The sequence below is a fragment of the Homo sapiens genome, chromosome X, assembly GCF_000001405.40.
Source record: "Homo sapiens chromosome X, GRCh38.p14 Primary Assembly".
NCBI classification, from domain to species: Eukaryota; Metazoa; Chordata; class Mammalia; order Primates; family Hominidae; genus Homo; species Homo sapiens.
Window position 1 is genome coordinate 62,579,396 of NC_000023.11, and position 72,089 is coordinate 62,651,484.

At 36.8% G+C, this 72,089-nt stretch overlaps 7 annotated features.

Annotated features, from left to right (window-relative positions):
- Nucleotides 10,883-11,662: an enhancer, noted in NCBI's record as "OCT4-NANOG hESC enhancer chrX:61809748-61810527 (GRCh37/hg19 assembly coordinates)". NCBI's record gives its function as "activates a minimal SCP1, AML or CMV promoter by ChIP-STARR-seq in naive H9 embryonic stem cells {active_cell/tissue: H9 hESC(naive)}" and the evidence as "EXISTENCE:reporter gene assay evidence [ECO:0000049][PMID:30033119]".
- Nucleotides 11,677-12,352: an enhancer, noted in NCBI's record as "OCT4-NANOG hESC enhancer chrX:61810542-61811217 (GRCh37/hg19 assembly coordinates)". NCBI's record gives its function as "activates a minimal SCP1, AML or CMV promoter by ChIP-STARR-seq in naive H9 embryonic stem cells {active_cell/tissue: H9 hESC(naive)}" and the evidence as "EXISTENCE:reporter gene assay evidence [ECO:0000049][PMID:30033119]".
- Nucleotides 12,368-12,958: an enhancer, noted in NCBI's record as "OCT4-NANOG hESC enhancer chrX:61811233-61811823 (GRCh37/hg19 assembly coordinates)". NCBI's record gives its function as "activates a minimal SCP1, AML or CMV promoter by ChIP-STARR-seq in naive H9 embryonic stem cells {active_cell/tissue: H9 hESC(naive)}" and the evidence as "EXISTENCE:reporter gene assay evidence [ECO:0000049][PMID:30033119]".
- Nucleotides 16,527-17,111: an enhancer, noted in NCBI's record as "OCT4-NANOG hESC enhancer chrX:61815392-61815976 (GRCh37/hg19 assembly coordinates)". NCBI's record gives its function as "activates a minimal SCP1, AML or CMV promoter by ChIP-STARR-seq in primed H9 embryonic stem cells {active_cell/tissue: H9 hESC(primed)}" and the evidence as "EXISTENCE:reporter gene assay evidence [ECO:0000049][PMID:30033119]".
- Nucleotides 22,516-23,084: an enhancer, noted in NCBI's record as "OCT4-NANOG hESC enhancer chrX:61821381-61821949 (GRCh37/hg19 assembly coordinates)". NCBI's record gives its function as "activates a minimal SCP1, AML or CMV promoter by ChIP-STARR-seq in primed H9 embryonic stem cells {active_cell/tissue: H9 hESC(primed)}" and the evidence as "EXISTENCE:reporter gene assay evidence [ECO:0000049][PMID:30033119]".
- Nucleotides 23,221-23,730: an enhancer, noted in NCBI's record as "OCT4-NANOG hESC enhancer chrX:61822086-61822595 (GRCh37/hg19 assembly coordinates)". NCBI's record gives its function as "activates a minimal SCP1, AML or CMV promoter by ChIP-STARR-seq in primed H9 embryonic stem cells {active_cell/tissue: H9 hESC(primed)}" and the evidence as "EXISTENCE:reporter gene assay evidence [ECO:0000049][PMID:30033119]".
- Nucleotides 67,490-68,028: an enhancer, noted in NCBI's record as "OCT4 hESC enhancer chrX:61866355-61866893 (GRCh37/hg19 assembly coordinates)". NCBI's record gives its function as "activates a minimal SCP1, AML or CMV promoter by ChIP-STARR-seq in primed H9 embryonic stem cells {active_cell/tissue: H9 hESC(primed)}" and the evidence as "EXISTENCE:reporter gene assay evidence [ECO:0000049][PMID:30033119]".

The window sequence follows — 72,089 nt, forward strand, 5'->3', positions numbered from 1 at the left end:
CCAGAAGCATTCTGAGAAACTTCTTTGTGATTTGTGCATTCACCTCAGAGTTGAGCCTTTCTGTTGTTTGAGCAGTTTTGAAACAATCTTTTTGTAGAATCTGCAAGTGGATATTTGGAGCGCTTTGGGGCCTGCAGTGGAAAAGGAAATACCATCACATAAAAACTACACTGAAGCCTTCTGAGAAACTTCTTTGGGATGTGTGCATTCATCTCACAGAGTTGAATATTTCTTTTGATGGAGCAGTTTTGAAACACTCTTTTTGTAGGATCTGCTAGGGGATATTTCGGGTGCTTTGAAGCCTATTGTGGAAAAAGAAATATCTTCACATGACAACTACACAGAAGCATTCTGAGAAACTTCTTTGTGGTGAGTGGATTCAACTCACATAGTTGAACCTATCTTTTGATTGAGCAGTTTTGAAACTCTCTTTTTTGCAGAATCTGCAAGTGAATATTTAGAGCCCTTTGCGGCCTGTGGTGGAAAGGAATTATCTTCACATAAAAACTACACAGAAACATTCTGAGAAACTTCTTTGTGATGTGTGTATTCAACTCATGGAATTGAACCTATCTTTTGATTGAGCAGGTTTGGTAGAACCGGCAAGTGGCTATTTGGAGCCCTTTGTGGCCTTTTTGGAAAAGGAAATATCTTCACATAAAAACTGCACAGAAGCATTCTGAGAAACTACTTTGTGATGTGTGCATTCATCTCACAGAGTTGAAGCTGTCTTTTGATTGAGCAGTTTTGAACACTCTTCTTGTAGAATCTGCAAGTGAATATTTGGGGTGCTTTTAGGCCTCTTGTGGAAAAGGTAATATCTTCACGTAAAAACTACAGAGAAGAATTCTGAGAAACTTCTTTGCGATGTTTACATTCAACTCACAAAGTTGAACCTATCTTTTGTTTGAGCAGTTTTGAAACACTCTTTTTGTAGAATCTGCAAGTCGATATATAGATCCCTTTGTGGCCTACGGTGGAAAAGGAAAGAGCGTCACATAAAAATACACAGAACAATTCTGAGAAACTTCTTTGTGATGTGTGTATTCAACAAATAAAATTGAACCTATCTTTTGATTGAGCAGTTTTGAATCTCTCTTTCTGTAGAATCTGCAAGTGGATATTTGGAGCCCTTTGTGGCTTATTTTGGACAAGGAAATATCTTCACATAAAAAACATACAGAAGCATTCTGAGAAACTTCTTTGTGATGTGTGCATTCGTCTCACAGAGTTGAATATTTCTTTTCATGGAGTAGTTTTGAAACACTCTTTTTGTAGCATTTGCAATTGGATATTGGAGCGCTTTGAGGCCTATTGTAGAAAAGTAAATATTTCACATAAAAACTACAGAGAAGAATTCTGAGAAACATCTCTGTGAGGTATGCATTCATCTCACGGACTTGAAACTTTGTTTTGATTGAGGAGTTTGGAAACACTATTTTTGAAGAATCAGCATTGAATATTTGGAGCGCTTTGAGGACTAAGCTGAAAAAGGAAATATCTTCACATAAAAACTTCACAGAAGCATTCTGAGAAACTTCTTCATGATGTGTGCATTCAACTCACAGAGTTGAACCTATTTTTTGATTGAGCAGTTTTGAAAATGTCTTTTTGTAGAATCTGCAAGTGGATATTTGGAGCCATTTGCTGCCTGTGGTGGAAAAGGAAATATCTTCACCTAAAAACTACACAGAATCATTCTGAGAAACCTCTTTGTGATGTGTGCATTCAACTCACAGAGTTGAACCTATCTTTTGGTGGAGCACTTTGGAAACACTCTTTTTGAAGAATCTGCCAGTGGATATTTAGAGCCCGTTACTGCCTTTGGTGGAAAAGGAAATATCTTCACATAAAAACTACACAGAAGTATTCTGACAAACTTCTTTGTGATGTGTGCATTCAGCTCTCAGAGTTGAAGCTTTCTTTTGATTGAGCAGTTTTGAAACACTTTTTTGCGTAATCTGCAAGTGGATATTTCGAGTGCTTTGAGGCCTATCGCAGAAAAGGAAATATCTTCACATAAAATCTTCACAGAAGCATTCGGAGAAACTTCTTTGTGATGTGTGCACTCAACTGACAGAGTCGAACCTGTCTTTCGATTGAGTAGTATTGAAACTTTCTTTTTGGAGAATCTGAATGTGGATATTTAGAGCCCTTTGCGGCCTATTTTGGAAAAGGAAATATTTTCACATAAAAACTATCCAGAAGCATTCTGAGAAACTTCTTTTTGATGTGTGCATTCCTCTCACAGAGTTAAATCTCTCCTTTGTTTGAGCAGTTTTTAAAAACTTTTTTTTGTAGAATCTGTAAGGGGATATTTGGAGAGCTTTGAGGCCTACTCTGGAAAAGGAAATATCTTCACATAAAAACCAGACAGAAGCATTCTGAGAAACTTCTTTGCAATGTGTGCATTCGTCTCACAGAGTTGAAGATTTCTTTTGATGGAGCAGTTCTGAAACACTCTTTTTGTAGAATCCGCAAGTGGATATTTGGAGCGCTTTGAGGCCTATTGTGGAAAAGGAAATATCTTCACATAGAAACTACAGAGAAGCATTCCGAGAATCTTCTCTGGGATGTGTGCATTCATCTCACAGAGTTGAAACTTTGTTTTGATTGAGCAGTTTGAAAACACTCTTTTTGTACTATCTGCAAGTGGATATTTGGAGCGCTTTGTGACCTGTAGTGGAAAAGAAAATATCTTCACATAAAAACTACACAGAAGCATTCTGAGAAACTTCATTGTGATGTAAGCATTCAACTCACAGAGTTGAACATATCTTTTGATTGAGCAGTTTTGAAACACTGTTTTTGTAGAATCTGCAAGTGGATATTTGGAGCCCTTTGCTGCCTACGGTGGAAAAGGTAATATCTTCACATAAAAACTACACTACCCTGAAGCATTCTGAGAAACTTCCTTCTGATGTGTGCATTCATCTCACAGAATTGAACTTTTCTTTTGTTTGAGCAGTTTTGTAATACTCTTTTTGTAGAATCTGCAAATGGATATTTGTAGTACATAGGGGCCTACTGTGGAATAGGAAGTGTCTTCACATAAAAACTACACTGAAGCATTCTGAGAAACTTCTTTTCGATGTGTGCAAGCATCTCACAGAGTCAAAGATTTCTTTTGATGGAGCCGTTTTGAAACACTCTTTTTATAGAATCTGGAAGTGGATATTTGGAGTGCTTTGTAGTCTATGTTGGAAAAGGAAATATCTTCAAATAAAAACTACACAGAAGCATTCAGAGAAACTTCTTTGTGATGTGTGCATTCAACTCACAGAGTTGAACCCACCTTTTGATTGAGCAGTTTTGAAACTCTCTTTTTGTAGAATCTGCTAGTGGATATTTGGAGCCTTTTGCTGCCTATTGTGGAAAAGGAAATATCTTCACATAAAAACTACAGAGAAGTATTCTGAGAAAATTCTTTGTGATGTGTGCATTCAGCTCTCAGATTTGAAACGTTCTTTTGATTGAGCAGTTTTGAAACACTGTTTTTGTAGCATCTGCAAGTGGATATTTGGAGCGCTTTGAAGCCTCTTGTGGAAAAGGAAATATCTTCAGATTAAAACTGCACAGAAGCATTCTGAGAAACTTTTTTGCAATTTGTGCTTTCATCTCACAGAGTTGAACCTTCCTTTTGTTTGAGCAGCTTTGAAACACTCCTCTTTTTGTAGGATCTGCAATTGGATATTTGGAGCTCTTCCAGGCCTATTGTGGAAAAGGAAATGTCTTCACATAAAAACTATACAGAAGCATTCTGAGAAACTTCTTTGTGATGTGTGCATTCAACTCAAAGAGTTGAAGATATCTTGTGATGGAGCAGTTTGGAAACACTGTTTTTGAAGAATCTACAAGTGGATATTTGGAGCCCTTTACTGCCTGTGGTGGAAAAGGAAATATCTTCACCTAAAATCTACACAGAAGTATTCTGACAAACTTCTTTGTGATGTGTGCATTCAGCTCACAGAGTTGAACTTTTATTTTGATTGAGCGGTTTTGAAACACTGTTTTTGCAGCATCTGCAAGTGGATGTTTAGAGCTCTTTGAGGCCTATTATGGAAAAGGAAATATCTTCACATAAAAATTACACAGAAGCATTCTGAGAAAATTGTTTGTGATGTGTGCATTCAAGTCACAGAGTTGAACCTATCTTTTGTTTGAGCAGCTTTGAAACTCTCTTTTTGTAGAATCTGCAAATGTATATTTGTAGACCTTTGCTGCCTATGGTGGAAAAGGAAATATCTTCACATAAAAGCTACAGAGAAGTATTCTGAGAAACTTCCTTGTGATGTGTGCATTCAACTCACAGAGTTGAACCTTTCTTTTGATTGAGCAGTTTTGAAACACGGTTTTTGTAGGATCTGCAAGTGGATATTTGGAGTGTTTTGAGGCCTATTGTGGAAAAGGAAATATCTTCACATAAAAACTACCCAGAAGCATTCTGAGAAACTTCTTTACGGTGTGTGGATTCAACTCACATCGTTGAACCTTTCTTTTGATTGAGCAGTTTTGAAACTCTCTTTTTGTAGAATCTGCAAGTGGATGTTTATTTCCCTTTGAGGCCTATGTTAAAAAATGAAATATCTTCACATAAATACTAGACAGAGGCCTTCTCAGAAACTTCTTTGTGATGTGTGCATTCAAGTCACAGAGTTTAACCTTTCTATTCATAGAGCAGTTTTGACACACCCTTTCTGTAGAATCTGCAAGTGTATATTTTGAGGGCTTTCAGGACAATGGTCAAAAACGAAATATCTTCACATACAAACTAGACAGAAGCATTCTCAGAAACTTCTTTGTGATGTGGACATTCAACTCACACACTTGAACCTTTCTTTTGTTTGAGCATTTTTGAAACCCACTTTTTGTAGGATCTGCAAGTGGATATTTGGAGCGCTTTGGTACCTACTGTGGAAAAGGGTATATCTTGACATAAAAACACACAGAAACATTCTGAGAAACTTCTTTCTCAGATGAGTGCATTCATGTCACACAGTTGAAGATTTCTTTTTATGGAGCAGTTTTGAAACACTCTTTTTGAAAAATCTGCAAGTGGATATTTCGAGTGCTTTGAGGCCTATTGCAGAAAAGGAAATATCTTCACAAAAAAACTACACAGAAGCATTCTGAGAAACTACTTTGGGATCTGTGCCTTCATCTCACAGATTTGAAACTCTGTTTTGATTGAGCAGTTTGGAAACACCCTTTTTGTAGAATCTACTAGTGGATATTTGGTGCGCTTTCAGGACAATTGTGGAAAAGGAAATATCGTCACATAAAAAATACACAGAAGCATTCTGAGAAACTTATTTGTGATGTGTGGATTCAACTCACAGAGTTGAAACTATCTTTTGTTTGAGCTGTTTTGAAACTCTCTTTTTGTAGAATCTGCAAGAACATATTTGGAGCCTTTGCTGCCTTTCATGGAAAAGGAAATATCTTCCCATAAAAACTACACAGAAGTGTTCTGAGAAACTTATTTGCGATGTGTGCATTCCACTCAGAGTTGAACCTTTCTTTTGATTGAGCAGTTTTGAAATACTCTTTGAGTAGCATCTGCAAGTGGATATTTGGAGCCCTTTGATGCCTCTTGTGGCAAAGGAAATATCTTCACTTAAAAAGTACACAGAAGCATTCGGAGAAACTTCTTTGCGATGTATGCATTCATCTCACAGAGTTGAACCTTTCTTTTGTTTGAGCAGTTTTGAAACACTCTTTTTGTAGAATCTGCAAGTGGATATTTCGAGCTCTTTCTGGTCTATTGTGGAAATGGAGATAACTTCACATAAAAAGTACACAGAAATATTCTGAGAAACTTATTTGTGATGTGTGCATTCATCTCACAGTGTTGAAGCTTTCTTTTGTTTGAGCAGTTTTGAAACAATCTTTTTGTAGAATCTGCAAGTGGATATTTGGAGCGCTTTGAGGCCTGTTGTGGAAAAGGAAATATCTTCACATAAAAACTACTCAGAAGCATTCTGAGAAACTTCTTTGGGATGAGTGCATTCAACTCACAGAGTTGAAACTATCTTTTGATTGAGCAGCTTTGAAACTCTGTTTTTGTAGAATCTGCCTGTGGATATTTACAGCCCTTTTGTGGTCTATGGTGGAAAATTAAATATCTTCACATAAAAACCACACAGAAGCATTCTGAGAAACTTCTTTGTGATGTGTGTATTCAAATCATAAAATTGAAACTATTTTTTGATTGAGCAGTTTTGAATCTCTCATTTTGTAGGACCTGCAAGTGGATATTTGGAGCCCTTTGCAGCCCATTGTGGAGAAGGAAATATCTTCACATAGAAACTACACAGAAGCATTCTGAGAAATTTCTTTGGGATGTGTGCATTCATCTCACAGAGTTGAAACTTTCCTTTGTTTAGGCAGTTTTGAAACACTCTTTTTGTAGAATCTGCTAGTGGATATTTGGAGGGTTTGGGGCCTACTGTGCAAAATGAAATATCTTCAAATAAAATCTACACAGAAGCATTCTGAGAAACTTCTTTGTGATGTGAGCATTCATATCACAGAATTGAACCTTTGTTTAGATTGAGTAGTTTTGAAACACTCTTTTTATAGAATCTGCAAGTGGATATTTGGAGAGCTTAGAGGCCTATTGTGGAAAAGGAAATATCTTCACATAAAAACTTCCCAGAAGCATTCTGAGAAATTTCTTTGCAATGTGTGCATTCATCTCACAGAGTTGAAGCTTTCTTTTGATTGAGCAGTCTTAAAACACTTTTTGTAGAATCTGCAAGGGGATATTTGGAGTGCGTCGAGGCCTATTGTGGAAAAGATAATATCTTCACATAAAAACTGCACAGAAGCATTCTGGGAAACTCCTTTGTCATGTGTTCATTTAACTCACAGAGTCAAACCTATCGTTTGATGGAGCAGTTTTGAAATTCCTCTGTTTTTGTAGAATCTGCAAGTTGATTTTTAGAGCCCTTTTGCCGTCTATGGTGGAAAACGAAATATCTTCACATAAAAACTACACAGAAGCATTCTGAGAAACTTCTTTGTGATGTGTGCATTAAACACACAGAGTTGAACCTATCTTTTGATTGAGAAGTTTGGAAACAATCTTTTTGTAGAATCTGCAAGTGGATGTTTAGAGTGCTTTGAGGCCTTTAGTGGAAAAGGAAATATCTTCACATAAAAACCACACAGAAGCATTCTGAGAAACTTCTTTGTGATATGTGCATTCAGCTCACAGATTTGAACCTATCTTTTGATTTAGCAGTTTTGAATGTCTCTTTTTGTCGAATCTGGAATTGAATACTTGGAGACCTTTGTGACCAATTTTGGAAAAGGAAATATCTTCACATAAAAACTACACATAAGCATTGTGAGAAATTTCTTTGTGATGTGTGCATTCATCTCACAGAATTGAACCTTTCTTTAGATTGAGCAGTTTTGAAACACTCTTTTTATAGAGTCTGCAAGTGGACATTTGGAGTGCTTTGAGGTCTATTGTGGAAAAGGAAATATCTTCACATAGAAACTACACAGAAGCATTCTGAGAAACTTCTTTGTGATGTGCACATTCATCTCACGGAGTTGAAACTTTCCTTTGATTGAGCAGTTTTGAAACAGTCTTTTTGTAGAATCTGCAAGAAGATATTTGGAGAGTTTTGTGGCCCACGGTGGAAAAGGAAATATCTTCACATAAAAACCACACAGAAGCATTCTGAGAAACTTCTTTGCGATGTGTGCATTCCACTCACAGAGTTGAACCTATCTTTTGATTGAGCAGTTTTGAATCTCTCTTTCTGGAGAATCTGCAAGTGGATATTTGGAGAACTTTGTGGCCAATTTTGGGGAAGGAAATATCTTCACATAAAAACTACACAGAAGCATTCTGAGAAACATCTTTGTGATGTGTGTATTCAACCCATCGAATTCAACCTATATTTTGATTAAGCAGTTTTGAATCTCTCGTTTTGTAGAATCTACAAGTGGATATTTAGTGCCATTTGCTGCCTATTTTGGAAAAGGAAATATCTTCACATAAAAACTACACAGAAGCATTCTGAGACATTTCTTTGTGATGTGTGCATTCCTCTCACAGAGTTGAACCTCTCTTTTGTTTGAGCAGTTTTGAAACACACTTTAGGTAGAATCTGCAAGTAGATATTTGGAGCACTTTGGGGCCTATTGTGGAAATGGAAATATCTTCACATATAAACTACACAGAAGCATTCTGAGAAACTTCTTTGTGATTTGTGCATTCAACTCACAGAGTTGAACCTTTCTTTTGATGGAGCAGTTTTGAAACTGACTTTATGGAAAATCTGCAAGTGGATATTTGGAGCACTTTGAGGCCTATGTTGGAAAAGGAAATATCTTCACATAAAAACTACACAGAAGCATTCTGAGTAACTTCTTTTTGATGTGTGGATTCCCCTCACAGAATTGAACCTTTCTTTAGATTGAGCAGTTTAGAATCACTCTTTTTATAGAATCTACAAGTGGATATTTGGAGCACTTTGAGGCCTACTGTGGAAAAGGAAATATCTTGCCATAAAAACTGCACTGAAGCTTTCTGAGAAACTTCTCTGGGATGTGTGCATTCAACTCATAGGGTTCAAACTTTTTTTGATTGAGCAGTTTGGAAACACTTTTTTTGTAGAATCTGCAAGTGTATAATTGGAGCACTTTGAGGCCTATGGTGGAAAAGGAAATATCTTCACATAACTACACAGAAGCATTCTGAGAAACTTCTTTGCAATCTGTGCATTCGTCTCACAGAGTTGAACCTTTCTTTTAATGAGCAGTTTGGAAACACTGTTTTTGCAGAATCTGTAAGTGGATATTTGGAGCACTTTGAGGTCTATTGTGGAAAAGGAAAGATCTTCACATAAAATCTACACAGAAGCATTCAGAGAAACTTCTTTCAGTTGTGTGCATATATTTGACAGAGTTGAACCCATATTTTGACTGAGCAGTTTTGAAACCCACTTTTTGTAGAATCGGCAAGTGGATATTTAGAGCCCTTTGCAGCCTATGGTTTAAAAGTTAATATCTTCACATAAAAACTACACAGAAACATTGTGAGAAACATATTTGTGATATGTATATTCAAATCATAGAATAGGACCTATCTATCTTTTTATTGAGCAGTTTTGAATCTGTCATTTTGTAGAATCTCCAAGTGGATATTAAGAGCCCTTTGCGGCCTATTTTGGAAAAGGAAATATCTTCACATAAAAACTACCCGGAAGCATTCTGAGAAACTTCTTTGTGATTTTTGCACTCATCTCACAGAGTTGAACCTTTCTTTTGTTTGAGCATTTTTGAAACCCTCATTTTGTAGAATCTGCAAGTGGATATTTGGAGTGCTTTGGGACCTACTGTGGAAAAGGATATACCTTGACATAAAAACTACACTGAAGCATTCTGAGAAACTTCTTTGAGATGTGTTCATTCATCTCACAGAGTTGAAGATTTCTTTTGATGGAGCAGTTTTGAAATAATCTTTTTTTTAAATTTTTTTTATAATACTTTTAGGGTACATGTGCACATTGTGCAGGTTAGTTACATATGTATACATGTGCCATGCTGGTGCGCTGCACCCACTAACTCATCATCTAGCAGTAGGTATATCTCCCAATGCTATCCCTTCCCCCTTTCCCCACCCCAGAAAAGTCCCCAGAGTGTGATATTCCCCTTCCTGTGTCCAAAATGATGAGTTCATGTCCTTTGTAGGGACATGGATGAAATTGGAAATCATCATTCTCAGTAAACTATCGCAAGAACAAAAAACCAAACACCGCATATTCTCACTCGTAGGTGGGAAGTGAACAATGAAATAATATTTTTGTAGAATCTGCAAGTAGATATTTGGAGCGCTCTGAGGCCTGTTGTGGAAAACGAAATATCTTCACATAAAAACTACATGGAAGCATTCTGAGAAACTTCTTTGGGATGTGTGCATTCATCTCATAGATTTGAAACTTGGTTTTGAGTAATCAGTTTGGAAACAATCTTTTTGTAGAATCTGCAGTGGATGTTTAGAGTGCTTTGAGGCCTTTGGTGGAAAAGGAAATATCTTCACATAAAAACTACACAGAAGCATTCTAAGAAACTCCTTTGTGATGTGTGCATTCAACTCACAGAGTTGAATCTATCTTTTGATAGAGCAGTTTTGAAACTCTCTTTTTATAGAATCTGCAAGTGCATATTTAGAGCCCTTTGCTACCTATGGTGGAAAAGGAAATGTCTTCACATAAAAACTACAAAGAAGCATTCTGAGAAACTACTTTGTGATGAGTGTATTCAACTCATAGAATTGAACGTATCTTTAGATTGAGCAGTTTTGAATCTCTCATTTTGTAGAATTCGCAAGTGGATATTTGGAGCAATTTGTGGACTATTCTGGAAAAGGAAATGTCTTCATATAAAAACTACCCAGAGGCATTTTGAGAAACTTTTTTGTGATGTGTGCATTCATTCCACAGAGTTCAACCTTTCTTTAATTTGGGCAGTTTTGAAACACTCTTTGTGTAGAATCTGCAAGTTGATATTTGGAGTGGTTTGTGGCCTACTGTGGAAAAGGAAATATCGTCACATAAAAACTTCACAAAAGCATTCTGAGAAACTACTTCGTGATGTGTGCATTCATCTCACAGAGTTGAACACTTATTTTGATGGAGCAGTTTTGAAACACTTTTTTGTAGAGACTGCAAGTGGATATCTGCAGCCTTTTGCAGCCTATGGTGTTAGGAAATATCTTCACATAAAAACTAGATGGAAGCATTCTCAGAATTTCCTTTGAGATGTGTGCATTTATCTCATAGAGTTGAAGCTTTCTTTTGATAGAGTAGTTTTGAAACACTCTTTTTGTAGAATTTGCAAGTGGATATTTGAAGTGCCTTCAGGCCTATGGTGGAAAAGGAAATATCATCACATAAAAACTAGACAGAAGCATTCTCAGAAACTTCTGTGTGAGGTGTGCATTCAACACACAGAGTTGCACATTTCTTTTGGTAGAGCAGTTTTGAAAGACTGTCTTTGTAGAATCTGCAAGTGGATATTTCTAGGGCTTTGAGGCCAAGAGTGGAAAAGGAAATATCATCACATAAAAATTAGACAGAAGCATTCTCAGAAACTTCTTTGTGATGAGTGCATTCAACACACAGAGTTGAACCTTTCTTTTGATAGAGTAGTTTTGAAACACTCTTTTTGTAGAATCTGCAAGCAGATATTTGGAGCACTTTGTGGGCCATGGTGGATAAGGAAATATCTTCACATAAAAACAAGACAGAAGGATTTTCAGGAACTTCTTTGTGATGTGTACATTCAACTCACAGAGCTGAACCTTTCTTTTGATAGAGCAGTTTTGAAACACTATTTTTGTGGAATCTGCAAGTGGCTACTTGGAGAGATTTGGGGCTTTTGGTGGAAAAGGAAATATCTTCACATAAAAACTAGACAGAAGCATTGTCAGAAACTCCTTTGTGATATGTGCATTCAACTCATGGAGGTGAAATTTTCTTTTGATAGAGCAGCTTTGAAACACACTTTTTCTAGAATCTCCAAGCAGATATTTCCAGCGCTTTGAGGCCAGTTGTGGAAAAGGAAATATCCTCAAGTAAAAACTAGAATGAAGCATTCTCAGAAACTTCTTTGTGATGTGTGCATTCAACACACAGAGTTGAACCTTTCTTTTGCTAGAGCAGTTTTGAAACACTCTTTTTGCAGAATCAGCAAGTGGATATTTGCAGTAGGTTGAGGCCTATATTGGAAAAGGGAATATCTTCACATAAAAACTGGACACAAGTATTATCAGAAACATCTTTGTGATGTGTGCATTCAACTTACATAGTTGAACATTTGTTTTGATAGAGCAGTTTTGAAGCACTGTTTTTGTAGAATCTGCAAGTGCATATTTGAAGTGCTTTGAGGCCTACGGTGGAAAAGGAAATATCTTCACATGAAAACTAGACAGAAGCCTTCTCAGAAACTTCTTTGTGATGTGTGTTTTCAACGCACAGAGTTGAACCTGTCTTTTGAAAGAGTAGTTTTGAGACACACTTTTTGTAGAATCTGCAAGTAGATATTTGGAGCGCTTTGAGGCCTATGGTTTAAAAGGAAATATCTTCACATAAAAACTAGACAGAATCATTCTCAGAAACTAATTTGTGATGTGTGCATTCAACTAACAGATTTGAACCTATCTTTTCATAGAGCAGTTTTGAGAGCCTCTATTTGTAGACTCTGCAAGTGGATATTTTTAGCACTTTGAAGCCAATGGCAGAAAAGGAAATATCTTCACATAAAAACTAGACATAAGCCTTCTCAGAAATTTCTTTGTGATGTGTGCATTCAACACTCAGAGTCCAACCTGTCTTTTGATTGAGGAGTTCTAAAACCCTCTTTTTGTAGAATCTGCAAGTGGATATTTGGGGTGATTTGAGGCCTGTGGTGGAAAAGGAAATATCTTCACCTAAAAACTAGACAGAAGCATTCTCGGAAACATCTTTGTGATGTGTGCACTCAACTCACAGAGTTGAACCTTTCCTTTGATAGAACAGTTTTGAGACACACCTTTTGCAGAATCTTCAAGTGGCCTCTTACAGCACTTTGAGGCCTATGGTGGAAAAGGATATATCTTCACCTAAAAACTAGACAGAAGCATTCTCAGAAACTTCTCTGGATGTCTGCATAAAACTCACAAAGCTGAACGTTTCTTTTGATTGAGCGGTTTTGAAACTCTCTTTCTGTAGAATCTGCAAGTGGATATTTGGTGCGCTTTGAGGCCTATGCTGGAAAGGAAATATCTTCACATAAAATCTAGACAGAAACATTCTCAGAAACTTCTTTCTGTTGAGTGAATTCAACTCACAGAGTTGAAACTTTCTTTTGATTGAGCAGTTTTGAAACACTCTGTTTGTAGAATCTGCAGGTGGATATTTGGAGCGTTTTGAGGCCTTTGGTGGAAAAGGAAATATCTTCACATAAAAGCTAGACAGAAGCATTCTCAGAAATTTTTGAGATGTGTGCATTCAACTCACAGAGTTGAACCTTTCTTTTGATTGGGCAGTTTTGAAACACTCTTTTTGTAGAATCTGCAAGTGGATATTTGGAGCGCTTTTATGCCTACGTTAGAAAAGGAAATATCTTCACAGAAAACCTGGACAGAAGCATTCTCAGAAACTTCTTCGTGATGTGTGCCTTCAACTCACAAAGTTGAAACTTCCTTTTGATTGAGCGGTTTTGAAATACTCTTTTTGTCGAACTTGTAAGTGGATATTTGAAGCGCTATGAGGCCTATGGTGGAAAAGGTATATTTTCACATAAAAACTAGACAGAAGCATTCTCAGAAACTATTTTGTGATGTGTGCATTCAACTCACAGAGTTGAACCTTTCCTTTGATTGAGCACTTTTGAATCACTATTTTTGTAGAATCTGGAAGTGGATAATTGGAGTGCTTTGAGGACTGTGGTGGAAAAAGAAATATCTTCCTATAAAAACTAGACAGAGGAATTCTCAGAAACTTCTTTGTGATGTGCGAATTCAACTCACAGAGTTCAACTTTATTGTGATAGAGCATTTGGAAACACTCTTTTGGTAAAATCTCAGGTTCAACTCACAGTTGAACCTTTCCTTGGAGCAGTTTTGAAACACTCTTTTTGTTGAATCTGCAAGTGGATATTTGGAGCACTTTGAGGCATATGGTGGAAAGGGGAATATCTTCACAAAATAACTAGACAGAAGCATTCTCAGAAACATCTTTGTGATGTGTGCATTAAACTCAGAGAATTGAACCTTCCTTTTGATAGAGCAGTTCTGAAACACTGTTTTTGTAGAATCTGGAAGTGGACGTTTGGAGTGCTTTGAGGCCTATGGTAGAAAAGGAAATATCTTCATATAAAAACGAGACAGAAGAATTCTCAGAAAATACTTTGTGATGTTTGCATTCAACTCACAGCGTTGAACATACCTTTTTATGGAGTAGTTTTGAAACACTCTTTTTGTAGAATCTGCAAGTGTATATTTGGAGCGATTTGAGGCCTTCGTTGTAAACGGGAATATCTTCACATAAAAACTAGACAAAAGCATTCTCAGAAACTTCTTTGTGATGTGTGCATTCAACTCATAGAATTGAACCTTCCTTCTGATAGAGCAGTTTTGAAACACTCTTTTTATAGAAACTTCAAGTGGATATTTGGAGCGCTTTGAGGCCTTCGGTGGAAACGGGAATGACTTCACATAAAAACTAGACAGAAGCCGTCTCAGAAACTTCTTTGTAATGTGTGCATTCAACACACAGAGTTGTGCCTTTCTTTTGATAGAGCAGTTTTGAGACACTCTTTTTGTAGGATCTGCAATTGGAAAGATGGAGAGCTTTGAGGCCTGTGGTGGAAAACAAATTATCATCTTCATACAAAAACTAGACAGAAGCATTCTCAGAAACTTCTTTGTGATGTGTGCATTCAACTCACAGAGATGAACCTTCCTTTTTACATAGCTGTTTTGAAACACTCTTTTTGTAGAATCTTCAAGTGGATATTTGGAGCCATTTGATTCCTAGGCTGAAAAAGGGAATATCTTAACATAAAAACTAGACAAAAGCATTCTCAGAAACTTCTTTGTGATGTGTGCATTCAACTCAGAGAGCTGAACCTTCCTTTTGATAGAGCAGTTTTCAAACACTCTTTTTGTAGAATCTGCAAGTGGATAATTGGAGTCCTTTGATTCCTTCGGTGAAAAAGGGAAGATCTTCACGTAAATACTGGACGGAAGCATTCTCAGAAACTTCTTTGTGATGTGTGCATTCAACTCACAGAGCTGAACCTTTCTTTGGATAGAGCAGTTTTGAAACACTCTTTTTGTAGAATCTGCAAGTGGACATTTGGAGCGCTTTGAGGCCTGTGGTGGAAAAGGAAATATCTTCATATGAAAACTAGACAGAAGCATTCTCAGAAACAACTTTGTGATGTTTGCATTCAACTCATAGAGTAGAACATTCCTTTTGATAGAGCAGCTTTGAAACACTCCCTTTGTAGAATCTGCAAGTGGATATTTGGACCGCTTTGTGGCCTTCGGTGGAAACGGGAATATCGTCACGTAAAAACTAGACAGAAGTATTATCAGAAACTTCTTTGTGATGCATGCATTCAACTCAGAGGGTTGAAACTTCCTTTTGATAGAGCAGTTTTGAAACAATCTTTTTGTAGAATCTGCAACTGGATATTTGGAGCGGTTTGAGGCCTATGGTAGGAAAGGAAAAGTCTTCATATAAAAACTGGACAGAGGCCGGGCGCGGTGGCTCACGCCTGTAATCCCAGCACTTTGGGAGGCTGAGGCGGGCAGATCACGAGGTCAGGAGATCGAGACCATCCTGGCTAAAACGGTGAAACCCCGTCTCTACAAAAAATACAAAAAAATTAGCAGGGCATAGTGGCGGGTGCCTGTAGTCCCAGCTACTTGGGAGGCTGAGGCAGGAGAATGGCGTGAACCCTGGAGGCGGAGCTTGCAGTGAGCCGAGATCCCGCCACTGCACTCCAGCCTGGGCGACAGAGTGAGACTCCGTCTCAAAAAAAAAAAAAAAACTGGACAGAAACATTCTCAGAAATTATTTGTGACTTGTGCATTCAACTCACAGGGTTGGACCTTTCTTTTGATAAAGCAGTTTTGAAAACATTCTTTTTTTAGGATCTGCAAGTGGACATTTAGAGCGCTTTGATGTGTATGGTGAAAAATGAAATATCTTCACATAAAAACTAGACACAGGTATTCTCAATAACTCCTTTGTGATGTTAGCATTCAACTCATAGTGTTGAACATTCCTTTTGATAGAGCAGTTTTGAAACACTCTTTTTGTAGAATCTGCAAGTGGACATTTGGAGCACTTTGAGGCTTGTGGTGGAAAAAGAGATATCTTCATATAAAAACTAGTCAGAAGCTTTATCAAAAACTCCTTTGTGATGTGTGCATTCAACGCACAGATTTGAACATTCCTTTTTATAAAGTAGTTTTGAAACACTATTTTTGTAGAATCTGCAAGTGGATATTTGGAGCGCTTTGAGGCCTTCGGTGGAAACGGGAATATCTTCATATAAAAACTAGACAGAAGTATTCTCAGAAACTCCTTTGTGATGTGTGCATTCAACTTAGAGAGTTGCACATTCCTCCTGATAGAGCAGCTTTGAAACACTCTTGTAGAATCTGCAAGTGGATATTTGGAGCACTTTGAGGCCTTCTGTGGAAACGGGAATATCTTCACATAAAAACTAGACAGAAGCATTCTCAGAAACTTCTTTGTGATGTGTGCATTCAACTCACAGTGTTGAACCTTCCTTTTGACAGAGCAGTTTTGAAACACTCTTTTTGTAGAATCTGCATGTGGATATTTGGAGCGCCTTGAGGCCTTCGGTGGAAATGGGAATATCTTCACATAAAAACTAGACAGAAGCATTCTCAGAAACTTCTTTCTGATGTGTGTATTCAAATCACAGATTTGAACCTTCCTTCTGATAGAGCAGTTATGAAACACTCTTTTTGTAGAATCTGTATTAGAACATTTGGAGTGCTTTGAGGCCTGTGGTGGAAAACGAAATATCTTCACATAAAAAGTAGACAGAAGCATTCTCAGAAACTTCTTTGTGATGTGTGCATTCAACTCAGAGAATTGAACCTTCGTTTTGATAGACCAGTTTTGAAACACTGTTTTTCTAGAATCTTGAAGTCGATATTTGGATCGCTTTGTGGTTTATGGTAGAAAAGGAAATATCTTCATATAAAAACTAGACGGAAGCATTCTCAGAAACTACTTTGTGATGTTTGCATTCAAATCACAGAGTTGAACATTCCTTTTGATAGAGCAGTTTTGAAACACTCTTTTTGTAGAATCTGCAAGTGGATATTTGTAGCTTTTTGAGGCCTATGGTGGAAACAGCAATATCTTCACCTAAAAACTAGACAGAAGCATTCTGAGAAACTTCTTTGTGATTCATGCATGGAACTCAGAGAGTTGAAACTTCCTTTTGATTGAGCAGTTTTGAAATACGCTTTTTGTAGAATCTGCAACTGTATACTTGGAGTGCTTTGAGGCCTACAGTAGGAAAGGAAATATCTTAATATAAAAACTACACAGAAGTATAATCAGAAACTACTTTGTGATGTCTGCATTCAACTCAGACTGTTGAACATTTCTTTTGATAGAGCACTTTTGAAACACTGTTTTTGTAGAATCTGCAAGTGGACGTTTAGAGCGCTTTGATGCCTATGGTGAAAAAGGAAATATCTTCACATAAAAGTTGGACAGAAGCATTCTCAGAAACTTCTTTTTGATGTGTGCATACAACTCACAGAGTTGAACATTGCTTCTGATAGAGCAATTTTGAAACCCTCTTTTTGTAAAATCTGCAAGTGAATATTTTGACCACTTTGAGGCCTTCATTTGAAACGGAAATATTTTCATATAAAAACTAGACAGAATCATTCTCAGAAACTTCTTCATGATGTTTGCAATCAACTCACAGAATTGAATCTTCCTTTTGATAGAGCAGTTTTGAAACACTCTTTTTGTAGAATCGGCAAGCACATATTTTGAGCCCTTTGAGGCCTTCAGTGGAACAGGGAATACCTTCACATAAAAACTAGACAGAAGCATTCCCAGAAGCTTCTTTGTGCTGTGTGCATTCAACTCACGGAGATGAACCTTTCTTTTGATAGAGCAGTTTTGAAGCACTCTTTACGTAGAATATGCAAGTCGACATTTGGAGTGCTTTGAGGCATGTGGTAGAAAAGGAGATATCTTGATATAAAAACTAGACAGAAGCATTCTCAGAAACAACTTTGCGATGTTTGCATTCAACTCACAGAGTTGAACATTCCATTTGACAGAGCAGTTTTGTAACACTCTTTTTGTAGTATCTGCAAGTGGATATTTGGACTGCTTTGAGGTCTTCGGTGGAAACGGGAATATCTTCACATGAAAACTAGACAGAAGCATTCTCAGAGACTTCATTCTGACTTTTGCATTCAACTCACAGAGTTGAACCTTCCCACTGATAAAGCAGTTTTGAAACACTCTTTTTGTAGAATCTGCAAGTGGATATTTGGAGAGCTTTGAGGACTTCGGTGTAAACGGGAATATCTTCACATAAAAACTAGTCAGAAGAATTCTCAGAAAATACTTTGTGATGTGTGCATTCAACTCACAAGTTGAACATTCCTTTTTATAGAGCAGTTTTGAAACACTCTTATTGTAGAATCTGCAAGAGGATCATTGGAACTCTTTGAGGCCTATGGTAGAAAAGGAAATATCTTCATATAAAAACTACACAGAAGCTTTCTCAGAAACTTCTTTGTGATGGCTGCATACAACTCACAGAATCGAACCATTCTTTTAGCAGAGCCGTTTTGAAACACTCTTTTTGTAGAATCTGCAAGTGGACATTTGGTGTGCATTGAGGCCTGCGGTGGAAAAGGAGATATCATCACATAAAAACTAGACAGAAGCATTCTCAGAAACTACTTTGGGATGTTTGCGTTCAACTCACAGTGTTGAACATTGCTTTTCATAGATCAGTTTTGAAACACTCTTTTTGTAGAATCTGCAAGTGGATATTGGGACTGCTTTGAGGACTTCGGTGGAAACGGGAATCTCTTCACATAAAAACTAGACAGAAGCATTCTCAGAAACTTCTTTGTGATGTGTGCATTCAACTCACAGAGTTGAATGTTCCTTTTGATAGAACAGTTTTGAAACACTTTTTTTGTAGAATCTGCAAGTTGATATTTGTAGAGCTTTAAGGCCTTCAGTGGAAACGGGAATCTCTTCAGATAAAAACTAGACCGAAGCATTCTGAGAAATTTCTTTGTGATGTATGTATACAATTCACCGAGTTGAACATTTCTTTTAATAGAGAGGTTTTGAAACACTGTTTTTGTAGAATCTGTAAGTGGACATTTGGAGCTCTTTGAGGCCTGTGGTGGAAAAGGAAATATATTCACATAAAAACTAGACAGAAGCATTCTCAGAAACTTCTTTGTGATGTGTGCATTCAACTCAGTGAATTGAACCTTCCTTTTAATAGAGCAGTTTTGAAACAGTGTTTTTGTAGAAGCTGGAAATAGATATTTGAGCCCTTTGAGGCCTATGGTAGAAAAGGAAATATCTTCATATAAAAACTAGACAGAAGGATTCTCAGGAACTACATTGTGATGTTAGCATTCAACTCATAGTGTTGAACATTCCTTTTGATAGAGCAGTTTTGAAACATGCTTTTTGTAGAATCTGCAACTGTATAATACGAGCGCTTTGAGGCCTATACTAGAAAAGGAAATATCTTCATATAAAAACTAGACAGAAGCATTCCCAGAAACTACTTTCCGATGTGTGTATTCAACTCACAGAGGTGAACATTTCCTTTTATAGAGCAGTTTTGAAACACTGTTTTTGTAGAATCTGCAAGAGGACATTTAGAGCACTTTGATGCCTATGGTGAAAAAGGAAATATCTTCACATAAAAACTAGACAGAAGCATTCTCAGAAACATCTTTCTGATGTCTGCATTCATCTCACAGAGTTGAACCTTCCTTTTCATAGAGCAGTTTTGAAACACACTTTATAGAGTCTGCATGTGGATATTTGGAGCGCTTTGAGGCCTACGGTGGAAACGGGAATATCTTCCCATAAAACCTACACAGAAGTATTCTCAGAAACTTCTTTGCATTGTGTGCATTGAACTCCGAGATATGAACCTTCCTTTTGATACAGCAGCTTTGAAACACACTTTTAGTAGAATCTGCAAGTGGATATTTGGAGCTCTTTGAGGCCTAAGGTAAAAAAGGGAATATCTTCATATAACAACTAGACAAAAGCATTCTAAGAAACTACTCTGTGATGTCTGCATTAAACTCACAGTGTTGAAACTTTCTTTTGATAGAGCAGTTTTGAAACACTCTTTTTGTAGAATCTGTATGTGGACATTTGGAGCTCTTTGATGCCCATGGTGAAAAAGGAAATATCTTCCCATAAAAACCACACAGAAGCATTCTCAAAAGCTTCTTTGTGTTGTGTGCATTGAATTCAGATTGTTGAACCTTCCTTTTGATAGAGCTGTTTTGAAACACTCTTTTTGTAGAGTCTGCAAGTGCATATTTGGAGCACTTTGAGGCCTTCAATGCAAACGGGAATATCTTCACATAAAAACTAGACACAAGCATTCTCAGAAACTTCTTTGTGATGTGTGCATTGACCTCAGAGTGTTGAACCTTCCTATCAATACAGCAGTTTTGAAACACTCTTTTTGTAGAATCTGCAAGTGGATATTTGGAGTCCTTTGACGCCTATGGTAGAAAAGGAAATGTCTTCATATAAAAACAAGACAGAATCATTCTGAGAAACTTCTTTGTGATGCCTGCATTCAACTCACAGAGTTGAACCTTCCTTTTGATAGAGCAGTTTTGAAACACTCTTTTTGTAGAATCTGCAACTGGATATTTGATGCGCTTGTAGGCCTATGGTAGGAAATGATATATCTTCATATAAAACTAGAAAGAAGCATTCTCAGAAACTAGTTTGTGACGTGTGCATTGAATTCACAGAGTTGAACATTTCTTTCAATAGAGCAGTTTTGAAACACTCTTTTGGTAGAATCTGCAAGTGGATATTTAGAGCGCTTTCATGCCTACGGTGAAAAAGGAAATATCTTCACATAAAAACTGGACAGAAGCATTCCCAGAAACTTCTTTGTGATGTGTGCATTGAACTCAGAGTGTTCAACCTTCCTTTTGATAGAGCAGTTTTGAAACACTCTTTTTATAGAATCTGCAAGTGGATATTTGGAGCGCTTTGAGGCCTTCTGTGGAAACGGGAATATCTTTACATAAAAACAACACACAATCATTCTCAGAAACTTCTTTGTGATGTGTGCATTGAACTCAGAGAGTTGAACCTTTCTTTTGATAGAGCAGTTTTGAAACACTCTTTTGGTAGAATCCGCAAGTGGATATTTGGAGCGCTTTGAGGCCTATGGTAGAAAAGGATTTATCTTCATTAAAAAAAATTGACAGAAGCATTCTCAGAAACTTCTTTGTGATGCCTGCATTCAACCCACAGAGTTGAAACTTTCTTTTGATAGAGCAATTTTTGAAACACTCTTTTTGTATAATCCGCAAGTGAACATTTGGAGAGCTTTGATGCCTATGTTGAAAAAGGAAATATCTTCACATAAAAACTAGACAGATGCATTCTCAGATACTTCTCTGTGATGTGTGCATTCAACTGACAGAGTTGAACATTTCTTTTGATAGAGCAGTTTTGAAACACTCTTTTTGTAGAATCTGCAAATGGACATTTGGAGCACTTTGAGGCCTATGTTGAAAAAGGAAATACCTTTACATAAAAACTAGACAGAAGCCTTCTCAGAAACTACTTTGTGATGTTTGCATTCAACTCACAGAGTTGAACATTCCTTTTGATAGAACAGTTTTGAAATACTCTTTTTGTAGAATCTGCAAGTGGATATTTGGAGCACTTTGAGGCCTTCGGTGGAAACGGGAATATCCTAACATAAAAACTAGTCAGAAGCATTCTCACAAAGTTCTTTTTGATGTGTGCATTCAACTCACAGTGTTGAGCCTTCCTTTTGATAGAACAGTGTTGAAACAATCTTTTTGTAGAATCTGCAAGTGGATATTTGGAGTGCTTTGAGGCCTTCGGTGGAAAAGAAAATATCTTCACATAAAAAGTAGACAGAAGGAGTCTCAGAAACTACTTTGTGATGTTTGCCCTGAACACAGAGAGTTGAACCTTCTTTTAGATAGAGCAGTTTTGAAACACTCTTTTTGTATAACCAGTAAGGGTACATTTGGAGGGCTTTGAGGCCTTCCGTGGAAACGGGAATAGCTTCACATAAAAACTAGACAGAAGCATTCTCAGAAACTACTTTGTGATGTGTTCCTTCAACTCACAGAGATGAAGCTTCCTTTTGATAGAGCAGTTTTGAAACACTATTTTTGTAGAATCTGCAATGGATATTTGGAGCACTTTGCGGCCTTTGGTGGAAACGGGAATATCTTCACATAAAAACAAGACACAAGCATTCTCAGAATCTTCTTTGTGATGTGTGCATTGAACTCAAAAAGTTGAACCTTCATTTTGATAGAGCAGTTTTGAAACACCTTTTTGTAGAATCTGCAAGTGGATATTTGGAGCGCTTTGCGACCTATGGTAGAAAAAGAAATATCTTCATATAAAAACTTGACAGAAGCATTCTCAGAAGCTTCTTTGTGATGCCTGCATTCAACTCACATAGTTGAACCTTTCCATTGACAGAGAAGTTTTGAAACACTCTTTTTGTACAATCTGCAAGTGGACATTTGGAGCTCATTGATGCCTATGTTGAAAAAGGAAATATCTTCACATAAAAACTAGACAGAAGCATTCTCAGAAACTTCTCTGTGATGTGTGCATTCAACTCACTGAGTTGAACATTCCTTTTGATATAGCAGTTTTGAAACACTCTTTTTGTATATTCTGCAAGTGAATATTTGGAGCGATTTGAGACCTATGTTAGAAAAGGAATTATCTTCCTATAAAATCTAGACAGAAGCATTGTCAGAAACTTCTTTGTGATGCCTGCATTCAACTGACAGGGTTGAACCTTTCTTTCGATAGGGCATTTTGGGAACACTCTTTTTGTAGAGTCTGCAATTGGACATTCGGAGCACTTTGAGGCCTGTGGAGGAAAAGGTAATATCTTCATATAAAAAACTAGACAGAAGCATTCTCAGAAACTACTTTGTGATGTTTGCATTCAACTCATAGAGGTGAACATTCCTTTTGATAGAGCAGTTTTGAAACACTCTTTTTGTAGAAACTGCAAGTGGATATTTGGAGCACTTCGAGGTCTGTGGGGGAAAAGGAAATATCTTCACATAAAACCTAGACAGAGGCATTCTCAGAAACTTGTTTGTGATTTGTGCATTCAACTCAGGGAATGGAGCCTTCCTTTTGATAGAGCAGTTTTGAAACACTCTTTTTATAGAATCTGCAACTGGATATTTGGAGCGCTTTGTGGCCCATTGTAGGAAAGGAAATACCTTCATATAAAAACTAGACAGAAGCATTCTCAGAAACTACTTTTTGATGTGTGCATTCAACGGATGGAGATGAATCTTTCTATTGATAGATCAGTTTTGAAACACTCATTTTTAAAATCTGCAGGTGGACATTTAGAGCGCTTTGCTGCCTAAGGTGAAAAAGGAAATATCTTCACATAAAAACTAGACAGAAGCATTCTCAGAAACTTCGTTGTGTTCTGTGCATTGAACTCCGAGAGTTGAACCTTCCTTTTGATACAGCAGCTTTGAAACACGTGTTTTGTAGAATCGGCAAGAGGATGTTTGGATCGATTTGAGGCCTATAGTAGAAAAGGAAATATCTTCATATAAAAACTAGACAGAAGCATTCTCAGAAACTACTTTGTGATGATTGCATTCAACTCACAGAGTTGAAAATTCCTTTTGATAGAGCAGTTTTGAAACCCTCTTTTTGCAGAATCTGCATGTGGACATTTGGAGCGCTTTGATGCCTGTGGTGGAAAAGGAGATATCTTCATAAAAAACTAGACAGAAGCATTCTCAGAAACTACTTTGTGATGTTTGCATTCAACTCACAGAGTTGAACATTCCTTATGATAAAGCAGTTTTGAAACAGTCTTTTTGTAGAATCTGCAAGTGGATATTTGGAGCACTATGAGGCCTACGGTGGAAACAGGAATATCTTCACAAAAAAACTAGACAGAAGCCTTCTCAGAATCTTCTTTGTGAGGTGTGCATTCAACTCACAGAGTTGAACCTTCCTTTTGATAGAGCAGATTCGAAACACTCTTTTTGTGGAATCTGCAACTGGATATTTGGAGCACTTTGAGGCCTTCAGTGGAAACGGGAATATCTTCACATAAAAACTAGACAGAAGCATTCTCAGAAACTACTTTGTGATGTTTGCATTCAACTCACAGAGTTGAACATTCCTTATGATAAAGCAGTTTTGAAACAGTCTTTTTGTAGAATCTGCAAGTGGATATTTGGAGCACTATGAGGCCTACGGTGGAAACAGGAATATCTTCACAAAAAAACTAGACAGAAGCCTTCTCAGAATCTTCTTTGTGAGGTGTGCATTCAACTCACAGAGTTGAACCTTCCTTTTGATAGAGCAGATTCGAAACACTCTTTTTGTGGAATCTGCAACTGGATATTTGGAGCACTTTGAGGCCTTCAGTGGAAACGGGAATATCTTCACATAAAAACTAGACAGTAGCATTCTCAGAAACTTCTTTGTGTTCTGTGCATTGAACTCCGAGAGTTGAACCTTCCTTTTGATAGAGCAGTTTTGAAACACGTGTTTTGTAGAATCAGCAAGAGGATATTTGGATCGATTTGAGGCCTATAGTAGAAAAGGAAATATCTTCATTTAAAACTAGACAGAAGCATTCTCAGAAACTACTCTGTGATGATTGCATTCAGCTCACAGAGTTGAAAATTCGTTTTGATAGTGCAGTTTTGAAACCCTCTTTTTGCAGAATCTGCATGTGGACATTTGGAGCACTTTGATGCCTGTGGTGGAAAAGGAGAGATCTTCATAAAAAACTAGACAGAAGCATTCTCAGAAACTACTTTGTGATGTTTGCATTCAACTCACAGAGTTGAACATTCCTCTTGATAGAGCAGTTTTGAAACACTCTTTTTCTAGAATCTGCAAGTGGATATTTGGACGGCTTTGAGGCATTTGGTGGAAAGGGGAATATCTTCACAAAAAAACTAGACAGAAGCATTCTCAGAATCTTCTTTGTGAGGTGTGCATTCAACTCACAAAGTTGAACCTTCCTTTTGATAGAGCAGTTTTGAAACATTCTTTTTGTGGAATCTGCAACTGGATATTTGGAGCGCTTTGAGGCCTTCAGTGGAAAAGGGAATATCTTCACATAAAAACTAGACAGTAGCATTCTCAGAAACTTCTTTGTGATTTCTGTATTCAACTCAGATTTGAACTTTTTTTTGATAGAGCAGTTTTGAAACACTCTTTTTGTAGAATCTGCAAGTGGATATTTTGACCGCTTTGAGGCCTATGGTAGAAAAGGCAATATATTCATATAAAACCTAGACAGCAGCATTTTCAGAAACTTCTTTGTGATGTCTGCATTCAACTCACGGAGTAGAACCTTTCTTTTGATAGAGCAGTTTTGAAACTCTCTATTTGTAAAATCTGCAAGTGGATATTTGGAGCGTTTGAGGCTTTCGGTGGAAACAGGAATATCCTCTCATAAAAACTTGACAGAAAAATTCTCAGAAACTGCTTTGTGATGTGTGCATTCAACTCAGAGGGTTGAACCTTCCTTCTTATAGAACAGTTTTGAAACACTCTTTTTGTAGCATCTGCAAGTGGATGTTTGGACCTCTTTGAGGCCTTCAGTGGAAACCAAAATATCTTCACATAAAAAGTAGACAGAAGCATTCTCAGACACTACTTTGTGATGCCTGCATTCAACTCACAGAGTTGAACCTTCCATTTGGTATAGCAGTTTTGAAACACTCTTCTTTTAGAATTTGAAAGTGGATAGTTGGAGCGCTTTGAGGCCTTCTGTGGAAGCTGAAATATCTTCACATGAAAACTATACAGAAGCATTCTCAGAAACTGCTTTGTGATGGGTTCATTGAACTCACAGAGTTGAAACTTGCTTTTGATAGAGCAGTTTTGAAACATTCTTTTTGTAGAATCTGCAAGTGGACTATTGGAGCGCTTTGAGGCCTGTGGTGTAAAATGAGATATCTTCATATAAAAACTAGACAGAAGCATTCTCAGAAACTATTTTGTGATGTTTGCATTCAACTCACAGTGTTGAACGTTTCTTTTCATAGAGCTGTTTTGAAAGACACTTTTTGTAGAGTCTGCAAGTCTATATTTGGAGTGCTTTGAGGCCTACAGTGGAAACGAGAATGTCTTCACATAAAAACTAGACAGAAGCATTCTCCGAAACCTCTATGTGATGTATGCATTCACCTCACTGAGTTGAACCTTTCTTTTGATAGAGTAGTTTTGAAACGCTCTTTTTGTAGAATCTGCAAGTGGATATTTAGAGTGCTTTGATGCCTATGGTAGAAAAGGACATATCTTCATATAAAACTAGACAGAAGCATTCTCAGAAACTTCTTTGTGATGTTTGCATTCAACTCACAGAGTTGAACATTCCTTTTGATAGAGCAGTTTTGAAACACTCTTTTTGTAGAGTCTGCAAGGGGATATTTGGGCCGTTTAGAGGCCTTCGGTGGAATCGGGAATATCTTCACATAAAAACCAGACAGAAGCATTCTCAGAAACTTCTTTATGATGTGTGTATTCAACTGAAAGAGTTGGACCTTTCTTTTATTACAGAGGTTGAAACAGTCTTTTTGTAGAATCTGTAAGTGGACATTTGGAGCGCTTTGATGCCTGGGGTGGAAAAGAAGATATCTTCATATAAAAACTAGACAGAAACATTCTCAGAAACTACTTTGTGATGTTTGCATCCAACTCACAGAGTTGAAACTTCCTTTGATAGAGCCGGTTTGAAAGACTCTTTCTGTAGAATCTGCAAGCCTATATTTTGAGCACTTTGAGGCCTACGGTGGAAACGGTAATATCTTCACATAAAAACTAGACAGAAAAATTCTCAGAATCTTCTTTGGGATGTGTGCATTCAACTCAGAGAATTGAACCTTCCTTTTAATAGAGCAGTTTTGAAACACTGTTTTTGTAGAATCTAGAAGTGGATATTTGGAGCGCTTTGAGGCCTATGGTAGAAAAGAAATATCTTCATATAAAAACTAGACAGAAGCATTCACAGAAACCACTTTGTGATGTTTGCATTCAACTCACAGAGTTGTACCTTCCTTTTGATAGAGCAGTTTTGAAACACTCTTTTTGTAGAATCTGAAAGTGGACATTTGGACCACTTTGAGGCCTTTGGTGGAAACGGGAATATCTTCACATAAAAACTGGACAGAAGCATTCTCAGAAACTCCTTTGTGATGTGTGCATTCAACTCACAGAGTTGAACCTTCCTTTTGATAGAGCAGTTTTGAAACCCTCTTTTGGTAGAATCTGCAAGTGTACATTTGGAGCGCTTTGAGACCTGTGCTGGAAAAGGAAATATCTTCACATAAAAACTAGACACAAGGATTCTCAGAAACTTCTTTGGGATGTGTGCATTCAACTCACATAAGTGAACCTTCCTTTTGATAGAGCAGTTTTGAAACACTCTTTTTGTGGAATCTGCAAGTCGACATTTGGAGCGCTTTGATGCCTGTGGTGAAAAAGAAGATATCTTCATATAAAAACTAGACAGAAGCATTCTCAGAAACTACTTTGTGATATTTGCATTGAACTCACAGAGCTGAACATTTCTTTTGATAGAGCAGTTTTGAAACACTCTTTTTGTGGTATCTGCAAGTGGATATTTGGAGTGCTTTGAAGTCTTCGGTGGAAAAGGGAATATCTTCACAAAAAAACTAGACAGAATCATTTTCAGAAACTTCTTTGTGATGGGTGCATTCAACTCACAGAGTTGAACCTTTCTTTTGATAGAGCAGTTTTGAAACACTCTTTTTGTATAATCTGCAAGTGGACATTTTGAGAGCTTTGATGCCTATGTTGAAAAAGGAAATATTTTCACACAAAAACTAGAAAGAAACATTCTCAGAAAGTGCTTTGTGATGTGTGTGTTCAATTCACAGAGTTGAACATTCCTTTTGATAGAGCAGTTTTGAAAGACTCTTTTTGTAGAATCTGCCAGAGGATATTTGGAGCACTGGGAGGCCTTCGGTGGAAACGGGAATACCTTCACATACAAATTAGAGAGAAGCATTCTCAGAAACACCTTTGTGATGTGTACATTCAACTCACAAAGTTGAACCTTTCTTTTGATATAGCAGTTTTCAAACAATCTTTTTGTAGAATCTGTAACTGGATATTTGGAGCGCTTTGAGGCCTTCAGTGGAGATGGGATTATATTCACATAAAAACTAGAAAGAAGCATTCTCAGAAACTTCTTTGTGATATGTGCATTCACCTCACCGATTTGAACCTTTCTTTAGAAGGAGCAGATTTGAAACACTCTTTTTGAAGAATCTGCAACTGGATATTTGGAGAGCTTTGAGGACTATCTGGGAAAGGAAATCTCTTCATATAAAAACTAGATAGAAGCATTCTCAGAAACTACTTTGTGATGTGTGCATTCAACTCACTGAGGTGATCCTTTCTTTCGATAGAGCAGTTTTGAAACACTCATTTGTAGAAACTGCAAGTGGACATTTAGAGGGCTTTGCTCCCTATGGTGAAAAAGGAAATATATACACATAAAAACTAGACAGAAGCATTCTCAGAAACTTCTTTGTGATGTTTGCATTCAACTCACAGAGTTGAACATCCCTTTTGATAGAGCAGTTTTGAAACACTCTTTTTGAAGGATCTGCAAGTGGATATTTGGTTCCCTTTGAGGCCTATGCTTGAAAAAGAAATATCTTCATATGAAAACTAGACAGAAGCATTCTCAGTAACTGCTTTGTGATTTGTGCATTCAAGTCACAGTGTTGAACCTTTGTTTTGATAGAGCAGTTTTGAAACACGCTTTTTGCAGGATCTGCAAGTAGATATTTCGTTCTATTGGAGGTCTATGTCAGAAAACGAAATATCTTCACATAAATACTAGACAGAAGCATTCACAGAATCTTCTTTGTGATGTGTGCATTCAACTCACCGAGTTGAACCTTTCTTTTGGTAGAGCAGTTTTGAAATACTCTTTGTAGAATCTACAAGTGGATATTTGTTCCACTTTGAGGCCCACGTTGGAAAAGGAAATATCTTCACGTAAAAACTAGACAGAAGCATTGTCAGAAGCTGATTTGTGATGTGTGCATTCAACTCACAGAGTTGTACCTTTCTTTTGATAGAGCAGTTTTGAAACACTCTTTTTGTAGAATCTGCAGGTGGATATTTGTAGTGCTTAGAGGCCTATGGTGGAGAAGGAAATATCTTCACATAAAAACAAGGCAGAAGCATTCTCAGAAACTTCTTTGTGATGTGTGCATTCAACACACAGAGTTGAACATTTCTTTTGATAGAGCAGTCTTGATACACTCTTTTTTTAGAATCTGCAAGTGAATATTTTGTTCCCTTTGAGGACTATGATGGGAAACGAAATATCTACATATAAAAACAGACAGAAGAATTCTCAGAAACTTCTTTGTGATGTGTGCATTCCACCCTCAGATTTGAACTTTTCTTTTGATAGAGCAGTTTTGAAACAGTCTTTTTGTAGAATCTGCAAGTGGATATTTGGTGTGCTTTGAAGTCTATACTGGAAAATGAAATATTTTCACATAAAAACCAGACAGAAGCATTCTCTGAAACTTCTTTGTGATGTGTGCTTTCAACTCACAGAGTTGAACTTTTCTTTTGAAAGAGCAGAATTGAAACACTTTTTTTGTGGAATCTGCAAGGGGATATTTCTTTCCCGTTGAGGCCTATGTTGGAAAACGAAATATCTTCACATAAAAACTACACTGATGTATTCTCAGAAACTTCTTTGTGATGTGTGCATTCAACCCACAGAGTTGAACTTTTATTTTGATAGAGCAGTTTTGAAACAATCTTTTTGGAGAATCTGCAAGTGGATACTTCATTCCCTTTGAGGCTTATGGTGAAAAAGGAAATATCATCACAAAAAAGCTAGACACAAGCATTCTCAGAAACTTCTTTGTGGTGTGTGCATTCATCTCACAGAGTTGAACCATTCTTTTGATAGACGAGTTTTGAAACACTGTTTTTGTAGAATCTGCAAGCGGATATTTGGAGCGACTTGAGGCCTATGGTGGAAAAGGATGTATCTTCACATAAAAAGTACATAGAAGCATTCTCAGAAACTACTTTGTGATGTTTATATTCAATTCACAGTGTTGAATATTCCTTTTGATAGAGCAGTTTTGAAACACTCTTTTTATAGAATCTGCAAGTGCACATTTGGACAGCTTTGATGCCTTCGGTGGAAACGGGAGTATCTTCAAATACAAACTAGAGAGAAGAATTCTCACAAACTTCTTTGCAATGCGTGTATTCAACTCAGAGAGTTGAAACTTTCTTTTAATAGAGTAGTTTTGAAACACTGTTTTTGTAGAATCTGCAAGTGGACATTTGGAGCGCTTTGATGCCTGTGGTGGAAAGGAAGTTATCTTCATATAAAAACTAGACAGAAGCATTCTCTGAAACTACTTTGTGATGTGTGCATTCAACCCACAGAGTTGAACCTTCCTTTTGATAGAGCCTTTTGAAAGACTCTTTTTGAAGAATCTGCAAGTCTATATTTGGAGGACTTTGAGGCCTACTGTGGAAACGGATATATATTCACATAAAAACTAGACCGAAGCATTCTCAGAATCTTCTTTGTGATGTGTGCATCCAACTCAGAGAATTGAACTTTCCTTTAAATAGAGCAGTTTTGAAACATTGTTTTTGTAGAATCTGGAAGTGGACATTTGGAGCGCTTTGATGCCTGTGGTTGAAAAGGAGATATCTTCATATAAAAACTATACAGAAGCATTCTGAGAAACTACTTTGTGATATTAGCATTCAACTCACAGAGTTGAACATTCCTTTTGATAGAGCAGTTTTGAAACACTCTTTTTGGAGAATCTGCAAGTGGATATTTGGACCGATTTGAGGACTTCACTGTAAATGGGAATATCTTCACTTAAAAATTAGACAGAAGCATTCTCAGTAACCACTTTGTGATGTGTGCATCCAACTCACAGTGTTGAACCTTCCTTTTGATAGAGCAGTTTTGAAACACTCTTTTTGTAGAATCTGCAAGTGGATATTTGGAGTGCTTTGAGGCATTCGGTGGAAAAGGGAATATCTTCACATAAAAACTAGACAGATGCATTCTCAGAAACTTCTTTGTGATGTCTGTATTCATCTCCAGAGTTGAACCTTTCTTTTGATAGAGGAGTTTTGAAACACTCTTTTTGTAGAACCTGCAAGTGGATATTTGGAGTGCTTTGAGGCATTCGGTGGAAAAGGGATATCTTCACATAAAAACTAGACAGGTGCATTCTCAGAAACTTCTTTGTGATGTCTGCATTCATCTCCAGAGTTGAACCTTTCTTTTGATAGAGGAGTTTTGAAACACTTTTTTTGTAGAATCTGCAAGTGGACATCTGGAGCCCTTTGAGGCCTGTCGTGGAAAAGGAAATAACTTCATATAAAAACTGGACAAAAGCATTCTCAGAAACTACTTTGTGATGTCTGCATTCAACACACAGAGTTGAACATTCCTTTTGATAGAGCCGTTTTATAACGCTCTTTTTGTAGAATCTGCAAGTGGATATTTAGACCACTTTGAGGCCCTCGGTGGAAATGGGAATATATTCACATAAAAACTAGACAGAAGCATTCTCAGAAACTTCTTTGTGATGTGTACATTGAACTCAGAGAGTTGAACCTTCCTTTTGATAGATCAGTTTTGAAACACTTTTTGGTAGAATCTGCAAGTGGATATTTGGAGAGCTTTGAGGCCTACTATGGTAAATAAGGAAATATCTTCATATAAAAACTAGACCGAAGCATTCTCAGAAACTTCTCTGTGATGCCTGCATTCAATTCACAGAGTTGAACCTTTCTTTTGATAGAGGAGTACTGAAACACTCTTTTTGTGGAACCTGTAAGTGGACATTTAGAGCACTTTGATGCCTATGGTGAAAAAGAAAATATGTTCACATAAAAACTAGACAGAAGCATTCACAGAAACTTCTTCATGATGTTTGCATTCAACTCACAGGGTTGAATATTCCTTTTGATAGAGCAGTTTGGAAACACTCTTTTTGTAGAATCTGCAAGTGGATATTTGGAGCGCTTTGAGGCCTTCGGTGGAAACGGGAATATCCACACATAAAAACTAGACAGAAGCACTCTCACAACCTACTTTGTAATGTGTGCATTCAACTCACAGAGTTGAACTTTTTTTTTGATAGAGTAGTTTTGAAACACTTTTTTTGTAGAATCTGCAAGTGGTTATTTGGAGCGCTATGAGGCCTACTGTGGAAACCGGAATATCTTCACATAAAAACTAGACAGAAGCATTCTCAGAAACTTCTTTGTGTTGTGTGCATTGAACTAAGAGAGTTGAACCTTCCATTTCATAGAGCAGTTTTGAAACACTCTTTTTGTAGAATCTGAAGTTGGGTATTTGTAGCTTTTTGAGACCCTTCCTGTAAAAGGAAATATCTTCACATAAAAACTAGACAGAAGCATTCTCCGAAACTTCTTTGTGATGTGTACATTCAACTCACAGTGTTGAATATTTCTTTTGATAGAGCAGTTTTCAAACACTCTTTTTTTAGAAACTGCAAGTGGATATTTGGAGGGCTTTGAGGCCTGTGGGGTAAAAGGAAATATCTTCACATGAAAACTAGATGCAAGCATTCCCAGAAACTTCTTTGTGATGTGTGCATTGAACTCACAGAGTCGACCCCTTCTTTTGATAGAGCAGTTGTGAAACACTTTTTTTGTAGAATCTGCAAGTGGATATTTTGTTCCCTTTGAGGCCTATGGCGGAAAACGAAATATCTTCAGATAAAAACTAAACAGAAGAATTCTAAGAAACTTCTTTGTGATGTGCTCATGAAACTCACAAAGTTGAACATTTCTTTTGATAGAGCAGTTTTGTAATGCACTTTTCGTAGAATCTGCAAGTGGATATTTGGAGCACACTGTGGCCGATGGCGGAAAAGGAAATATCTTCACATAAAAACTAGACACAAGCATTCTCCAAAACTGTTTTGTGATGTGTGCATTCAACTCACAGAGCTGAACCTTTCGTTTGATAGAGCAGTTTGAAACACCTTTTTGTAGAATCTGCAAGGGGATATTTGGTTCCCTTTGAGGCCTATGCTTGAAAAAGAAATATCTTCATATAAAAACTAGACAGAAATATTCTCAGTAACTGCTTTGTGATGTGTGAATTCAACTCACAGTGTTGAACCTTTGTTTTGATAGAGCCGTTTTGAAACACCCTTTTTGTAGGATCTACAAGTAGATATTTGGTTCCATTGGAGGTCTATGTTGGAAAACGAAATATCTTCACATAAAAACTAGACAGAAGCATTCACCGAAACTTCTTTGTGATGTGTGCATTCAACTCACCGAGTTGAACCTTTCTTTTGGTAGAGCAGTTTTGAAATACTCTTTGTAGAATCTGCAAGTGGATATATTTTCCCCTTTGAGGCCCACATTGGAAAAGGAAATATCTTCACATAAAAACTAGACAGAAGCATTGTCAGAGCTGATTTGTGATGTGTGCATTCAACTCACAGAGTTGAACCTTTCTTTTGATAGAGCAGTTTTGAAACACTCTTTTTGTAGAATCTGCAGGTGGATATTTGGAGCGCTTGGAGGCCTAAGGTGGAGAAGGAAATATCTTCACATAAAAACTAGGCAGAAGCATTCTCAGAAACTTCTTTGTGATGTGTGCATTCAACACACAGAGTTGAACATTTCTTTTGATAGAGCAGTCTTGATACACTCTTTTTTTAGAATCTGCAAGTGGATATTTTGTTCCCTTTGAGGGCTATGATGGGAAACGAAATATCTACATATAAAATTAGACAGAAGAATTCTCAGAAACTTCTTTGTGATGTGGGCATTGAACTCAGAGACTTGAATCTTTCTTTTGATAGAGCAGTTTTGAAACACTCTTTCTGTAGAATCTGCAAATGGATATCTGGAATGCTCTGAGGCATATGGTGGAAAAGGAAATATCTTCACATAAAAAATAGACAAAAGGATTCTCCGAAACTTCTTTGTGCTGTGTGCATTTAGGTCACAGAGTTGAACATTTCTTTTGATAGAGCAGTATTGAAACACTCCTTTTGTATAATCTGCAAGTGGATATTTTGTTCCCTTTGAGGACTATGTTGGAAAATGTAATATCTTCACATAAAAACTAGACAGAAGCATTCCCCGAAACTTCTTTGAAATCTGTGCATTCAACTCACAGAGTTGAAACTTTCTTTTGATAGAGCACTTTTGAAACACTCTTTTTGTAGAATCTGCAAGGGGATATTTTGTTCCCTTGGAGACCTGTGTTGGAAAACGAAATAACTTCACATAAAAACCAGACAGAAGCATTCTCAGAAACTTCTTTGTGATGGGTGCATTAAACTCACAGAGTTGGGCCTTTCTTTTTATAGGGCAGTTTTGAAGCACTCTTTTTGTAGAATCTGCAAGGGGATATTTGGTTCCATTTGAGGCCTATGGTGGAGAAGGAAATATCTTCACATACAAACTAGACAGAAGAATTCTCTGAAACTTCTTTGTGCTGTGTGTATTCAACTGATGGAGTTGAACCTTTCTTTTGATAGAGCAGTTTTGAAACACTCTTTCTGCAGTATCTACAACTGGGTATTTTGTTCCCTTTGAGGCCTACGATGGAAAATGAAATATCTTCATATAAAACTAGACAGAAGCATTCTCGGAAACTGCTTTGTGATTTGTACATTCAACTCAGAGATCTGAACCATTCCTTTGATAGAGCAGTTTTGAAACACTATTTTTGTAGAAATTGCAAGGGGATATTTTGTTCCCTTTGAGGCCTATGTTGGAAAACAAAATATCTTCACATAAAAACTAGACAGAAGCATTCTCAGAAACTTCTTTGTGCTGAGTGCATTCAACTCACAGAGTTGAACTTTTCTTTTGATAGAGCAGTTTTGAAACCCTCTTTCTGTAGAATCTGCAAGTGGATATTTGGAATGCTTTGAGGCCTATGGTGGAAAAGGAAATATCTTCACATAAAAACTAGACAGAAGCATTCTCCAAAACTTCTTTGTGATGTGTGCATTCAACTCACAGAGTTGAACCTTTCTTTTTGTAGAGCAGTTTTGAAACACTCTTTTTGAAGAATCTGCAAGGGGATATTTTGTTCCATATGAGGCCTATGTTGGAAAACGAAATATCTTCAAATAAAAACTAGTCAGAAGCATTCTCAGAAACTTCTTACTGATGTGTGCATTCAACTCACAGAGTTAAACCTTTCTTTTGATAGAGCAGTTTTGGAACACTCTTTCGTAGAATCTGCAAGTGGATATTTGGAACTCTTTGAGGCCTCTTGTCTAAAAGGAAATATCTTCATAAAAAAACTAGACAGAAGCATTCTCTGAAATTTATTTGTGATGTATAAACTCAACTCACAGTGCTGAAGCCTTCTTTTGATAAAGCAGCTTTGAAACACTCTTTTTGTAGAATCTGCAAGTGGATATTTGGAGCGCTTTGAGGCCTATGGTGGAAAAGGAAATATCTTCACATAAAAACTAGACAGAAGCATTCTCCGAAACTACTTTGTGCTGTGTGCATTCAACTCGCAGAGTTGAATCTCTCTATTGATCTAGCATTTTTGAAACACTCTTTTTGTAGTATCTGCAAGTGTATTTTTTTTTCTGTTTGAGGCCTATGGTGGAAAAGGAAATATCTTCACATAAAAACTAGACAGAAGCATTCTCCGAAACTTCTTTTTGCTGCATGCATTCAACTCGCAGAGTTGAATCTTTCTATTGATGGAGCAGTTTTGAAACACTCTTTTTGTAGTATCTGCAAGTGTATATTTTTTTCCTTTTGAAGCCTACGTTGGAAAACGAAATATCTTGAAATAAAACTAGACAATAGCCTTCTCAGCAACTGCTTTCCGATGTGTGCATTTAACTCAGAGAGTTGAACATTTCGTTTGATAGAGCAGTTTTGAACCACTCTTTTCGCAGTATAAGCAGGTGAATATTTGGAACGCTTTGAGCCTTATGGTGGAAAAGGAAATATCTTCACATTAAAACTAGAGAGAAGAAGTCTCAGAAACTTCTTTGTGATGTGTGCACTCAACTCAATGTTTTGAACCTTTCCTTTGTTAGAGTACTTGTGAAACACTCTTTTTGCAGAATCTGCAAGTGGATATTTGGAGTGCTTTTAAGACTATGTGGTAAAGGAAATATCTTCACATAAAAACTAGTCAGAAGCATTCTCCGAAACTTCTTTTTGATGTGAGCATTCAACTCACAGATTTGAACATTTCTTTTGATAGGGCAGTTTAGAAACACTCTTTTTGTAGAATCTACAAGAGGATATATGGTTCCCTTAGAGGACTCTGGTGAAAAAGGAAATATCTTCACATAAAAACTAAACACAAGCTTTCTCATATACTTCTTGGTGATGTGTGCATTGAACTCACAGTGTTGATCCTTTTTTTATAGAGAAGTTTTGAAACACTCTTTTTGAGGTATCTTCACGTGGATATTTGGAACGCTTTGAGCCCTACTGTGGAAAAGGAAACATCTTCACATAAAAACTGGAGAGAAGCATTCTCGGAAACTTCTTTGTGATGTGTGCATTCAACTCACAGAGTTGAAACTTTCTTTTGATAGAGCAGATTTGTAACACTCTTTTTGTAGAATCTGCAAGTGCATATTTGGAGCACTTTGAGGCCTATGGTGGAAAAGGAAAGATCTTCACATAAAAACTAGACAGAAGCACTCTCAGAAACTTCTTTGTCATGTGTGCATTCAACTCAGAGTTGAAACTTTCCTGTTATACAGCAGTTTTGTAACACTCTTTTTGTAGAATCTGCAAGTGCATAGTTGGAGCACTTTGAGGCCTATGGTGGAAAACGAAATAACTTCATATAAAAACTAGACAGAAGCATTCTTTCAAATTTCTTTGTGATGTGTGCATTCAACTCACAGAGTTGAACCTTTCTTTTGATAGAGCAGTTTTGAAACATTCCTTTTGTAGAATCTGCGAGTGGATATTTACAGTGCTTTAAGGCCTATAATGGAAAAAGAAACATCTTCATATAAAAACTAGAAGAAGCATTCTCAGAAAACACTTTGTGATGTGTGCATTCAACTCATAGTGTTGAACCTTTCTTTGGATAGAGCAGTTTTGAAACACTCTTTTTGTAGAATGTACAAGTGGATATTTTGTTCCCTCTGAGGCCTATGTTGGAAAACGAAATATCTTCCCATAAAAACTAGACAGAAGCATTCTCCGAAACTTCTTTGTGATGAGTGCATTCAACTCACAGAGTTGAACCTTTCTTGTGGTAGAGCAGTTTTGAAATACTCTTTTTGTAGAATCTGCAAGTGGATATTTGGAGCGCTTTAAGGCCCATGGTGGAAAAGGAAATATCTTCAAATAAAAACCAGGCAGAAACATTCTCAGAAACTTCTTTGTGATGTGTGCATTCAACTCACAGTGTTGGAACTTTCTTTTGATAGAGCAGTTTTGAGACACTCTTTTTGTAGGATCTGCATGTGGATATTTGGAGTGCATTGAGGCCTATGGTCGAAAAGGATATGTATTAGCATAAAAACTAGACAGAAGCATTCTCCGAAACTTATTGATGATGTGTGCATTCAACTCAATTAGTTGAACCTTTCTTTTGATAGAGCAGTTTGAGTCACTCTTATTGTAGAATCTGCAGGTGGATATTTAGTTCCCTTTGAGGCCTATGTTACAAAACGTAATATCTTCACATAAAAAATAGACAGAAGCATTCTCAGAAACTGCTTTGGGATGAGTGCGTTGAATTCAGAGAGTTGAACCTTTCTTTTGGTAGAGCAGTTTTGAAACACTCTGCTTGTAGAATCTGCAAGTGGATATTTGGAGAGCTTTGAGACCTATGCTGGAAAAGGACATATATCACATGAAAACTAGACAGAAGCGTTCTCCGAAAATTCTTTGTGCTGCGTGCATTCAACTCACAGTGTTGAAACTTTCTTTTGATAGAGCAGGTTTGAAAGTCTCTTTTTGTAGAATTTGCAATGGATATTTTGTTCCCTTTGAGGCCTATGTTGGAAAACGAAATAACTTCCCTCAAAAACTAGACAGAAGCATTCTCCAAAACTTCTTTGTGATGTTTGCATTCAACTCACAAATTTGAAACTTTCTTTTGATAGAGCAGTTTTGAAACACTCTTTTTGTTGTATCTGCAAGGGGATATTTTGTTCCCTTTGGGGCCGATTTTGGAAAACGAAATATCTTCCCATAAAAACTAGAAAAAAGCATTCCGCGAAACTTCTTTGTGGTGTGTGCATTCAACTTACAGAGTTAGTACTTTCTTTTGATAGAGCAGTTTTGAAACAGTCTTTTTGTAGAATCTGCAAGGGGATATATCGTTTCCTTTGAGGCCTATAATGGAATACGAAATATCTTCACATAAAAAGTAGACAGAAGTGTTCTCAGAAACTTCTTTGAGATGTGTGCATTCAACTCACAGAGTTGAACTTTCCTTTTGATAGAGCAGTTTTGAAGCACTCTTTTTGTAGTATCTGCAAGTGGATTTTTGCAGCACTTTAAGGCCTATGGTGGAAAAGGAAATATCTTCACTATAAAACTGGACAGAAGCATTCTCCGAAACATTTTGTGATGTGCGAATTCAACTCAGAGTTGAACCTTTCCTGTTATACAGTACTTTGGAACATTCTTTTTGTAGAATCTGCGAGTGGATATTTGCAGTGCTTTAAGGCCTATTGTGGAAGATGAAATATCTTCACATAAAAACTAGACAGAAGCATTCTCAGAAAATTCTTTGTGATGTGTACATTCACCTCACAGTGTTGAACCTTTCTTTTGATAGAGCAGTTTTGAAACACTCTTTTGTAGAATCTGCAAGTGGATATTTGGAGCGCTTTGAGGCCTATGGTGGAAAAGGAAATATCTTCACATAAAAACTAGACAGAAGCATTCTCCAAAACTTCTTTGTGATGTGTGCATTCAACTCACACAGTTGAACCTTTCTTTTGATGGAGGAGTTTTGAAATGCTCTTTTTGTAGAATCTGCAAGTGGATATTTGGAACGCTTTGAGACCAGTATTGGAAAACGAAATGTCTTCACATAAAAACTAGACAGAAGCATTCTCCGAAACTGCTTTGTGATTTGCGCATTCACCTCACAGACTTGAACCTTTCCTTTGATAGAGCAGTTTTGAAACAGTCTTTTTGCAGAATCTGCAAGTGGTATTTGGATCGGTTTGAGGCCTATGGTGGAAAAGGAAATATCTTCACATAAAAACTAGACAGAAGTATTCTCCAACACACCTTTGTGATGTGCGCATTCAACTCACACAGTTGAATTTTTCTTTTGATAGAGCAGTTTTGAAACAGTCTTTTTGAAGAATCTGCAAGTGGATATTTGGTTCCCTTTGAGGCTAATGTTGGAAAACGAAATATCTTCACATAAAAACTAGCAGAAACATTCTCATAAACTGCTTTGTGATGTGCACATTCAACTCACAGAGATGCACATTTCTTTTGATAGAGCACTTTTGAATCACTCTTTTGGTAGAATCTGCAAGTGGATATTTGGAGCGCTTTGAGGCCTATATTGGAAAACGAAATGTATTCCCATAAAAACTAGACAGAAGCATTCTCACAAACTGCTTTGTTATTTGTGCATTCAACTCACAGATTTGAAAATTTCTTTTGATAGAGCAGTTTTCAAACACCCTTTTTGTAGAATCTACAAGTGGATATTTTGTTCCCTTTGAGGCCTATTTTGGAAAACGAAATATCTTAACATAAAAACTAGACAAAAGCATTCCCTGATACTTTTTTTGCTGTTTGCATTCAACTTACAGAGTTAGAACGTTCTTTTGATAGAGCAGTTTTGAAACACTCTTTTTGTAGTATCTGCAAGGGGATATTTGGTTTCCTTTGAGGCCTATGTTGGAATACGAAATATCTTCACATAAAAACTAGACAGAAGCATTCTCAGAAACTCCTTTGTCATGTGTGCAATCAACTCACAGAGTTGAACCTTAATTTTTTAGAGCAGTTTTGAAACACTCTTTTTGCAAAATCTGCAAGTGGATATTTGGAACGCTTTGAGGCCTATGGTGGAAAAGGAAATATCTTCACATAAAAACTAGACAGAAGCATTCTCCAAAACACGTTTGTGATTAGTGCATTCAACTCACACAGTTGAACCTTTCTTTTGATAGAGGATTTTTGAAACACTCTTTTTGTAGAACCTGCAAGTGGATATTTTGAGCACCTTGAGGCCAATGGTGGAAAAGGAAATATCTTCACATAGAAACTACACAGAAGCATTCTCAGAATCTTCCCTGGATGTATGCATTCTGCTCACAGAGTTGAACCACGCTTTTGATAGAGCAGTTTTTAAACACTCTTTTTGTATAATCTGCAAGTAGATATTTTGAGCACTTTGAGGTCTATGGTTTAAAAGGAAATATCTTCACATAAAAACTAGACAGAAGCATTCTCTGAAACTTCTTTCTGATGTGTTCTTTCAACTCACAGAGTTGAACCTTTCTGTTGATAGAGCAGTTTTGAAACACTCTTTTGTAAAATCTGCAAGTGGATATTTGGAGCGCTTTGAGGCCTGTGGTGGAAAAGGAAAATCTTCAAATAAAAACTAGATAAAAGCATTCTCGGAAACCTCTTTGTGATGTGTGCATTCAACTCACAGAGTTGAACTTTCCTTTTGATAGAGCAGTTATGAAACACTCTTTCTTTAGAATCTACAGGTGGATATTTTCTTTCCATTGAGGCCTATGTAGGAAAACGAAATATCTTCATATAAAAACTACACAGAAGCCTTCTCAGAAACTTCTTTGTGATGAGTGTATTCAACTCACAGAGTTGACCATTTCATTTGATAGAGCAGTTTTGAAACACACTTTTTGTAGAATCTGCAAGTGGATATTTGGAGTGCTTTGAGGCCTATGGTGGAAAAGGAAATATCTTCATATAAAAACCAGACAGAAGCATTCTCAAAAACTTATTTGTGATGTATGGATTGAACTCACAGAGTTGCACATTTCTTTTGATAGAGCAGTTTTGAAACACTCTTTTTGTAGAATCTGCAAGTGGATATTTGTAGCGCTTTGAGGCCTATGTAGGAAAATGAAATATCTTCATATTAAAACTAGACAGAAGCCTTCTCAGAAACTTCTTTGTGATGTGTGTATTCAACTCACAGAATTGAACGTTTCTTTTGTTAGAGCAGTTTTAAAACACACTTTTTGTTGAATCTGCAACTGGATACTTGGAGCGCTCTGAGGCTTATGGTGGAAAAAGAAATATCTTTACATAAAAACTAGACAGAAGCATTCTCAGAAACTTCTTCATGATGTGTGCTTTCAACTCACAGAGTTGAACATTTCTTTTTAGAGAGCAGTTTTGAAACATTCTTTTTGTAGAATCTGTAAGTGGATATTTGGATCGCTTTGAGACCTATGGTGGAAAACGAAATATCTTCCCATAAAAACTAGACAAAAGCGTTCCCCGAAACTTCTTTGTAATGTGTGTGTTCAACTTGCAGAGTTAGAAAGCTCTTTTGATAAAGCAGTTTTGAAACACTCTTTTTGTAGGATCTGCCAGGGAATATTTGGTTTTCTTTGAGGCCAATGTTGGAATACGAAATATCTTCACTTAAAAACTAGACAGAAGCATTCTCAGATACTCCTTTGTCATGTGTGCATTCAACTCACAGAGTTGAACCTTTCTTTTTTTAGAGCCGTTTTGAAACACTGCTTTTGTAGAATCTGCAAGTGGATATTTGGAGCACTTTGTGGCCTATATTGGAAAACCAAATGTCTTCACATAAAAACTAGACAGAAACATTCTCAGAAACTGCATTGTGATTTGTGCATTTAACTCACAGAGCTGAACCTTTCTTTTGATAGAGCAGTTTTGAAAACTCTTTTTGTAGAATCTGTTACTGGATATTTGGATTGCCTTGAGGCCTATGGTGTAAAAGAAAATATCTTCACATAAAAACTAGACAGAAGCGTTCTCCGAAACTTCTTTGTGATGTGTGCATTGAACTCACAGAGTTGAGCCTTTCTTTTGATAGAGCAGTTTTGAAACACTCTTTTTATAGAATCTACAAGTGGATATTTGGAGCGTCTTGAGGCCTCTGGTGGAAAAGGAAATATCTTCTCATAAAAACTATACAGAAGCATTCTCAGAAACTTCCTTGGATGTGTGCATTCTGCTCACAGAGTTGAACCATGCTTTTGGTAGAGCAGTTTTGAAACACTCTTTTTGTAGAATCTGCAAGTGGTATTTGGAGAGCTTTGAGGCCTATGGTGGAAAAGGAAATATCTTCACATAAAAACTAGAAAGTAGCATTCTCTGAAACTTCTTTGTGATTTGTGCATTCAACTCACAGAGTTGAACAGTTTTGTTAGAGCAGTTTTGATACACTCTTTTTGTAGAATTTGCAAGTGGATATTTGGTTCCCTTTGATGCCTTTTTTTTGGAAAATGAAATAGTTTACCATAAAATCTAGACAGAAGCAGTTTCAGAAACTTCTTTGTGATGTGTGCATTCAACGCACAGAGTTGAAACTTTCTTTTGTTAGAGCAGTTTTGAAACACTCTTTTTGTAGAATCTGTAAGTGGATATTTGGAGCACTTGGAGGCCTATGTTGGAAAACGAAGTATCTTCACATAAAAACTAGACAGAAACATTCTCTGAAACTTCTTTTTGATGTGTGCATACAACTCATAGAGTTGACCCTTTCTTTTGATAGAGCAGTTTTGAGACACTCTTCTTGTAGAATGTACAAGTGGATATTTGGTTCCCTTTGATGCCTATGTTGGAAAAAGAAATATCTTCACATAAAAACTAGACAGAGGCATTCACAGAATCTTCTTTGTGATGTGTGCATTCAACTCACAGGTTTGAACCTCTCTGTTGGTAGAGCAGTTTAGAAACACTCTTTTTGTAGAATGTGCAAGGGGATATTTTGTTCCCTTTGAGGCCTATGGTGAAAAAGGAAATATCTTCACATAAAAACTAGGCACAAGTATTCTCAGAAACCTCTGTGCTGTGTGCATTCAAGTCTCGGAGTTTAACGTTTCTTTTGATTGATAGAGCAGTTTTGAAACACTCTTTTTATAGAATATGCAAGGGGATATTTTGTTCCCTTTGAGGCCTACATTGGAAAACGAAATATCTTCACATAAAAACTACACAGAAGCATTCTCAGAAGCTTCTTTGTGATGTGTGTATTCAACTAACAGAGATGAACCTTTCTTTAGAGAGAGCAGTTTTGAAACATGCTTTTTTTTGAATCTGCAATTGGATATTTGGAGCGATTTAAGGCCAATGGTTTAAAGGGAAATATCTTCCCATAAAAACTAGACAGAAGCATTCTCCGAAACTTGACTATTATGTGTACATTCAACTCACAGAGTTGAACTTTTCTTTTGATAGAGCGGTTTTGAAACACACTTTTTGTAGAATCTGCAAGTGGATATTTCGTTCTCTTTGAGGCCTGTGTTTGAAAAACGAAATATCTTCACATAAAAACTAGACAAAAGCATTCTCCGAAAGTTCTTTGTGATGTGTGCATTCAACTCACATAATTGAAACTTTCTTTTGATACAGCAGTTTTCAAACACTCTTTTTATAGAATCTGCAAGTGGATATTTGGTTCCCTTTGAGGCTTATGTTATAAAATGTAATATCTTCACACAAAAATTAGACAGAAGCAATCTCTGAAACAGCTTGGTGATGTGTGCATTCAACTCACATAGTTGAAACTTTCTTTTGATAGAGGAGGTTTGGAACACTCTTTTTGTACAATGGGCAAGTGGATATTTTACTCACGTTGGGGCATATGGTGTTAAAGGAAATATCTTCACATAAAGAGTAGACAGACGCATTCTCCGAAACTTCTTTGTGATGTGTGCATTCAACTCACAGAGTTCAACCTTTCTTTTGATAGAGCAGTTTTGAAGCACTCTTTTTGTAGAATCTGCAACTGGACATTTGGAGCGCTTTGAGGCCTATGGTGTAAAAGGAAATATCTTCACAAAAAAACTAGACAGAAGCATTCTCTGAAACTTCTTTGTCATGTGCGCATTCAACTCACAGAGTTGAACCTTTCATTTGATAGAGCAGTTTTGAAACACTCTTCTTGTAGTATCTGCAAGTGGATATTTGTATCCCTTAGAGGCCTATGTTGGCAAACGAAATATCTTCTCTTAAAAAGTAGACAAAAGCATTCTGAGAAGCGTCTTTGTGATGTGTGCATTCAACTCACAGAGTTGAACCTTTCTTTTGATAGAGCAGTTTTGTAACATCATTTTGTAGGATCTGCAAGTGGATATTTGGAGCGCTTTGAGGCCTATGGTGGTAAAGGAAATATCTTCACATAAAAAGTAGACAGAAGCATTCTCAAAAACTTCCTTGTGATGTGTGCATTCAACTCACAGAGTTGAACCATTCTTTTCATAGAGCAGTTTTGAAACACTCCTTTTGTAGGATCTGCCAGAGGATATTTGGAGCGCTTTGAGGCCTATGGTGGAAAAGGAAATATCTTCACATAGAAAATAGACAGAAGCATTCTCACAAACTTCCTTGTGATGTGTGCATTCACCTCACAGAGTTGAACAATTCTTTTCATAGAGCAGCTTTGAAGCTCTCTTTTTGTAGAACCTGCAAGTGGACATTTCAGGCGCTTTAAGGCCTGTGGTGGAAAAGGAAATATCTTCTTCATATAAAAACTAGACGGAAGCATTCTCAGAAACTACTTTGTGATGTTTGTATTCCACTCACAGAGTTGAACATTCCTTTTGGTAGAGCAGTTTTGAAACACTCTTTTTGTAGACTCTGCAAGTGGCTATTTGGAGCGCTTTGAGGTCTTCGGTGGAAACGGGAATGTCTTCACATAAAAACTAGCAGAAGCATTCTCAGAAACTTCTTTGTGGTGTGTGCATTCAACTCACAGAGTTGAAAGTTTCTTTTGATAGAGCCGTTTTGAAACAATCTTTTTGTAGAATTTGAAAGTGAACTTTAGGAGGGTTTTGAAGCCTTTTGTGGAAAAGGAAATATCTTCATATAAAAACTAGACAGAAGCATTCTCAGAAACTACTTTGTGATGTTTGCATTCAACTCACAGAGTTGACCATTACTTTTTATAGAGCACTTTTGAAGCACTCCTTTTGTAGAATCTGCAAGTGGATATTTGGACAGCTTTGAGGCCTTCAGTGGAAACGGGAATATCTTCATACAAAAACTAGACAGAAGCATTCTCAGAAACTACATGGTAATGTTTGCATTCAAGTAACAGAGTTGAACCTTTCTTTTGTTAGAGCAGTTTTGAAACACTCTTTTTCTAAAATCTGCAAGTGTACATTTGGAGTGCTTTGATGCCTATGTTGAAAAAGAAAATGTCTTCACATAAAAACTGGACACCAGCATTCTCAGGAACTTCTTTGTGATGTGTCCATTGATCTCAGAGAGTTGAGCCTTCCTTTTGACAGAGCAGTTTTGAACCACTCTTTTTGTAGAATCTGCAACTGGATATTTGGAGCGGTTTGTGGCCTATGGTAGGAAAGGAAATATCTTCATATAAAAACTAGACAGAAGCATTCTCAGAAACTTCTTTGTTATGTGTGCAGTCATCTCACAGAGTTGAACCTTCCTTTTGATATAGCAGTTCTGAAAGACTCTTTTTGTAGAATCTGCAAGTGGATATTTGGAGCACTTTCAGGCCTTTGGTGCAAATGGGAATATATTCACATAAAAACTAGACAGAAGCATTCTCAGAAAGTTCTTTGTGATGTGTACATTCAACACACAATGTTGAACTTTCTTTTGATAGAGCAGTTTTGAAACACTCCTTTTGTAGAATCTGCAAGAGATCATTTGGAGCCCTTTGAGGCCTGTGGTGGAAAAGGAGATATCTTCACATAAAAGAAGACAGAAGCATTGTCAGAAACTTCTTTGTGATGTGTGCATTCAACTCATAGCGTTGAACTTTCTTTTGATAGAGCAGTTTTGAAACACTCTTTTTGTATAATCTGCAAGTGGACATTTGGAGCTCTTTGAGGCATGTGTTGGAAAAGGAGATATCTTCATATAAAAACTAGACAGAAGCATTCTCAGAAACTACTTTGTAATGTTTGCATTCAACTCACAGAGTTGAACATTCCTGTTGATAGAGCAGTTTTGAAACACTCTTTTTGTAGAATATGCAAGTGGATAATTGGAGCCCTTTTAGGCCTGCGGTGGAAACGGGACTATCTTCACATAAAAACTAGACAGAAGGATTCTCAGAAACCATTTTGTGATATGTGCATTGAAGTCAGAGAGTTGAACCTTCCTTTTGATAGAGCAGTTTTGAAACACTCCTTTTGTAGAATCTGCAACTCTATATTTGGAGAGCTTTGAGGCCTACTAAGGTAGAAAAGAAAATATGTTCATATAAAAACTAGACAGAAGCATTCTCAGAAACTTCTTTGTGATGCCTGCATTCAACTCACATAGTGGAACCTTCCTTTTGATATAGCAGTTTTGAAACACTCTTTTTGTAGAATCTGCAAGTGGATAATTGGACGGCTTTGAGGCCTTCAGTGGGAAAGGGAATATCTTCACATAAAAACTAGACAGAAGCATTCCCAGAAACTGCTTTGTGATATGGGCATTCAACTCATAGAATTGAAACTTTCTTTTGATAGAGCAGTTTTGAAGCATTCTTTTTGTTGAATCTGCAAGTGGACATTTGGAGCACTTTGAGGCCTGTGGTGGAAAAGGAGATATCTTCATATAAAAACTAGACAGAAGCATTCTCAGAAACTACCTTGTGATGTTTACATTCAACTCACAGAGTTGAACCTTCCTTTTCATATAAAAACTAGACAGAAGCATTCTCAGAAACTACTTTGTGATGTGTGCATTCAACTCACAGAGTTGAACCTTCCTTTTGATAGAGCCGTTTTGAAAGACTCTTTTTGTAGAATCTGCAAGTCTCTATTTGGAGCACTTTGAGGCCTACGGTGGAAACAGGGATATATTCATATAAAAACTAGACTGAAGCATTCTCAGAATCTTCGTTGTGATGTATGCATCCAACTCAGAGAATTGAACCTTCCTTTAAAAAGAGCAGTTTTGAAACACTGTTTTTTTATAATCTGGAAGTGGACATTTGGAGCCCTTTGATGCCTGTGTTGGAAAAGGAGATATCTTCATATAAAAGCTAGACAGAAGCATTCTGAGAAACTACTTGGTGATATTAGCATTCAACTCACAGAGTTGAACATTCCTTTTGATAGAGCAGTTTGGAAACACTCTTTTTGTAGAATCAGCAAGGGGATATTTGGAGCACTATGAGGCCTACAGTGGAAACTGGAATATCTTCCCATAAAAACTAGAAAGAAGCATTCTCAGAAACTTCTCTGTGTTGTGTGCATTGAACTCAGAGAGTTTAACCTTCCATTTCATAGAACAGTTTTGAAACACTCTTTTTGTATAATCTGCAACTGGATATTTGGAGTGCTTTGAGGCCTGCTGTGGTAGAAAATGAAATATCTTCATGTAAAAACTAGACAGAAGCATTCTCAGAAACTTCTTTCTGATGCCTGCATTCAACTCACAGAGTTGAACCTTTCTTTTGATAGAGCAGTTTTGAAACACTCTTTTGCATAGTCTACAAGTGAACATTTCATGCACTTTGATGCCTATGTTGAAAAGGGAAATATCTTCAGATAAAAACTAGTCAGAAGCATTCTCAGAAACTTCTTTGTGATGTGTGCATTCAACTCAGAGAGTCGAATCTTCCTTCTGATAGAGCAGTTTTGAAACACTCTTTTTGTGTGATCTGCAAGTGGATATTTGGACCACTTTTAGGCCTTCCGTGGAAACGGACGTATCTTCACATAAACACTAGACAGAAGCATTCTCAGAAGCTTCTTTGAGATGTGTGCATTCAACTCACAGAGTTGAAAATTTCTTTTGATAGAACAGTTTTGAAACTCTCTTTTTGCAGAATCTGCAAGTGGATATTTGGAGGACTTTGAGGCCTTCGGTGGAAACGGGAATACCTTCACATAAAAACTAGACAGAAGCATTCTCAGAAAATTCTTTGTAATGTGTGCCTTCAACTCAGAGAGTTGAATCTTCGTTTTCATAGAGCAGTTTTGAAACACTCTTTTTGTAGAATCTGCAAGTGGATATTTGTACTGCTTTGAGGCCTTCGGTGGAAACGGGAGTATCTTCACATAAAAACTGGACAGAAGCATTCTCAGAAACTTCTTCATGATGCCTGCATTCAACTCACAGAGTTGAATCTTTCTTTTGATAAAGCAGTTTTGAAACACTCTTTTTGTATAATCCGCAAGTGGCTATTTGGAGCGCTTTGTTGCCTATGTTGAAAAAGGAAATATCTTCACATAAAAACTAGAGAGAAGCTTTCTCAGAAACTTCTTTGTGATGTGTGCATTCAACCCACAGAGTTGAACATTCCTTTTGATATAACTGTTTTGAAACTCTCGTTTTGTAGAATCTGCTAGTGGATACTTGGAGCGCTTTGAGTTCTATGGTGTAAAAGGAAATATCTTCACATAAAAATTAGATGGAAGCATTTTCTGAAACTTCTTTGTGATGTGTGAATTCAACTCACAGAGTTGAACTTTTCTTTGTTAGAGCAGTTGTGGAACACTCTTTTTGCAGAATCTGCAAGTGGATGTTTCTTTCCCTTTCAGGCCTATGTTAAAAAAAGAAATATCTTCACATAAATACTAGACAGAGGCCTTCTCAGAAACTTCTTTGTGATGTGTGCATTCAAGTCACAGAGTTGAACCTTTCTATTCATAGAGCAGTTTTGAAACACCCTTTCTGTAGAATCTGCAAATGTATATTTTGAGGGCTTGTAAGACAATGACCAAAAATGAAATATCTTCACATAAAAATTAGACAGAAGCATTCTCAGAAACTTCTTTGTGATGTGGACATTCAAGCCACAGACTTGAACCTTTCTTTTGATAGAGCAGTTTTGAAACACTCTTTTTGTAGAATCTGCAAGTGGATATTTGGAATGCTTTGAGGACTACGGTTTAAAAGGGAATATCTTCACATAAAAACTAGACAGAAGCCTTCTCAGAAACATCTTCGTGATGTGTGCATTCAACTCACAGAGTTGAAACTTTCTTTTGATAGAGCAGTTTGGAAACACTCTTTTTGAAGAATCTGCAAGTGGATATTTGGAGCGCTTTGAGTCCTATTGTGGAAAAGGAAATATCTTCACATAAAAAGTAGACAGATGTATTCTCAGAAACGGCTTTGTGATGTGGCCATTCAACTCACAGTGTTGAACCATTCTTTTGACAGATCAGTTTTGAAACTCTCTTTCTGTAGAATCTGCAAGTGGATATTTGGAGCATTTTGAGATCCTTCATGGAAAAGGAAATATCTTCACATAAAAGCTAGGCCAAAGCATTCCCAGAAACTTCTTTTTGATGTGTGCTTTCAACTCACAGAGTTGAACCCTTCTTTTGATATAGCTGTTTTGAAACATTCTTTTTGTAGAATGTGCAAGTGGATATTTGTTTCCCTTTGAGGCCTATGTTGGAAAACGAAATATCTTCAGATTAAAACTAAACAGAAGCATTCTAAGAAACTTCTCTGTGATGTGTGCATTAAACTCACAGAGTTGAACGTTTCTATCGATAGAATAGTTTTGAAAGGCACTTTTTGTAGAATCTGCAAGTGGATATTTGGAGCTCATCGAGGCCTATGGTGGAAAAGAAAATATCTTCACATAAAAACTAGACAGAAGCATTCTCTGAAACTTCTTTGTGATGTGTGCATTCAACTAACAGTGTTGAAACTTTCTTTTGATGGAGCAGTTTGAAACACACTTTTTGTAGAATCTGCAAGTGGATAATTTGTTCCCTTTGATGCCTATGGTTGAAAAAGAAATATCTTCACATAAAAACTACACAGAAGCATTCTCAGTAACTGCTTTGTGATGTGTGCATTGAACTCACATTGTTGAACTTTTGTTTTGATAGAGCAGTTTTAAAACACTCTTTTTGTAGAATCTGAAAGTGGATATTTGGAGCGCTTTGAGGTCTATGGTGGAAAATGAAACATCCTCACATAAAAACTAGACAGAAGCATTCTCAGAAACCTCTTTGTGATATGGGAATTCAACTCACAAAGTTGAACTTTTCTTTTGACAGAGCAGTTTTGAAACACTCTTTTTGTAGAATCTGCAAGGGGATGTTTTGTACCTTTCGAGGCCTATGGTGGAATAGGAAATATCTTCACATAAAAACTGCCCAGAATCATTCTCCGAAACTTCTTTGTGACGTGTGCATTCAACACACAGAGTTGAACCTTTTTTTGGATAGAGCAGTTTTGAAACACACTTTTTGTAGGATCTGCCAGTGGATATTTTGTTCCATTGGAGGTCTATGTTGGATAACAAAATATCTTCACATAAAAACTAGACAGAAGAATTATCAGAAACTTCTTTGTGATCTGTGCATTCAACTCACAGAGTTGATCCTTTCTTTTGATAGAGGAGTTTTGAAACAATCTTTTTGTAGAACCTGCAGGTGGATATTTGGAGCGCTTGGAGGCCTATGGTGGAGAAGGAAATATGTTCACATAAAAACTAGACAGAAGCATTCTTTGAAACTTCTTTTTGCTGTATGTATTCAAGTAACGGAGTTGAACCTTTCTTTTGATAGAGCAGTTTTGAATCACTCTTTCTGTAGTATCTACAGCTGGTTATTTTGTTCCCTTTGAGACCTACGATGGAAAACGAAATATCTTCACATAAAACGAAACAGAAGCATTCTCAGAAACTGCTCTGTGATGTGTGCATTCAACTCGGAGAGCTGAACCTTTCCTTTGATAGAGCAGTTTTGAAACACTATTTTTGTAGTATCTGAAAGGGGATATTTTGTTCCCTTTGAGGCCTATGTTGGAAAAAAAATATCTCCACATAAAAACTAGACAGAAGCATTCTCAGAAACTTCTTTGTACTGTGTGCATTCAACTCACAGAGATGAACTTTTCTTTTGATAGAGCAGTTTTGAAACAATCTTTTTGTAGAATATGCAAGTGGATATTTGGAGTGCTTTGAGTCCTATGGTGGAAAAGGAAATATCTTCATATAAAAACTAGACAGAAGCATTCTCAGAAACTTCTTCGTGGTGTGTGCATTCAACTTACAGAGTTGAAATTTCTTTTGATAGAGCAGTTTTGAAACACTCTTTTTGTACAATCTGCAAGTGGATATTTGGAGCGCTTTGAGGCCTATGGTGGAAACGGAAATATCTGCACATAAAAACTGGACAGAAGCATTCTCCAAAACTTCTTTGTGTTGTGTGCATTCATCTCACAGAGTTGAACCTTTCTTTTGATAGAGCAGTTTTGAAACATCCTTTGTAGAATCTGCAAGGGGATAGATTTTTCCCTTTGAGGCCTATGGTGAAAAAATAAATATCTTCACATAAAAACAAGACACAAGAATTCTGAGAAACTTCTTTGTGATGCGTGCATTCAACTCAGAGTGTTGAACCTTTCTTTTGACCTAGCAGTTCTGAAAAGCTCTTTTAGTAGAATCTGCAAGAGAATATTTGGAGTGCTGTGAGTCCTATGGTGGAACAGGAAATATCTTCGCATAAAAAACTAGACAGAAGCATTCTCAGAAACTTCTTTGTGATGTGTGCATTCAACTCACAGAATTGAACATTTCCTTCGATAGAGCAGTTTTGAAACACTCTTTTTGTAGGATCTGCAAGTGGATATTTGGTTCCCTTTGACGCCTATGTTGGAAAAGGAAATATCTTCACATAAAAACTAGACAGAAGCATTGTCAGAAGCTGATTTGTGATGTGTGCATTCAACTCACAGAGTTGAACCTTTCTTTTGATAGAGCAGTTTTGAAACACTCTTTTTGTAGAATCTGCAGGTAGATGTTTCGAGTGCTTGGAGGCCTACATTGGAAAACGAAATATCTTCACATAAAAACTAGACAGAAGAATTCTCTGAAACTTTTTTGTGATCTGCGCATTCACCTCATAGAGCTGAACCTTACTTTTGATGTAGCAATTTTGAAACATTCTTTTTGTTGAACCTGAAAGTGGGTATTTGGTGCGCTTTGAGGCCTATTGTGGAAAAGGAAATATTTTCACATAAAAACTAGACAGAAGCATTCTCTGCAACTTCTTTGTGATGTGTGCATTCAACTCACAGAGTTGAACCTTTCTTTTGATAGAGTAGAATTGAAACACTCTTTTTGTGGAATCTGTAAGGGGATATTTCTTTCCCGTTGAGGCCTATGTTGGAAAATGAAATATCTTCACATAAAAACTAGACAGATATATTCTCAGAAACTTCTTTTTGATGTGTGCATTCAACTCACAGAGTTGAACCTTTCTTTTGATAGAGCAGTTGTGAAACTTTCTTTTTGAAGAATCTGCAAGTGGATATTTTGTTCCCTTTGTGGCCTATGGTGAAAATGAAATATCTTCACAAAAAAACTAGACACAAGCATTCTCTGAAACTTCTTTGTAATGTGTGCATTCATCTCACAGAGTTGAACCTTTCTTTTGATAGACGAGTTTTGAAACACTGTTTTTGTAGAATCTGCATGTGGATATTTGGAGTGATTTGAGGCCTATGATGGATATATCTTCACATAAAAATTAGATAGAAGCATTCTCAGAAGCTTCTTTGTGATGGGGGCATTTGAAACTTCTTTATGATGTGTACATTCAACTCACATAGTTGAACCTTTCTTTTTATAGAGCAGTTTTGAAACTCCCCTTTTGTAGAATCTGCAAGTGGATATTTGGAGTGCTTTGAGCCCACTGGTGGAAAATGAAATAACTTAACATAAAAACTAGACAGATGCATTCTCCGAAACTACTTTGTGATTTGTGCATTCAACTCACAGAGTTGAACCATTCTTTTGATAGAGCAGTTTTGAACCACACTTTTTGTAGAATCTGCAAGTGGATATTTGGTTCCCTCTGAGGCCTATGTTGGAATATGTAATATCTTCACATAAAAACTAAAGAGAAGCATTCTCAGAAACTTCTTTGTGATGTGTACATTCAACTCACAGAGTTGAAAGTTTCTATTCATAGAGCAGTTTTGAAACACTCTTTTTGTAGAGTCTGCAAGTGAATATTAGGAGCGCTTTGAGGCCTATGGTGGAAAAGGAAATATCTTCCCATAAAAACTAGACAGAAGCGTTCTCAGAAACTTCTTTGTGATGTGTGCATTCAACTCTCAGGGTTGAACCTTTCTTTGGCTACAGCAGTTTTGAAACTCTCTTTTTGTAGAATTTGCAAGTGGATATTTGGTTCCCTTAGTGGCCTATGGTTGAAGAAGACACATCTTCACATAAAAACTAGACAGAAACATTCTCAAAAACTGCTCTGTGATGTGTGCATTCAACTCACCGAGTTTAACTTTTCTGTTGATAGAGCAGTTTTGAAGCACTCTTTTTGTAGAATCTGCAAGTGGATATTTGGAGCACTTTGATGCACATGGTGGAAAAGGAAATATCTTCACTTAAAACCTAGACAGAAGCATTCTCCAAAACTTCTTTGCGTTGTGTGCATTCAACTCACAGAGTTGAAACTTTCTTTTGATAGAAGAGTTGTGAAACACTGTTTTGGTTAAATCTGCAAGGGTATATTTTGTTCCCTTTGAGGCCTATGTTGGAAAATGAAATATCTTCCCATGAAAACTACACAAAAGCATTCCCCGAAACTTCTTTGTGGTGTGCGCATTCAACTTACAGAGTTAGAACTTTCTTTTGATAGAGCAGTTTTGAAACACTCTTTTTGTAGAATCTGCAAGGGGATATATGGTTTCCTTTGAGGCCTATGATGGAATACGAAATATCTTCACATAAAAAGTAGACAGAAGCATTCTCAGAAACTTCTTTGAGATGTGTGCATTCAACTCACAGAGTTGAACCTCTCTTTTGATAGAGCAGTTTTGAAGCACTCTTTTTGTAGAATCTGCAAGTGGATATTTGCAGCGCTTTAAGGCCTATGGTGGAAAAGGAAATATCATCACTATAAAACTAGACAGAAGCATTCTCCGAAACTTTTTGTGGTCTGTGCATTCAACTCAGAGTTCAACCTTTCATTTTATACAGCAGTTTTGAAACACTCTTTTTGTAGAATCTGCGAATGGGTATTTGCAGCGCTTTAAGGCCTATTGTGGAAAAAGAAATATCTTCACATAAAAACTAGACAGAAGAATTCTCAGAAAATTCTTTGTGATGTGTACATTCAACTCACAGTGTTGAACCTTTCTTTTGATAGAGCAGTTTTGAAACAATCTTTTTGTAGAATCTGCAAGTTGATATTTGGAGTGCTTTGAGGCCTATGGTGGAAAAGGAAATATCTTCACATAAAAGCTAGATAGAAGCATTCTCCGAAACTTCTTTGTGATGTGTGCATTCAACTCACAGAGTTGAACATTTCTTTGGATGGCACAGCTTGGAAACACTCTTTTTGTAGAATCTGCAAGTGGATATTTGGTTCCCTTTGGGGCTTATGTTGGAAATCGAAATATCTTCACATAAAAAGTAGAAGAAACATTTTCATAAACTGCTTTGTGATGTGCGCATTCAACTCACAGAGTTGAACATTTCTTTTGATAGAACAGTTTTGAAACACTCTTTTTGTAGGATCTACAAGTGGATATTTGGAGCGCTTTGAGGCCTATATTGGAAAACAAAAAGTCTTCACATAAAAACTAGACACAAGTATTCTCTGAAACTGCTTTGTGATTTGTGCATTCAACTCACAGAGTTGAACCATTCTTTTGATAGAGCAGTTTTGAAACACTCTTTTTGCGGAATCTGCTAGTGGTATTTGAAAGCTTTGAGGCCTATGGAGAAAAGGAAATATGTTCACATAAAAATTAGACAGAAGCATTCTCCGAAACATCTTTTTGATGTGCGCATTCAACTCACACAGTTGAACCTTTCTTTTGATAGAGCAGTTTTGAAACACTCTTTTTGAAGAATTTGGAAGTGGATATTTGGAGCGCCTTGAGGCCTATGGTGGAAAAGGAAATATCTTCACATAAAACTAGACAGAAGCATTCTGCGAAATTTCTTTGTGATGTGTGCATTCAACTCATAGACTTGAGCCTTTCTTTTGATAGAACAGTTTTGAAACACTCTTTTTGTGGAATCTGCAAGTGGATATTTCGATCCCTTTGAGGCCTTACGTGGAAAAGGAAATATTTTCACATAAAAACTAGACAGAAGCATTCTCCAAAACTTCTTTGTGATGTGTGCATGCAACTCACAGTGTTGAAAGTTTCTTTTGTTGGAGCAGTCTTGAAATCCTCTTTCTGTAGAATCTGCAAGGGGATATTTGGTTCCCTTTGAGGCTTATGTTGGAAAACGAAATACCTTCACATAAAAACTAGACAGAAACATTCTCATAAACTGCTTTGTGGTTTGTGCATTCAACTCCCAGAGTTGAAAATTTGTTTTGATAGAGCAGTTTTGAAACACTCTTTTTGTAGAATCTGCAAGTGGATATTTTGTTCCCTTTGAGGCCTATGTTGGAAAACGAAATATCTTAACATAAAAACTAGACAAAAGCATTCCCCAATACTTCTTTGTGATGTGTGAGTTCAACTCCCAGAGTTAGAAAGTTCTTTTGATAGAGCAGTTTTGAAACACTCTTTTTGTAGTATCTGCAAGGGGATATTTTGTTTCCTCTGAGGCGTAAGTTGGAATAGGAAATATCTTCACATAAAAACTAGACAGAAGCATTCTCAGAAACTCCTTTGTCATGTGTGCATTCAACTCTCAGAGTTGAAACTTTATTTTTTAGAGCAGTTTTGAGACACTGTTTTTGTAGAATCTGCAAGTGGATATTTGGAGTGCTTTGAGGCCTATACTGGAAAACGAAATGTGTTTAATTAAAAACTGGACAGAAGCATTCTCAGAAACTACTTTGTGATTTGTGAATTCAATTCTCAGAGTTGAACCTTTCTTTTGAAAAAGCAGTTTTGAAACACTCTTTTTGCAGAATCTGCAAGTGGATATTTGGAACGCTTTGAAGCCTATGGTGGAAAAGGAAATATCTTCAGTTAAAAACTAGACAGAAGCATTCTCCGAAACACCTTTGTGATTTATGCATTCAACTCACACAGTTGAACCTTTCTTTTGATAGAGCAGTTTTGAAACACTCTTTTTGTAGAATCTGCAAGTGGATATTTGGAACGCCTTTTGGTCTATGGTGGAAAAGGAAATATGTTCACATAAAAAGTAGACAGAAGCATTCTGTGAAACTTCCTTGTGATGTGTGCATTCAACTCACAGACTTGAGCCTTTCTTTTGATAGAGCAGTTTTGAAACACTCTTTTTGTAGAATCTGGAAGTGAATATTAGGAGTGCCATGAGGCCTATGGTGGAAAAGGCATTATCTTCACAAAAAACTACACAGAAGCATTCTCAGAAACATCCGTGGGTGTATGCATTCTGCTCACAGAGTAGAACTATGCTGTTGATAGAGCAATTTTGAAACACTCTTTTTGTAGAATCTGCAAGTGGATATTTGGAGCACTTTGATGTCTACGGTTGAAAAGGAAATATCTTCACTTAAAAACTAGACAGAAGCAATCACCGAAACTTCTTTGTGATGTCTGCATTCATCTCACAGAGTTGAACAGTTTTGTTAGAGCAGTTTTGAAACACTCTTTTTGTAGAATTTGCAAGTGGATATTTGGTTCCCTTTGAGGCCTATGGTGAAAAAGGAAATATCTTCTCATAAAACCTGGACACCAGCATTCTCAGAAACTTCTTTGTGATGTGTGCATTCAGCTCACAGAGTTGAACTTTCTTTTGATAGATCAGTTTTGAAACGCTCTTTTTGTAGTATCTCCAAGTGGATATTTGAAGTGCTGTGAGTCCTACGGTGGAAAAGGAAATATCTACACATAAAATCTAAAGAGAAGCATTCTCAGAAACTTCTTTGTGATATGTGCATTGAACTCACAGTGTTGAACCTTTCTTTGGATAGAGCTGTTTTAAATCACTGTTTTTGTAGAATCTGCAAGTGGATATTTGGTTCCCTTTGAGGCCTATGTTTGAAAACGAAATATTTTACCATTAAAACCAGACAGAAGCATTCTCAGAGACTTCTTTGTGATGTGTGCATTCAACTTATGGGTTTGAACCTTTCTTTTGATAGAGCAGTTTTGAAACACTCTTTTTGGAACATCTGCAGGTGGACATTTTGTTCCCTTTAAAGACTATGTTGGAAATGAAATATCTTCACATAAAAACTAGACAGAAGCATTCTCAGAAACTTCTTTGTGATGTGTGCATTCAACTCACAGAATTGAACATTTCCTTCAATAGAGCAGTTTTGAAACACTCTTCTTGTATAATCTGAAAGTGGATATTTGGAGCGCTTTGTGGCCTTTGGTGGAAAAGGAAATATCTTCACATAAAAACTAGACAGAAGCATTCTCCGAAACTTCTTTATGATGTGGGCATTGAACTCACAGGGTTGAATCTTTCTTTTGAAAGAGCAGTTTTGAAAGTCTCTTTTTGAAGAAAATGCAAGTGGATATTCACAGGCCTTGGAGGCCTATGGTGGAAAAGGACATATCTTCACATAAAAACTAGACAGAAGCATTCCCAGAAACTTCTTTGTGATGTGGGCATTCAATTCACAGAGATGAAACTGTCTTTTGATAGAGCAGTTTTGAAACACTCTTTTTGTAGAATCTGCAAGTGGATATTTGGTTCCCTTTGAGGCCTTTGTTGGAAAACGAAATATCTTCACATAAAACTAGACACAAGCATTCTCAGAAGCTTCTTGTGATGTGTGCATTCAAGTCACAGTGTTGAACCTTTCTTTTGATAGAGCAGTTTTTAAACACTCTTTTGGTAGAATCTGAAAGTGAACATTTGGAGCGCATTGATCACTATGGGGGAAAAGGAAAGATCTTCACATTAAAACTAGATAGAATAATTCTCAGAAACCACATTGTGATGTTTGCATTCAACTCACACAGTTGAACCTTTCTTTTGATCGAACAGCATTGAATCTCTCTTTTTGAAGAAAATGCAGGTGGATATTCATAGCGCTTTGAGGCGTAGGTTGGAAAAGGAAATATCTTCACATGAAAACTACACAGAAGCATTCTCCGAAACTACTTTGTGATGTGTGCTTTCTACTCACAGAGTTGAACCTTTCTTTTGATACAGCAGTTTTGAAAGTCTTTTTGTAGAAAATGCAAGTGGATATTTGGAGCGATTTGAGGCCTATGAAGGAAAAGGAAATATCTTCACATAAAAACTAGACAGAAGCATTCTCTGAAACTTCTTTATGATGTGGGCATTGAACTCACAGGGTTGAAACTTTCCTATGAAAGAGCAGTTTTGAAAGTCTCTTTTTGAGGAAAATGCAAGTGGATATTCGCAGGCCTTGGAGACCTATGGTGGAAAAGGACATATCTTCACATAAAAACTTGACAGAATCATTCCCTGAAACTTCTTTGTGATGTGGGCATTCAACTCACAGAGATGAAACTTTCTTTTGATAGAGCAGTTTTGAAACACTCTTTTTGTAGAATCTGCAAGTGGATATTTGGTTCCCTTTGAGGCCTTTGTTGGAAAACGAAATATCTTCTCATAAAACCTGGACACCAGCATTCTCAGAAACTTCTTTGTGATATGTGCATTCAGCTCTCAGAGTTGAACCTTTCTTTTGATAGAGCAGTTTTTGTAGTATCTCCAAGTGGATATTTGAAGCGCTTTGGGTCCTGTGGTGGAAAAGGAAATATCTACAGATAAAAACTAAAGAGAAGCATTCTCAGAAACTTCTTTGTGATGTGTGCATTGAACTCACAGTGTTGAACCTTTCTTTGGATAGAGTAGTTTTAAAACACTCTTTTTGTAGAATCTGCAAGTGGATATTTGGTTCCCTTTGAGGCCTATGTTTGAAAACGAAATATTTTACCATTAAAACCAGACAGAAGCATTCTCAGAGACTTCTTTGTGATGTGTGCATTCAACTCATGGATTTGAACCTTTTTTTTGATAGAGCAGTTTTGAAACACTCTTTTTGGAATATCTGCAGGTGGATATCTTGTTCCCTTTGAAGACTATGTTGGAAATGAAATATCTTCACATAAAAACTAGACAGAAGCATTCTCAGAAACTTCTTTGTGATGTGTGCATTCAACTCACAGAATTGAACATTTCCTTCAATAGAGCAGTTTTGAAACACTCTTCTTGTATAATCTGAAAGTGGATATTTGGAGCGCTTTGTGGCCTTTGGTGGAAAAGGAAATATCTTCACATAATAACTAGACAGAAGCATTCTCTGAAACTTCTTTATGATGTGGGCATTGAACTCACAGGGTTGAATCTTTCTTTTGAAAGAGCAGTTTTGAAAGTCTCTTTTTGAAGAAAATGCAAGTGGATATTCACAGGCCTTGGAGGCCTATGGTGGAAAAGGACATATCTTCACATAAAAACTAGACAGAAGCATTCCAAGAAACTTCTTTGTGATGTGGGCATTCAATTCACAGAGATGAAACTGTCTTTTGATAGAGCAGTTTTGAAACACTCTTTGTAGAATCTGCAAGTGGATATTTGGTTCCCTTTGAGGCCTTTGTTGGAAAATGAAATATCTTCACATAAAACTAGACACAAGCATTCTCAGAAGCTTCTTGTGATGTGTGCATTCAAGTCACAGTGTTGAACCTTTCTTTTGATAGAGCAGTTTTTAAACACTCTTTTGGTAGAATCTGAAAGTGAATATTTGGAGTGCATTGATCACTATGGGGGAAAAGGAAAGATCTTCACATTAAAACTAGATAGAAGAATATTCAGAAACTACATTGTGATGTTTGCATTCAATTCACACAGTTGAACCTTTCTTTTGATCTAACAGTATTGAATCTCTCTTTTTGAAGGAAATGCAGGTGGATATTCGCAGCGCTTTGAGGCATAGGTTGGAAAAGGAAATATCTTCACATGAAAACTACGCAGAAGCATTCTCCGAAACTACTTTGTGATGTGTGCTTTCTACTCACAGAGTTGAACCTTTCTTTTGATAGAGGAGTTTTGAAACACTCTCTTTGTAGAATCTGCAAGTTGATATTTGAAGTGCTTTGAGGCCTATGGTGGAAATGGAAATATCTTCACTTAAAAACTAGACTGAAGCATTCTCAGAAACTTCTTTGTGATGTTCGCATTCAACTCACAGAGTTCAACCTTTCTTTTGATACAGCAGTTTTGAAAGTCTTTTTGTAGAAAATGCAACTGGATATTTGGAGCGATTTGAGGCCTACGATGGAAAAGGAAATATCTTCACATAAAAACTAGACAGAAGCATTCTCTGAAACTTCTTTATGATGTGGGCATTGAACTCACAGGGTTGAAACTTTCTTATGAAAGAGCAGTTTTGAAAGTCTCTTTTTGAAGAAAGTGCAAGTGGATATTCGCAGGCCTTGGAGGCCTATGGTGGAAAAGGACATATCTTCACATAAAAACTAGACAGAAGCATTCCAAGAAACTTCTTTGTGATGTGGGCATTCAACTCACAGAGATGAAATTTTCTTTTGATAGAGCAGTTTTGAAACACTCTTTTTGTAGAATCTGCAAGTGGATATTTGGTTCCCTTTGAGGCCTTTGTTGGAAAACGAAATATCTTCACATAAAACTAGACACAAGCATTCTCAGAAGCTTCTTGTGATGTGTGCATTCAAGTCACAGTGTTGAACCTTTCTTTTGATAGAGCAGTTTTTAAACACTCTTTTGGTAGAATCTGAAAGTGAATATTTGGAGCTCATTGATCACTACGGGGGAAAATGAAAGATCTTCACATTAAAACTAGATAGAATAATTCTCAGAAACTACATTGTGATGTTTGCATTCAACTCACACAGTTGAACCTTTCTTTTGATGAACAGTATTGAATCTCTCTTTTTGAAGAAAATGCAGATGGATATTCGCAGCGCTTTGAGGCATAGGTTGGAAAAGGAAATATCGTCACATGAAAACTACACAGAAGCATTCTCTGAAACTACTTTGTGATGTGTACTTTCTACTCACAGAGTTGAACCTTTCTTTTGATAGAACAGTTTTGAAACACTCTTTTTGTAGAATCTGCAAGTGGATATTTGGGATGCTTTGAGGCCTATGGTGGAAATGGAAATATCTTCACATAAAAACTAGACTGAAGCATTCTCAGAAACTTCTTTGTAATGTTCGCATTCAATTCACAGAGTTCAACTTTCTTTTGATACAGCAGTTTTGAAAGTCTTTTTGTAGAAAATGCGAGTGGATATTTGGAGCGATTTGAGGCCTATGGTGGAAAAGGAAATATCTTCACCTAAAAACTAGACAGAAGCATTCTCAGAAACTTCTTTGAGATTTGGGCATTCAACTCACAGAGTTGAACCTTTGTATTGATAGACCAGTTTTGAAATACTCTTTTTGTAGAATCTGCAAGTGGATATTTGGAGCACTTTCAGGCCTATTGTGGAAAAGGAAATATCTTCATATAAAAACCAGACAGAAGCATTCTCAGAAACTTCTTTGTGATGAGGGCATTCAACTCAGAGAGTTGAACCTTTCTTTTGATAGAGAAGTTTTGAAACACTCTTTTTGTTGAATCTGCAAGTCTATATTTGGAGTGGTTTTAGGCCTACATTGGAGAAGGAAATATCTTCACATAAAAAGTAAACCGAAGCATACTCAGAAACTTCTTTGTGATGTGCGCATTCAACTCACAGACTTGAACCATTATTTTGATAGAGCAGTTTTGGAACTCTCTATTTGTAGAATCTGCAAGTGGATATCTAGAGCGCTTTGAGGCCTACGGTGGAAAAGAAAATATCTTCACATAAAAACTAGAGAGAAGCATTCTCTGAAACTACTTTGTGATGTGTGCATTCATCTCACAGACTTGAAATTTTCTTTTGATTGAGCAGTTTTGAAACATTCTTTCTGTAGGATCTGGAAGGGGATATTTTGTTCCCTTGGAGTCCTATGTTGGAAAAGGAAATATCTTCACATAAAAACTAGACAGAGGTATTCTCGGTAACGTCTTTGTGATGTGTGCATTCAACTCACATTGTTGAAACTTTCTTTTGATAGAGCAGTTTTGAAACACTCTTTTTGTAGAATCTGCAAGGGGATATTTGTAGTGCATTGAGGCCTATGGTGGAAAAGGAAGTATCTTCACATAAAAACTAGACAGAAGCATTCTAAGAGACTTCTTTGTGATGTGTGCATTCAAATCACAGTGTTGAAAATTTCTTTTGATAGAACAGTTTTGAAACACTCTTTTCGTAGAATCTGCAAGTGGATATTTGGAGCTCCTTTAGTCCTATGTTGGAAAAGGAAATATCTTCACATAAAAACTAGACAGATGCATTCTCCAAATTTTTTTGTGATGTGTGAATTAAACTCACATTGTTAAACCTTTCCCTTGATAGAGCAGTATTGAAGCACTCTTTTTGTAGAATCTTCAAGGGGATATTTTCTTCCCTTTGAGGCCTATGTTGGAAAACGAAATATCTTCACATAAAAACTAGACAGAAGCATTCTCCGAAACTTCTTTATGATGTGTGCCTTCAACTCACAGTCTTAAACCTTTCTTTTGATAGAGCATTTTTCAAGCACTCTTCGTGTAGAATCTGCCAGTGGATATTTGGAGCGCTTTGAAGCCTGTGGTGGAAAAGGAAATATCTTCACATAAAAACTGGAGAGAAGCATTCTCAGAAACTTCTTTGTGATGTGTGCATTCAACTCACAGTGTTGAAACTTTCTTTTGATAGATCAGTTTTGAAACACTCTTTTTGTGATATCTGAAAGTGGATATATGGAGCACTTCGAGGCCTATGGTGGAAAAGGAAATACCTTCATATAAAAACTAGACAGAAGCGATGGCCAGTGATGGTGAACATTTTTTCACGTGTTTTTTGGCTGCATAAATGTTTTCTTTTGAGAAGTGTCTGTTCATGTCCTTCACCCACTTTTTGATGGGGTTATTTGTTTTTTTTCTTGTAAATTTGTTTGTGTTCATTGTAGATTATGGATATTAGCCCTTTATCAGATGAGTAGGTTGCAAAAATTGTCTCCCATTTTGCAGGTTGCCTGTTCACTCCGATGGTAGTTTCTTTTGCTGTGCAGAAGCTCTTTAGTTTAATTAGATCCCATTTGTCAATTTTGGCTTTTGTTGCCATTGTTTTTGGTGTTTTAGACATGAAGTCTTTGCCCATGCCTATGTCCTGAAAAAATGCTCACCATCACTGGCCATCAGAGAAATGCAAATCAAAACCACAATGAGATATCATCTCACATCAGTTTGAATGGCAATCATTACAAAATCAGGAAACAACAGGTGCTGGAAAGGATGTGGAGAAATAAGAACACTTTTACACTGTTGGTGGGACTGTAAACTAGTTCAACCATTGTGGAAGTCAGTGTGGTGATTCCTCAGAGATCTAGAACTAGAAATACCATTTAACCCAGCCATCCCATTACTGGGTATATACCCAAAGAACTATAAATCATGCTGCTATAAAGACACATGCACACATATGTTTATTGCGGCATTATTCACAATAGCAAAGACTTGGAACCAACCCAAATGTCCAACAATGATAGACTGGATGAAGAAAATGTGGCACATATACACCATGGAATACTATGCAGCCATAAAAAATGATAGTTCATGTACTTTGTAGGGACATGGATGAAATTAGAAATCATCATTCTCAGTAAACTATCGCAAGAACAAAAAACTGAACACCGCATATTCTCACTCATAGGTGGGATTTGAACAATGAGAACACATGGACACAGGAAGGGGAACATCACACTCTGGGGACCGTTGTGGGGTGGGGGGAGGGGGGAGGGATAGCATTGGGAGATATACATAATGCTAGATGACGAGTTAGTGGGTGCAGCGCACCAGCATGGCACATGTATACATATGTAACTAACCTGCACATTGTGCACATGGACCCTAAAAAATAAAGTATAATAATAATAAATAAATAAATAAATAAATAAATAAACCAGGCAGAAGCATTCTCAGAAATTTCTTTGTGATGTGTGCATTCAACTCACAGAGTTGAAACTTTCTTTTGATAGAGCAGTTTTGAAAAACTCATTTGTAGAATCTGCAAATGGATATTTGGAGCACTTTGAGGCCTATGTTGGAAAAGGTAATGTCTTCACTTAAAAACTAGACAGAAGTGGTCTCAGAAACTTCTATGGGATGTGTGCACTCAACTCACAGTGTTGAACCTTTCTCTTGAAGCAGCAGTTTTGAAACTCTCTTTTTGTAGAATCTGCAGGTGGATATTTTGTTCCGTTTGAGGCCTATGATGGAAAACGAAATATCTTCACATAAAAACTAGACAGAAGCATTCTCAGAAACTTCTTTGTGATGTGTGCATTCAACTCACAGAGTTGAACCTTTCTATTGGTAGAGCAGTTTTGAAACACTGCTTTTGTAGAATCTGCAGGTGGATGTTTAGAGCGCTTTGAGGCCTATGGTGGAAAAGGAAATATCTTCACATAAAAACTAGACAGAAGCATTCTCCAAAACTTCTTTGTGCTGTGTGCATTCAACTCACAGTGTTGAACGTTTCTTTTGAGAGAGCAGTTTTGAAAAACTCTTTTTGTAGAATCTGCAAGTGTATATTTGGAGCGCTTGGAGGACAATGTTGGAAAAGTAAATATCTTCACATAAAAACTAGACAGAAGCATTCTCTGAAACTTCTTTGTGATGTGTGCACTGAACTCACAGAGTTCAACTTTTCTTCTAATTGCACAGTTTGGAAACAGTGTTTTTGTGGTGTCAGTAAATGGATATTTGGACAGATTTGAGGCCTATGTTGGAAAAGGAAATATATTCAGATGAAAACTAGCCATAAGCTTTCTGAGAAACTTCTTTCTGATGTGTGCATTCATCTCACAGATTTGAAACTTTCTTTACATTGGGCAGTTTTGAAACACTCTTTTTGTAGGATCTGAAAGTGGATATTTGGAGCACTGTGATGCCTATGGTGGAAAAGGAAATATCTTCACATAAAAACTAGACAGAAGCATTCTGAGAAACTTCTTTGTTATGTGTGAATTCACCTCACAGAGTTGAACCTAACTTTTGATGGAGCAGTTTTGAAACTCTCTTTTTGTAGAATCTGCAAGTGGATATTTGGAGTGCTTTGAGGTCTATGGTGGTAAAGGAAATATCTTTACATAAAAACTAGACACAGCCATTCTCAGAAACTTCTTTGTGCTGTTTGCATTCGTCTCACAGAGTTGAAAATTTCTTTTGATAGAGCAGTTTTGAAACACTCTTTTTGTAGAATCTGCAAGTGGATATTTGGCTCACCTTGAGGCCTATTGTGGAAAAGGATATATCTTAACATAAAAACTAGACATAGGCATTCTGAGAAACTTCGTTGTTTTGTGTGCATTCAAATAACAGAGTTGAAACTTTCTTTTTATTCAGCTATTTTGAAACACTCTTTTTGTGGAATCTGCAAGTGGATATTTGCAGCGCTTTGTGGCCTCTAGAGGAAAATTAAATATCTTCACATAAAAACTAGACGGAAGCATTCTGAGAAACTTCTTTTTGATGTGTGCTTTCAATTCACAGAGTTGAGCCTTTCTTTTAATGGAGTAGTTTTGAAACACTCTTTTTGTAGAATCTGCATTTGGATACTTGGAGAGCTTGGAAGCCTATGGTGAAAAAGGAAATATCTTCACATAAAAACTACACAGAAGCATTCTTAGAAACTTCTTTGTGATATGTACATTCATCTCTCAGAGCTTAACATTTCTTTTGATTGAGCAGTTTTGCAACACTGTTTTTGGAGAGTCTGCAAGTGGACATTTGGAGCACTTTGAGGCCTATTGTGAAAAAGGAAATATCTTCACATAAAAACTACACAGAAGCATTCTGAGAAACTTCCTTTTGATGTTTGCATGTAACTCACACAGTTGAACCTTTCTTTTGATTACGCAGTTGGGAAACGGTGTTTTTGTGGTAAATGCAAATGGATATTTGGAGAGGTTTGAGTCCAATGGTGGAAAAGGAAATATCTTCACATAAAAACTAGACAGAAGCATTCTGAGAAACTTCTTTATGATGTGTGCATTCAACTCATGGAGATGAACCTTTCTTTTGATTGATCACTTTTGAAACACTCTATTTGCAGAATCTGCAAGTGGATATTTGGAGCACTTTGAGGCCTACTGTGGAAAACGAAATATCTTCACATAAAATTACACAGAAGCATTCTGAGAAACTTCTTCGTGATGTGTGCATTTAACTCTCAGTGTTGAACCTTTCTTTTGCTTGCTCAGTTTGGAAACAGTGTTTTTGTTTCATCTGCAAATAGATATTTGGAGAGGTTTGAGGCCTATGCTGGGAAAAGAAATATCTTCAAATAAAAACTAGGTAGAAGCATTCTGAGAAACTTCTTTTTGATGTGTGCATTCATCTGACAGAGTTGAACCTTTCTTTTCATTGAGAAGTTTTGAAACACTCTTTTTGTAGAATCTGCAAGTAGGTGTTTGGAGCGCTTTGAAGCCTATGTTGGAAAAGGAAATATCTTCACATAAAAACTAGACAGAAGCATTCTCAGAAATTTCTTTGTGATGTGTGCATTCATCTCACAGAATTGAAACTTTCTTTTGATTGACCAGTTTGGAAACACTCTTTATGTAGCATCTGCAAGTGGCTATCTGGAGCTTTTTGAGGCCTATGTTGGAAAAGGAAATATCTTCACATAAAAACTACACAGAAGCATTCTGAGAAACTTCTTTTTGTTGTGTTTATTCACCACAGAGAGTTGAACATTTCTTTTGATTGAACAGTTTTGAAACATACTTTTTGTAGAATCTGCAAGTGGATATTTGAGCACTTTGAGGCCTATTCTGCAAGTGGATATTTGAGCACTTTGAGGCCTATTATGGAAGAGGAATTACCTTCAGTTTGGAAACACTCCTTTTGTAGAATCTACAAGTGGATATTTGGAGCTGTTTCAGGCCTATGGTGGTTAAAGAAGTATCTTCACATAAAACCTACACAGAAGCATACTGAGAAAGTGCTTTGCGATGTGTGCGTTCATCTCACAGTGTTGAACCTTTCTTTTTATTGAGCAGTTTTGAAAGACTCTTTTTGTAGTATCTGCAAGTGGATATTTGCAGTGCTTTGAGGCCTATTGTGTTAAAGAAAATGTCTTCACATAAAAAGTACACAGAAGTATTCTGAGAAACTTCTTTGTGATGACTGCATTCATCTCACGGAGTTGAACCTATCTTTTGATTCAGCAGTTTTGCAACACTCTTTTTGTAAATTCTGCCATTGGATATTTGAAGCGCTTTGGGACCTATTGTGGGAAAGGAATTATCTTCAGATAAAAATTGAACAGAAGTATTCTGAGGAACTTCTTTGCGATGTGTGCATTCATCTCACAGAGTTGAACCTTTCATTTGATTGAGCATTTGGAAACACTCTTTTTTGTAGAATCTGCAAGAGGATATTTGGATTGATTTGAGGCCTATGGTGGAAAAGGAAATATCTTCACATAAAAACTACTCAGAAGCATTGTTAGAAAATTCTTTGTGATGTGTACACTCAACTCACAGAGTTGAACCTTTCTTTTGATTGAGAAGTTTTGAAACTCTTTTTGAAGAATCTGTAAGTGGATATTTGCAGCCCTTTGCGGCTATTGGTGGAAAAGCAAATATCTTCACGTAAAAATGGCACAGAAGCATTCTGAGAAACTTTTCTATGATGTGTGCTTTCATCTCACAGAGTTGAAACTTTCTTTTGATTGAGCAGTTTTGAAACACTCTTTTTGTAGAATCCACATGTGGATATTTGGAGTGCTTTGAGGCCTATTGTGGAAAAGGAAATATCTTCACATAAAAACTACACAGAAGCATTCTGAGAAACTTCTTTGTGATGTGTGCATTCATCTCACAGAGTTGAACATTTCTTCTGATTGAGCCATTAGGAAACACTCTTTCTGTATAATTTGCAAGTGTATATTTGGAACACTTTGTGGCCAATGGTAGAAAAGGAAATATCTTCACATAAAAATTACACAGAAGCATTCTGAGAAACTTCTTTGGGATGTGTGCATTCATCTCACAGAGCTGAACTTTCTTTTTCTTGAACAGATTTGAAACGCTCTTTTTGTACAATCTGCAGCTGGATATTTGGAGCACTTTGAGGCCTCTTCTGGAAAAGGAAATATCTTCACATAAAAACTACACGGAAGCTTTCTGAGTAACTGCTTTGTGATGTGTACATTCATCTCACAGAGTTGAACCTTTCTTTTGATTGAGCAATTCAGAAACACTCTTTTTGTAGAATCTGCAGATGGATATTTGGAGTGCTTTGAGGCCTATATTGGAAAAGGAAAAACTACACAGAAGCTGTCTGAGAAACTTCTTTGTGATGTGTGCATTCAACTCATAAATTTGAACCGTTCTTTTGATTGAGCAGTTTGGGAACAGTCGTTTTGTAGTATCTGCAAATGGATATTTGGAGAGTTTTGAATCCTATGGTGGAAAAGGAAATATCTTGATATAAAAACTAGACTGAAGCATTCTGAGAAACTTCTTTGTGATGTATGCATTAAACTCACAAAGATGAACCTCTGTTTTGATTGGACAATTTTTTTTTAAATTTTATTTATTTTTAAACACTCTTTTTGTAGAATCTGCAAGTGGATGTTAGGAGTGCTTTGAGGCCTATAGTGCAAAAGGAAATATCTTCACATAAAAACCAGACAGAAGCATTGGGAGAAACTTCTTTGTGATGTGTGCGTTCATCTCACAGAGTTGAAACTTTCTTTTGATTGAGCAGTTTTGAAAAAAACCAGTTGTAGAATCTGCAAGTGGATATTAGGTGGGATTTGAGGTCTATGGTGGAAAAGGAAATATCCTAAAATAAAAACCAGACAGAAGCATTCTGAGAAACTTCTTTGTGATGTGTGCATTCTTCTCACAGAGTTGAACCTTTCTTTTGATTGAGCAGTTTTGAAACACTCTTTTTGTAGTATTTGCAAGTGGATATTTTGAGTGATTTGAGGCCTATGGTTTAAAAGGAAATATCTTCACATAAAAACTACACAGAAGCATTCTGAGAAACTACTTTGTGATGTCTGCATTCATCTCACAGAGTTGATAATTTCTTTTCATTGAGCAGTTTTGAAACACTCTTTTTGTAGAATCTGCAAGTGGATATTTGGAGCTCATTGAGGCCAACTGAGGAAAAGGAAATATCTTCACATAAAAACTACACAGAAGCATTCTGAGAAACTTACTTGTGATGTGTGCATTCATCTCACAGTGTTGAAACTTTCTTTTGATTAAGCAGTTTTAAAATACTCTTTTTCTAGAATCTGCAAGTGGATATTTGGAGCGCGTTGAGGCCTATGGTGGAAAAGGAAATATCTTCATATAAAAACTACACAGAAGCATTCTGAGAAACTTCTTTGTGATGTCTGCTTTCAACTCACAGAGTTGAACCTTTCTTTTGATTGAACAGTTTGGAAAGAGTGTTTTTGTGGTATCTGCAAATGGATATTTGGAGAGGTTTGTGGTCTGTGGTAAAAAAGGAAATATCTTCACATAAAAACTACACGGAAGCATTCTGAGAAACTACTTTGTGATGTACACATTGAATTCACAAAGTTGAACCTTTCTTTGGATTGAGCAGTCTTGAAACTCTCTTTTTGTGTAATCTGCAAGTGGATATTTGGAACACTTTGTGGCCTCTAGTGGAAAAGGAAATATCTTCACATAAAAAATACATAGGAGCATTCTGAAAAACTTCTTGGTGAAGTGTGCATTCATCTGACAAAGTTGAATCTTTCTTTTTATTGAGCAGTTTTGAAACACTCGTTTTGTAGAATCTTCCAATGGATATTGGGACCGCTTTGTGGACTGTGGTGAAAAAGGAAATATCTTCAAGTAAATACTACACAGAAGCATTCTGAGAAACTTTTTCATGATGTGTGCATTCAACTCACAGAGTTGAAACTTTTTTTTCATTGAGCAGTTTTGAAACAGTGTTTTTGCGGTACCTGCAAATGGATATTAGGAGAGGTTTCAGAAGTACGGTGGAAAAGGAAATATCTTCACATAAAAACAAGACAGAAGAATTCTGAATAACTTCTTAGTGATGTATGGATTGAACTCACAGAGATGAACCTTTTTTTTGATTGAGCAGTTTTGAAACACTCTTTTTGTACAACCTGCAAGTGGATATTTGGAGCGCTTTGCGGCCTATGGTGCAAAAGGTAATATCTTCACATAAAAACTAGACAGAAGCATTCTGTGAGACTTCTTTGTAATGTGAGCTTTCATCTCACAGAGTTCAACTTTCTTTTGATTGATTAGTTTTGAAACTCTCTTTTTGTGGAATCTACAAGGGTATATTTGGAGCGCTTTGATGCCTCTGGTGGAAATGGAAATATCTTCACATAAGAACTAGAAAGAAGCATTTTTGGAAACTTCTTTGTGATGTGTGCCTTCATCTCAGAGAGTTGAAACTTTCTTTTGATTGTACAGTTTTCAAACACTCTTTGTGTAATCTGCAAGTGGATATTAGGATCGCTTTGTGGCCTATAGTGCAAAAGGAAATATCTACTCATGAAAACTAGACAGAAGCATTTTGAGAAACTTCTTTGTGATGTGCGCATTCGTCTCACAGAGGTGAAACTTTCTTTTCATTGAGCAGTTTGGAAACACACCTTTTGAAGAGTCTGCAAGTGGATATTTGGAGCGATTTGAGGCCTTCGGTGGAAAAGGAAATATCTTCAAATGAGTACTAAACAGAAGCATTCGGAGAAACTTCTTTGTGATGTGTGCATTCATCCCACAGCCTTGAACCTTTCTTTTGATTCACCAGTTTTGTAAAACTCTTTCTGTAGAATCGGCAAGTAGATATTTCGAGCCCTTTGAGGCCTGCGGTGGAAAAGGAATTTTCTTCTCATAAATACTACATAGAAGGATTCTGAGAAACTTCTTTTTGATGTGTGCATTCATCTCACACAGTTTAAACTTTCTTTTGATCGAGCAGTTTTGAAACGCTCTTTTTGTAGGATCTGCAAGTGGACATATGGAGCGCTTTGAGTACTGTGGTGGAAAAGGAAATATCTACACATCAAAACTATACAGAAGCATTCTGAGAAACTTCTTTGTGATGTGTGCATTCAACTCACAAAGTTGAACCTTTCCTTTATTGAGCAGTTTTGAAACAGCCTTTTGTACATTCTGCAAGTGGATATTTGGAGCACTTTGCGGCCTCTAGCGGAAAAGGAAATATCTTCACATAAAAAATAGATAGAAGCATTCTGAGAAACTTCTTTGAGATGTGTGAATTCAGCTCACAGAGTAGAAAGTTTCCTTTGATTGAGCAGTTTTGAAACACTGGTTTTGTAGAATCTGCCAGTGGATATTTGGACGACTTTGAGGCCTGTGGTGGAAAAAGAAGTATCTTCAATTAAAAACTACACAGAAGCATTCTGAGAAACTTCTTTGTGATGAGTGCATTCAACTCACAGAGTTGAAATTGTCTTTTTATTGAGCAATTTGGAAACAGTGTTTTTGTGGTACTTGCAAACGGATATTAGGAGAGGTTTCAGACCAACGGTGGAAAAGGAAATATCTTTACATAAAAACAAGAAAGAGGCATTCTGAGAAACTTCTTTGTGATCTATGGATTGTACTCACAGAGCTGAACCTTTCCTTTGATTGAGCACATTTGAAACACTCTTTTTGTAGAATCTGCAATGGATGATGGGAGCTGATTGCAGCCTAAAGTCCAAAAGGGAATATCTTCGCATAAAAAAAGACAGAAGCATTCTGAGAAACTTCTTTGTGATGTGTGCATTCGTTTCACAGAGTTGAACCTTTCTCTTGATAGAGAAGTTTGGAAACACTCTTTTTGTAGAATCTGCAAGTGGATATTTTGAGTGCTTTGAGGCCTATGGTGGAGAAGGAAATATCTTCACATAAAAACTACACAGAAGCATTCTGAGAAACTTCTTAGTGATGTTTGCATTCATCACACAGAGTTGAACATTTCTTTTCATTGAGCAGCTATGAAACACTCTTTTTCGAGAATCTGCAAGTGGACGTTTGGAGGGCTTTGAGGCCTGTGGTGGAAAAGGAAATATCTTCACATAAAAAATAGACAGAAGCATTCTGAGAAACTTCTTTGTGATGTGTGC